This window comes from Notamacropus eugenii, chromosome 3 (assembly GCF_028372415.1).
Source record: "Notamacropus eugenii isolate mMacEug1 chromosome 3, mMacEug1.pri_v2, whole genome shotgun sequence".
Classification (NCBI taxonomy): Eukaryota; Metazoa; Chordata; class Mammalia; order Diprotodontia; family Macropodidae; genus Notamacropus; species Notamacropus eugenii.
The window spans coordinates 365,000,751-365,072,839 of record NC_092874.1 but is presented as its reverse complement, the minus strand read 5'-3'; positions in this window follow the sequence as shown (position 1 = coordinate 365,072,839).

Below are 72,089 nucleotides of genomic sequence, written 5' to 3'. Positions count from 1 at the left end.
ATGTATTATCCTTGATAATTCCACATTATATAAGTAAGCAATTACATCTATCAGTCCTTTCAATACCTGAAGATGCAGTTTATCTAAATTGAATAACATCAATTCACTAATGATGGTGATGACAGTTACATAGCACTTTTTATGTGCCAAGAATTGTGTTATGCACTTAACAATTATCTCATTTAATCCTCGTAAAAACTGTGGAATGTAAAGTGTTATTATCTTCATTTGCAGATGAGGAAACTCAAGTAAACAGCTTACGTGACTTATCCAGGGTCCCAGTTCTTCCTGACTTTAGGCCAGGCACTCTATCCACTGTGCTACCTGGATGTCTTTGACAGTAAGATCAGCTAAGTAATCTCTTAAAATATTCATATTTATTTTGGCTATCCATTTTCTACTAGCCATATTTATTCTTCTTATCCTGTCTAAAAGTCACTAACAGAGAAACAGAAAAAAAAATTATGGGTGGAAAAATGGACAGTTTTCCTTTTTTTCTTATGCTAGTTTCACCATCCCATCATATTAAATTCTTCTTTTGTCTTTAATTGAGAAACAAGTGCTCTTCTCTTTCCTGCAAATGTCAGTCCATTGTAACTTTTAAACTTACAGAAGGGAAAGAAAGGGAAGGGGAGGGGAGAGGGGGGAGGGGAAGTGGGAGCAAGAAGTGTAGTATACTTGACGAAAGTGGGGAAAATATAATGAGTTCTATAACTATGGTAAGGTTGAGATACTCATCCACTCAGAAGAAAGATTAGATCTTTATGTATAGATTTGGGAAAGTATCTTCGTAGAGATGAAACCATTAGAGCTAATTGAATCACTAGGAAAGATACTATAAATGGAAAAGAGGATTTAGGACAACGCCACTCATAGTCCAGGGGAAAGTACAAACAATGACTGATACCTAGCAAAGGTTAATAAGGAGAGATATGTTGGATACAAATTAAATGAAAATAGGGTAAAAATAATCCAGAGAGAAAAGAGTACCAAGGAAGAGGAGGTAAATAATAGTGGCTTATGTTGCAGAAGTCAAGAAAGATGAACCTTAAGAAAAAACTAGTCGATTTTACAATTAAGTGATCATTGGTATCTTGATTGAGAGTTTCAGTTGACTGAAGACAAAGGCTTGAGCAATGAGAGAAGAACTGAAGATAATTAAAGTCAATAATTTTTTTTATGTATAGCTTGCCTAGATTTTACACAACTATGTTATTCTTGTGGAGTCTTGTAAGGTATAGTGTCACAGAAGATTGAGAAGCAGGGAATTTCAAGAGAGACCCAGGGTTCAATTGTTTTACTTGCTAAAGGGAAGTAAAGGAAGTTGAGAGGTAATAAAAGATTATTTTATTTAGTAATTAGAAGGACATCAGTGATCTTTTCTTTCACTGGAATAGTAGATACAGAAGTCTAGTTCATTAAAGAATATATGACTAGGTAGAGACAGTATGATGTAATAGACATCAGGCAAGGAAGTAAGTCCTATGTTTGACTCCCACTCTAACAATCTGTCACCACAGATAGACAAGGCTCTTAACCTCTCCACTATGGAAGCAACTAAGACTATAAACTTCAGAGAAGGTGCTGATTTGCATGAGTAAAGGAGTTTCCTTGCTTAGAATTCCCTTTGCCAATGAAATCATAGGGCTAGTCTGTTTCTTTGTAAAAAGGCTTAAATGCAAAGTAATACTTGTCTGTGGCAATAGACTAAAGATTGAAATCTAACCAGTTGTCTTGTAAATACATAGCCTTAGTTATACAGGAAGAAAATTACAGCTCATTTATATTACTAGAAAATGCCTGTTTTCTTTACTCAGTCTTTTTTACACTCAAGATGGTTACTTCAACTTTGGTAAAAGAAAAATGAAGTTTTAATATTTATTAAATTAATTTACAAATTAAAAATACTATGTATCTCTGTATCATTATATCCTTCCATCTCTCTAATCTTTCTCTGTCTCTCTGTGTCTCTTTGTCTTTCTTTCTATCTCCCTCTCTGTCCTTTTCTCCCCTATTAGGGAGTTTTGTCAGTCAACAACTTTTATTAGGTACCTATTATGTACAAACATTCTGCTGTGGCTTTGAAGATAAAAAGAAAGCCTCTTCCTTTCTCCATCACACAAATAAGTCATTGCTCTCAAAGAGTTCACGGGCAATATATTGAGGGAGACAATTTGAAAAACAAAAACAATGTACAAAAAAGAAATACTCAGAACAAATTCTCAGAGGGAAGTTGGAGTAAGAGGGGAAACCTCAATTATCTAGTGAATTTCATGAACAATAAATAACTTCAGGTTGCCAAATAAAGGTTCTCTTCACCTAAATTATTCAGATAATTGAATTAATTCCCTGACCCTGATCTCACTTTGCTTCAGCACTGAAAGCAGTATTATCTTCAATTATGTGAGTCAGAAGAACCAAGGCAACTCAAAGTGTATTTCCTCTGGATAGCAAGTCAGCAGGAGAATTTTCACTATTGGAATTATCCATTATTCTTTTGAGTTCATTTTTTATTTTGAACTTCTGAAAGACAGTTTCTAGAACTATAATCTTCTATTTTTAAAAATAGTATTTGTAGAATAACACATGAAATTTAACCTTTATTAAAACATGTCTTTGGGCATGTATATGTACATACACACGTATGTGTGTATATATATGCATATGTATACGTATGTATACACACATGCACATATATATACATATATATAGTACACACACACATACGCACATATGCATGAGAAAATTCTAGGATTGTTAAGGCACATTATGTGTTCATGGTCTTAACTTCTCCTTTAATCCCACCCCTAGATTATAGGGACTGCTGTTTGAAATTTTTATTTATTTGTTTTTCTATGCCCAATATCTACTTCACACATAGTAGGCACATAATAAGTGTTTGTTATAAACTTCATGGAATTGAAACCCTCTTTTGCAAAATGGAAAATGATTATGCACTTATTTCTTAGCTTAGAAGCAGACTGACTAATGATTGTAAAAGCACTGTATAAATGCTAAACAGCATGTAAATATATAATTGAGTGTATTTCGACATCCAGATGGTAGTTTGTTTTTGTTTTGTTTTGTTTTGTTTTCTAAAAGAGAAACTATTAAGACAGATAATGGTTGCATAATTTCCATTTGTTCTGCCACAGATGACATTATTCAAGAGGTAACAGGCAGATATCGTGCATCTTCAGTTGCTGCCCAAAAGAGGATGTGGTCCTTAACCAGTAGTTTCTTCTTATTAGCAGAGATTTACATCAAGAAGCAGTGTGGCTTTGTTGTTAGAATGTCAAGCTAAGAAACTGGAAGTTCAAAGTTCAAATTCTACTTTGAATAATTTGCTAGCTACTTGATCCTGGCCAGAGCTGTTTCCTCATCTATAAAACTGGGGTTTATAGTACTTGCAGTATCTCCTTTAAATGGTACTTATGAAAATAAGAAGAGATGATATACATCAAGCACTCTGCAAATTTGGTCTGCTTATTGATAATATATCATGTTATTTCTCTAATAGAGTGAAGAAATGAAACTCCTACTTAATTCTCATCACTTGTATAAAGTTTGTAAATGCTTCTTTGTGGTTGAAAAGATTTTTGGAAAAGGTAATCATTCTTAATCCCGAGGATACTGCTCTGTACCTACCAGACACTAAAAATGTTGACTTTAATTTCAAGGTTGACATTAAGACTAATAGACTATATGAAAAATGAAATTAATTCATTTATATTTCCATTATACCTATACATGTTTTCCTAAGAACAGATAGCAAATTGCCACAGGGCAAACCAGTTCTCACATATATTCCACCGTATGAAGATGAGAAAAGGTAATTCATGTATCATCCCAACCACATATTCTCCCTTTAGAATATAAATCTGTTTTTAAGATATAATAGATTTAGCCTTTAAAGAAGTAAGACATTTGCTCCATGGACATAAAGTTGTTGTTGTATTATTGTTTTTTTAAAATAAATCCTGTCTAAAATGGGTCCTACAAAAGAGAATTCCTTATACTAGTGGTGATCTTTATTTTCTGCTTAACATAAAAAGTGTACTTTCTTTTTTGGAGATGGCAGAAGGATAGCAATTCTTCAAGACGCAGTTTTAAAATTAAAATAATGGGATGTAAATTACAGAATCAAGAATCTGAGTTTGAAAGAACTTGAAAAACCAACTAACATAGCCCCTACATTATACACAAAAAATAGTCATTCAGCCTTTGCTAGAAGACCTCTCATGAGCCTCCCTCTTAACAAAAATCATTCTGAACTTAGATAAATCTAATAGGAAGTTTTTCCAAACCTAATTTTTTCTATTTTCAACTATCACACTTTTCTGCTACTTCAGCCCTCTGAGATCAAAAGGAACAATTCCAATCCTTATTGCATGTGACATCTCTTTAATTAATTGGAAACATCTGTCTCATTCTTCTTAAGGCTAAATATTAATTATTTTATATTTAATGTTAACTTCATTTTCATGCTTATTAATAACTTCTTCAATATCCCCAAACACTGATCCCTGGGACACTCCTCTAGAAACCTCTTTCCTTGACATAGACTCATTAATAACTCATTGAGTCCACCATCCAGCCATCTCTGAATTTAACTAATGCTACTAATCTACATCTTTCCACAAAGATAAAATGAGACTGTAGGTGAAATGCAACAAGATGTCTATATATAATGACAAGATGTCATTGCTAAACTCAATCCTTCATCACATTAAGATAACAAGACATATACCAAGTAGCATTAAAAAATATACAAATAAAGGAGGAAGAGGACAGAAAACTTTTAAAAAGGGAGAAAAACTTCGTGGAATAAAAAAAAAAAGCTCATGGGCCTAAAAGCAAGAATGGATTAACATAAGAGAATTCTAATAAAATGAACAAATACTATAATGTAGAAGAAAGCATTGGATGTGAAAATCTTAGAAGAGAAGGGCCACAAATGTCACAGTTAAGCTGTTGAAAATAATAAAAATAATTGCCTGAACTGCCAGAATAGTTCAAATGATAAAAATAGAAGAATCAAAAAAGGACATAAGACTAAATTATGAAACAAAAGAATGTCGAAATATCTAATAGTATAAGATTAAGGAATTTCTCAAATATCTTCAAATAAAATCTACTCTTTCTGAAGACATAACTGTGAGGCAATTTTGAATTATTGACCTTTTAGGGGGAGAAGTGCAATCAAATAAAATAAAGAACATACTTTAGAAAATTAAATACAATTGTTCCATGATGTTTGAAACAAATGTCACAGTAAAAGGTAAATAAAATTCATGTCACTAACACAAAGGCATTGTAGTCAATGTCTAGAGCTTCAGACTTAAACAAGCCTTGCAAATAGCTGAGAGATGAACTTTTATATATCAAGTGAAAAACATTTAAATCACATAAGATCATTTTGCATCCATAAAATATCAAAATAAAATTTAATCTTACAAGTCTTTTTTTATCACACATTATTTGCTATGAATATTTTGTATATATGATTCTTTTATTCCTTCAATAAATTGAAACATGGTCCAAAGACCTTGTATTAAAGAACATAAATACTTTAGTATGTTTTCTTTCATAATTCAGAACTGCTTTATGGTACAGTTGAACCAATAAATTTCCAGTGGCAAATCAGCATGCTTGTCTTGCCCCTCAGGTCCCATCTTTATCCATTTTGATACATTGCTCTACGTAAAATGACGCTTCAGGTTAATTTAAACGTGCTTTAGTGTGTTTTGGTTATTATGAATATTTTTTCAGGTGATTAATGATGATTTTTCTTTCTTTTTAAATTATCTATCAATTGGGGAAAATACTCTTAATACCTTTGACAATTAATTGCTTATTTTGACTACAGATTTTTATCAACAATTATGCAAATATTTTTCTAATCTATGTTTCTCCTGATTTTCATTGAATTGATTTCATTATGCAATAGCATTTCTTTTAATTTTGTAGAATCAAGATTGACTAGTGGAGGATATTGCCAAGGTTACCATAAGACTCTAGGTCTTTGAAGTTCTCACATGGCCCTGAAAAAGAAGGAAGAAGGTGGAAAAGGGCAATGGCTTCATTCCAGGCCCCAGCTTGCCCAGGCAAGATATATGTTCATGGTTTATGACTGCATAGAGGTAAGGTTCGACTTACACACACACACACACACACACACACACACACACACACACACTACCCTATAGGCAGATTAGAGAATCAATCTTGCTCTTCAAAGCCAAAGAAAGATCAAGCAAATAGAACATCACCTCCTTAGTATATCCATGGAATGCTGGCTCAGCAGACAATCATGAGGGCTCAATCCAGCAATGAATCATATATGACCAGAAGTTCCTCCCCTTCATACCCCAGACTTCTATGTTGCTATGAGGAATGGAGACTAAGAATACTAAAAATTTGAATTTTGGGAGAAGGTACCTACTGCATAGTTCTCCTAATATTTTGTACAAATAAGTGGTTTTATTTATGTCTATATTGCTATGCTGAGCAAGGAGGAAAGATGATCATCCTTCTGTTGACTCAGAAGATCATACAAGTTCCACTTAGAGTTAACATAATATGGAGTTACATAACCTCATGCAATTTAGGCTTGGGTTGGGGATCTTCTTGGAGGTAGAGTGTTATAATAGAAAGAGGTGCTCAAATTCCTTTTGAACTTAAAAGTTATGAGATGAGTTTGAATCCTTGCTTTTCTGTTTATTATCTATGTGGCGTGACTTTAGGGAAGTCACTTATCCCTTAAGTATCAGATGGATTATATGTAAAATAGTTGGTTTGTATTAGATAACTTCTAATAACACTTTTGACTCTAGATTTATGATCCTATGAGATCAGTTAGTCAGTGCTATAACAAATGATGATACCTTCATGGGCACATTTTCAGTGTTTCCATATATGAGGTTAAGTGACAAAGACTATGTGGGCACTTTATCTTGATTTCTGGTTGAAAAATATCTTAGATTTCCAATTAATTGGATGAAACTACTCTACAGCCCAAGATCAAATATCCTATAGTATATGGATCAATTTAATTTTGGTTTGAAGTTTGAATATCTATGTAGTTTTAATGTTTCATATTATTAAAGAACCTGATATATTTGGGGAGTTATTAAGGAATAAATATGTCTATTTCATGCACTGAAAAAAACTTTACTAGTCATTAAATTTTTCACAACAATACTGTTTGTACTAGTTAACAGATAGAAGATTTCAAGATTAAAAGAAAATTTGCACCTGCTCAAAACCATAGCTCATGCATCATTGTGCATGTTTTTTACTTTCTTTTGGAAATTAGTGAATGTTAGTTTAAAATGAAAGACATTTTGTTGCTATATATGAAGTGAAGATCTACATTTAGAGCTTATTCCAAACGGGTATCTGATGTACATGTAAAAGGTTACATCATAGACAAATTAGAGAAACAAGGAAGAAATTACCTATCAAATCTATAAGTAGAAAAAAAGTTTGTGATCAATTAAGAGGATCAGAGAAGATAAAATGGATAATTTGAATGACAAAATTGAAAGGGTTTTGCACAAATAATTGCAATAAATCAAGCATTAAAAGGAACAAAAGTCATTTCAGAAAAATTTTGCAGCACATTTCTCTTATAAAGTAGTCATATCAAAGTAATCAGAGGAAAAGTTTCACAATTATAAAAATAAGAACCATTTTCTAACTAACAAATGGTCCAAGAATATGAACAGACAATTTTCAAAGAAGAAAATCTCAGCTACCTGCAGTCAAAAAAGCAAACTGCTCTAAATCATTAATAATTAGAGAAATACAAATTTAAGCAATTCTGAAATTCTGCTTCACACCCATCAGACTGGCAAACAATGGTGATTAAAAAAAGAAATAAAGAAAAAGAAAATGTTGCAGGGGCTACAAGAAAACAAGCATATTAGTGCACATGATGAAATTGTGAAATGCGTGCAACCATTCTGGAAAACCTTTGGAACCGTATACACAAAAAAACTGCTAAACTTCACATGTGATTTGACCCAGCTATACCACTACTAGCCTACACCCAAAATAGATGAAAGAAAGGGTAAAGGTCCTATGCATATGAAAATATTTATATCATTTTTTAGTGATGAAAGAAACCTGGAAACTAAAGAAGATGACTAAACAAATTGCAACACCTTAATTTAATAAAACACTATTGTTTCATAAGAAATGAAGAAATAGTTTCAAAATGACCTGATATAGAACAAAATGCAGAACCAGAAGAAAGCGAACTATTTCACATGTGAACTTAAATAAACTGATGAATGATAGAGAATGAAATAAAAAGAGCCAGGAGAATAACTTATATAAGTGACACTGTCATTCATTCAGTCAACAGCCATTTTGTCAAATGCTTTCTAAAAACTAGGAATGCAAATATAGTGTCTGCCCTCTAGGAGTCTGCATTCTAATGGGGGCTGAAAAGGGAACATACACACATATCAGGAACACATGAAGGAATAGAGTATTCTTATAGAGGATACACACAATGAGACATGAAGCCAGGGCAAATCACACCTCCCACATCACAGAGCGGCCAGTGAACTCAAGCAATGTCATCAAGGTGTTCTCTGTAGCTTTCTTCTGGACATCAACCATCCAGCTTTTTCAGAGCTGTCTACTGGTTTGTAGAGAAATTGGCAGCACATTTAAGGCATGCATAGTCATCGCATGCAGTCAAGCATTAGTGAACTAAAGCTAGCAAAATGCTAGAGTTAAATGCCAGAGTTAAAACCTTCTAGTCTTTCAGCTCCTGTTACGCAGCAGTTTTGAAGTCCTTAGTTCTAAATCTGAGGAGAATATGAAATACTTTTAACTTTTGTTACATTGATGTTGTATACATCTTAATCTCATACACTGCCAAAGATCTTGTCTTTAAGAAAAAAAAAGTTTTAAGTATCTCTTCATAGAAAAGTCAGAAATCCCTTGTTTAGCATGATTTTGCTCAAAATCCATCCATTTCCTTTCTTGTCCTCCAGAAGTAAACAAATAATTCTGCTCTGGTGTGAAAGTGGCACCGGTTGAAAATGGAACTATGAACTTAAGCCTGGATAAGAATTTACACAACAGATGGGGCTCTTCTATATGTGTGCAATTTAATATACATTTATAGTGTCTAATATGTGTAAAGGATAACGTAGTGAAGCTCTTCAGATACTGGTCTCAATAAGCCTGGAGAGACAATGCAGAATTCAATGAAAGTATGAGTTCCACATTATTGATCAGGAAATCAATTATATTGAAATACAAATATTTGTTTGGGGACCCAGAAAAATAAATACTATTAATTGGTTGATACTTTTGCTTATGTTATAAACATATACTTAAAATTATAGTCCTCAAGTTTAGATTTTCAGGCTAGTGTCATTCAGTAAACATAACATGCCCAGAGAAATGATATTTGAGACAAATTCTAGCACCGAAAGGTGTAAAACTGAAATGGCAAATGTGTTGATGGCATGTCCCAGAAAAAATTTGTGCTGACAGAGATATTTCATATTCAGGGGAAAGGAAATAGTGTATTTATGAATAGAAACTACTTTAAAAAGAGAAAGTTTCAACTATAACCAAAACTCTTGTTTGAGATTTGTGATTAGATTTTTTTCCCAAAACTCTTCGATGTATATATATATATATATATATATATATATATATATATATATATATATATATATATATATATATATATATATATATATATATATGTATGTATGTATGTATGTATGTATGTATGTATGTATATATACATACACATATATATACATATATACCTTTAAGCAAATAGTAATAAGTAGCACGTTTTAATTAAAAACATAAATAAAATATCGTCCAACTAATTACACTGTGCTTTTCTCCTTTATTCCACTTTATAAAACTTTAACTATCCACTAAATTTCTTCCACCAATGTGAAAAAGTCAGGGGAAAATAAATCAAACTTTATTTTCAATATAAGGGATTGATCAGAGTATTTCTATGATCTTGATAAGATCTTAGGTTAATGAGTTTCATTTAGCTATCTCCCCATGATAGACGTTAGAAACTTTTGATATGAATCTCTCTTGGAACCTTCTTGAAAACAGATTTACTTATGGAGAATCCCTTCAAGAAGAAACAAGTGGATTCCACTATTGAGGGATAGGAGACAAGCCTGATTGTTTTGCTGGCCTATGAATGGGAGGGTCCCAGAACTAGTGAGTTTGTGAAGCCAAATTTAAACTCATGGAGCCATTTAGCTTTCCCTGGATTTATGTCTAGAAATTCCTCAAAAGGGCAAGTAAAAATTCAGTGCACGATATGAATAAGTTATATTGTGGGTATTGTTTTAAACACAAAGGAAATACAAAAATTTAATGATGCAAATATATATGTTATATAAAGTATGTATAAGTAAAGTAAATAATAAAATCTAGAATTTATAAATATATGCATATAAATATGGAAAAGGTAGGTGGCACAGTGGGTAGAGTGCCAGTGCTGGTTTGAGTTAAAATCTGTGTGACATTGGGCAAGTCACTTAACCCTGTTTCATTCAGTTTTATTATCTATAAAATGAGTTGGAGAAATAAATGACAAACAATTACAGCATTTTGTCCCATACGGGGCCCACAAAGAATTGAAAACAACTAATAGACAAATCACACATATATGTATATATGCATAAACATATATATGCATATAATATAAAAGTATAAATTTGACACTTAAAAGAGAATTAAGCAACTTATTTTAACAATTGATATCACTTCTAAGGAAGTTGATACACAAATATTATCAAATCAAAATATTCAACAGAACTGCTGATTAATCATTTTACATTTCACCTTGGCTCTGCATTATCCAAACTGCTACAGGGACAAATCTACTGGTAATACAGGACAACTCACTTGTCAGTGATTTCTTCTTTTTTCCTTTAAGAATATTGGAGTCATTGCTGGGAATTCTTCACCAGGCCACCAGAAAACTCCCATCTGAAAGGGCCTAAGATCTTTCTTCTTGTTCAGTCATTTAGTTTTGTCCAGCTCTTCATCCATGGGGTTTTGTTGGCAAAGACACTTTTGCTATTTTCTTCTCCAGTGGATTAAAGAAAACAAGAAAACAGAAGTGACTTGTGCAAGGTCACATAGATAGTAATTATCTGACGCTGTAAGTGAACTCCAGTCTTCAATGACCTTTACAACTCTTAAACTTGCCATGTTTCTTCCAAGTTGGGCTATATCCATCTCTAGAACAATTCTGATCCCCTATTCTGGAAAGTAAACTCTAAGCAGAAGAGGCAACCAGAAACTCAGGTGGAAACTCATCTGAGTACATTCTTCCCATGGGAGTAGTAATAGGTTGGAAGGAAAAGAGCAAAATCAATTCCTGCCATCCAACATTTGGAAGTTTAGAGATAAGATGTGCTACTTGCCACAAAGTAGAGTCAAAGAAAAGAGACTGAATCAAAAGCTACCTCTCCCTTTTCAAGGTTCATTAAGCTACTGGCGCTTCCAATTTAGTGATCAATGAAGAGATTCTTCAGCATGTCAAAGGTGTAGTAGTATCATATTTCACATGGCAAGTAGGTCAGAGATTCCATCTCTGCTGCTCCGAAAAAGAATGACATAAATATTGTTGCTTATAAGCATATATGCAAGCTTTGTGTATATCCTCTGCAATCTGTTAGAAGAACCTGTAGTGAGAAAAAGGAAGGGAAAGGATGGATGGAAGGAAGGAAGGAAGGAAGGAAGGAAGGAAGGAAGGAAGGAAGGAAGGAAGGAAGGAAGGAAGGAGGGAAGGAAGGAAGGAAGGAAGGAAGGAAGGAAGGAAGGAAGGAAGGAAGGAAGGAAGGAAGGAAGGAAGGAAGAAAGGAAGGAAGGAAGGAAGGATAGGAAAAAGGAAAGGAAAGGTAAGGGAAGGGAAGGAAAGGAAAGGAAGGGAAGGGAAGGGAAGGGAAGGGAAGGGAAGGAAAGGGAAGGGAAGGAAAGGAAAGGAAGGGAAAGGAAAGGAAAGGAAAGGAGCACATATAAATGTTATAGAGCTGGAAAACTAAAGTATTTGCTGCCATTCTCTTTACAGAAAAACTTTGCGGAACGCTGCTAAGGTCTAGTAAAGAACTGTGGAATTTCTTGACACAGCAAATGTTAGGCAAAATTAATTTGTCATTTATTATAAAACTTCAAAGTTAATTCTAGTATGAAAGAAGAAAAATTCAGTAATGAATATATATATACATATCTACACAGATATATACATACATATATGTATGTATTGTATTATATGTGTAAATATATACATATATGTGAGGCCTTTTTGATACTTTCGACTGTAATATTCAAAGCATGCACTATTATTATTTCCTATAAGAATGAAATCCCAAGATGGTTTAAAAAAGTAAATTAATTATCTTTAGTAATTATACTTATTATATTAATTATAATATTAATATAATAATTATTATTATTTTTTATACAGTTCTGAAATAAAAGAATATAAGATATTTAAATGAGGAAGGGTTTTTTTTTCTGCATAATCACCAAAATCATCCTCCCCCATTAATTTGAACATTGAGAGAACATCTGGGTCAGGTGACCAACAAGACTGAGAACTAGACATTTTTATCCAGCCTCATTATGTCTCAAAAATTCAGTAAAAGAGGAATTATGGGTTAGAAGTAGAACAATTACATCTACTTTCATGAGTACATCTACTTACATACATTAAGAAGCAGTTTTAGAATTATAAGCAAAAAATGCTAATTCTTTGTGAGGGGCGGAGCCAAGATGGCGGAGTGAAAGCAACGACTCACCTAAGCTCCTGGACAAACTCCTCTGGATATCTCTGAAAGGAGAATCTGACCAGACTTTGGAGGTGTAGAATCCAGTGGGTGACAGACATTAACAGATTCGGAGCCCAGGTTGGACTGGAAGGTCCACAGGAAGGATCTGTTCCGCGGGGGTAAGCCCCCAGCGCACAGCGCAGCGTGGTCAGCGCAGCAGGGCGGAAGGGACCTGAGAAACCCGAGAGTGGTGGGCGAAACCAGCGGAGCAGGAGACAAGCCAAACCGAGCCGATGAGAGCCGCTGAGTGCCCGATATCAACGCAGCAGCCCTTGAAACCTTCAGCCTGAAGACTAAACTTCGGTAAGTCACCTATTGGAACTTCCGGGAGCTAGGATGGCAGAGTGATCAGTAAATGCTCTCTCCTCCCCCCTGATGACCGTGAAAGAACCATAAAATTCTTCCCCAGATAAATCCTGGATCAGCGGGAACAGCAGAAGGGGGCAAATAGTCTCATAACACCAGAGGTTAGAAAAATAGCAAAGGGGGATTCTTCATATTGTGGCGGAGGCGATCTGGAAGGACAGACAACCCAGGGCAGAGAAAATTTGCACTGAGACCCAGGCAAGCCTCAGCGCCAGGAGACGAGCCCCAGGAGGGGCGGGAACACGCATTAGCTTCTAGGCTTGCCCCAGCCCTTCAGGGGAAAAGGGAAGACAATAGGGAAGCTGGGATCACCATCCCCTGACCTTGCCTTTGCCTCAGGTCAGCTGAGGAGATCTCCTGAGACCAGACCACCCCTCCCACACACCTAACAAGCTAACTCCAGGGTTGATCTGGGAAACAAAAAAAAAAAACACCTGCTTTTAGCCTAGACACATCAGCTCAACTTAAAGATCTCTACCTTCTCACTGAAAGAACCAGAAGCTACAACACTCAGTCAACATCATGAATCGGAAAAAGCAGACGAAAAGTGAAAAAACCATAGAATCTTTCTATGGGGATAAGGACCAAAACACAAACACCAAAGAGGTCAGAGCTGAGACTGTACTTCCATCTGAAACCTCAGATGGGACTATGAATTTCTTGCAAGCACAACTAGATTACCTGGAACATCTGAAGAAGGATATAAAAGAAAAACTGGCCAATGATCTTAAAATTATAAAAAAAGAATTCACTGATGAGAACATCACTCTGAAAAGGAAAATTGAACAAATGGAAAAGGAAGTTCAAAAATTAACTGGAGAGAATAATTCCCTAAAAGGAAGAGTTAATCAAACGGAAAAGGAAACCCAAAACCTAATTGAGAAAATTGATCAGATGGAAAAGGAAACCCAAAACCTAAATGGGAAAATTGGTCGAATGGAAAAAGAAGTACAAAAAATTAAATGGAAAAAATGCTAATTCTTAACACATTTATTGAACCTAATCCCTGTGCTATTCTTCATGATCTGGCACAACTTGACCCACCAACTTGGGCTGTGGTAATCCCTCAGAAATTTTATTGTTACCATTGGATTCTTTGTCCACACACCATGATCCTCACCTTAAACTCCTTTCTGTCTAAATAAACAGCAGATCTCAACTTTGCCCAACAATTTGCAATGGAAGGAGTGGTATAAGGAGATGTGAATATTTGCTTTGTCCAGATGGTAAAACTCAACCAGAGAAATAGAGAATAAAGGGAATTGGCTCAGGGTGACATTCTAAGTGTGGGGCTGCATCAGGTCTGAAGGACAGAAGCTAGCATCTAGGGGATCTAATCCTGTTCCCCTAAAAATCACTTTGACCTGAAACCAAAGTCAGTGAAAAATGAATTCCTCCATACAGGACAAGGCAAGGCAGCTTTGGTAATGTATGGGAGGCAGTGTGCTGTCTTTCATTAAATGGAAAGAATAATAAAGAGAGTAAAAAAGGAATACAAGGAAGAAAAAGAAACCTAACACCACCAAAAATGTCAGGAGAAAGAAAACTTAGTTAAAAAGCTAAAACACAAAAACAATATATCACCATAGAAAAATTTTAAAACTAAAGGGACAGTGGTTATTAAGACATTTGAACAAGTGAAAACATCTCTAAATATTTCAAGACAAAGAAAATTGAACCAACAACTGATGAGACAGAGGATGCTGTGAATTGCCAAGAGAGCAAAGAAGCACAGTAGAAATGTTTCCAAAAGGGAGATAAATTGGTATCTTGAAAGAAGTGAATAAGGAACAAGTAATGGAATTTATGACTTGCAAAGCAGAATAGAAAGTGAACAAATGATAGAATTTATGTCTTACACAGAAGAAATAATTAACATAACAGAAAAATATGAATCCAGGATGACAAGTGTGTCGAAATAAGTGAAAGAACAACTGATTTAGGACATAAATAGACTAAAATAAAGGGCAATCTGGAAGGAGAGGAGCAAAAAGCAATAATATTAAAATCACAAATTGTCTCTGTATAAGTAAAGCACATTGATCCCAAAGACAGAATGCAGTCAATTTATATATATATATAATGTGTGTGTCTGTATATATATATATATATATACATATATATATACATATATGTATATATATGTATATATATATATATGTATATATATATATATATATATATATATATATACATATATATATATACATATATATACACATATCTCCTATGTACAAAAGACTTCCTTAAGAGTCATGTTGGGAAACACTAACTGTATGTCCCTCTATCCTGTCCCATCCTGAATTTATTCTATTCTCTCCTTTGACCTGTCCCTCTACAAAAATGTTTACTTCCAATTACCCCTTCCCCCAATCTATCCTCCCTTATATTACCACCCCTCTCTTATCCCATTTCCCCTGCTTTTCTGTAGGGTAAGATTAATTTTCTTACCAAATTGAGTGTGTCTGTTCCCTCCTGAAGTCAAATCTGAGGATAGGAAGGATTACTTATTCCTTCTCATCTTCCCCTTCTTCCCGTCCATTGTAAAAGCTCTTTTTTGCCTCATTTATGTGAGATGATTTACTATATTCTACTTTTCCCTTTCTCTTTCTCCTAGTATATCCCTCTCAAAATTTATTTTTTAGATAACATCCCTTCATATTCAACTCACCCTGTGCCCTCTGTTTCTGTCTCTGTCTCTCTGTCTCTGTTCCTCTCGCTCTGTCTCTGTCTCCATACATACATACATATGCATGTACATATACAAATCATATACAGTTTTGCTGGGAAAGTGATTCTTGGTTTTAATCCTATCTCCTTTGACCCTTGGAATATCATATTCCAAGTGCTCTGATCCCTTAGTGTAGAAGCTGCTAATATTGAGTTATCCTGATTGTGTTTCTACAGTACTTGAATTGTTTCTTTCTGGCTTCTTGCAATATTTACTTCTAGACCTGGGAACTCAGCAATTTGGCTACAATATTACTAGGAGTTTTCCTTTTAGGGTTTCTTTCAGAAGGTGATTGGTGTATTCTTTCCATTTCTATTTCGCCCTCTGGTTCTAGAATATCAGGGCAGTTCTCCTTGGTAATTACTTGAAAGATGATGTCTAGGATCTTTTTTTAATTGTGACTTTCAGGTAGTCCAATAGTTTTTAAATTATCTCTCCTAAATCCATTTTCCAGGTCAGTTATTTTTCCAGTGAGATACTTCACATTATCTGCTATTTTTTCATACCTATAGCAGCCATCAGCTATTCAGGCCCCTAAGGCCTGTTTCAGCTCTGTCTGTGCCAGTGTGTCCCAAATTGGACTGTGCTCCACTCCCAGCCTGTTATAACAGAACCTTCCTGCTGATCTTCCAGATTGTCTTGGGCTGGAAATTTGCTTCAGTCTTTCATTTTGAGGCTTCTGCTGCTTAGAACTTGTTGACAGTCATTTTTACAGGTTTTTCAGGAGTTTGGGGGAAGAGCTCTAGTAGGTCCCTGCTTCTATGCTACAATTTTAGCTCCACCTCCTAAAGGGACACATTTGATGAATTACTGGAAAAAATAAAGGTGAACAAGTTATTCAAATTTGCAAATACCTCAAGTGACAGAAACATAAACAAGTAGAAAAAAGTAACTAAGAAAAGCAGGCATTTTTATAAAATCCAATTTTGAAAGATCATGAAGCACCTAGTTATCACAGCAGATGTAATTCTATAGAATTACAGTTCTATAGGAGTCTGGAAGATCTTAGTTCAGATCTGCCTCAGACATCAGTAGTGTGACTGGGGATTTGGGGCAAGTCACATAACCCATCTGCCTCAGTATTCTCACATATAAGATAGGGATAATAATGTGTGTGTTCATCCTTCATTGCCGAAGAAGACCCTGCCATCAGAGAAATAATGACATGACTTGTACTTGACTTTGTTTTGAGTGAGGGAGGGTTGTGCTGGTCACTAGTCTCACTTCTCCTCCAGTCCTCTGAATCCAGTGATCAGATATACATCAGGATGATTGGAGATGACCCAGGATGAGGCAATTGGGATTAAGTGATTTGCCCAAGGTCACACAGCTAGTGACTGGCAAGTGTCTGAGGTGAGATTTGAACTCAAGTCCTCCTGACTCCTGCACTGATGCTGTATCCATTGAACCACCTAGCTGCCCCCTAAGGGATAATAATAGCACCTATTTGACAGAATTGTTGTGAGGATAACATGAAATAATCTTTGCAATATGTTTTATAAATCTTAAAATGTTATATTAATGTTAATGTTATCATTATTACTATTATTATTATTATTATTAAAAATGGGAAAGTAGAAATTTAATTGTAGAATAATGAAAGAAAAATATCATTGAGTTTTCTTTGTTAAAATAATGAGAGTATAAAGGTAAAAGTGGAGATGCAATTGTACAAGAGCACTGAAATATCACAAACTAAACTTCATAACTCACTCCTTATCAGTGAAGCAGTGTAGCTAAACTCTAGAATTCAAAAATGTCAAAAAGAAGAGAAGGGAGGTAGAAGATAAAGGGAAATGTGTGATGAACCCTATTCAAGTTAATGTAAGCAATAAAAGGAAAATAACATGCATAATGTCACAGAAAGAAGAGTAGTTATAAAAGAGTGAAGTATCAGAGAGGGACTCAAATGGGGGAAGGAAGGAAAACATCTCAATTCACTGGTGAGAACCCTACTAAGAACAGTTGCATGGGGTTAGGATTCATTGGTATCTTACAATCAGGATAATATGAAAGTTTTATAGAATCTACTTTCTTTGAGAGAGTGCCATGCCTCCATGAGGAGCATATTCTCAGAAGATCAAAGGTTCTGGGAGCAGCCATCAAATAAAAAAGTGAAAGAGAATGTGGCCAAGGAGGAAATTCCGTGGCATATGAGAAAGAAAATGATCCTCAGGAAGACGGGATAAAACTGGACTGTACAATCAAGAACAGAAGGGAATGCTAACTACAAAGCAACATGTCTATCTGTATAACTACCACTGAATTTGATATATCTAACAATGAGGCACAACAGGGGCAAAAGATAAAATGGGGTAAGATCTACAAGGCAATAATGTAAAAATTGTTTAGAAGTGGGAACTCAAAATTGATGTTTTAGAACTTTAATTCCATGAGAAAAACAAAGATCAAAGAAGAAATAAAAAGACTGCTCATCAAAGAATTAAAGTTTAGAATAGAGAAGTTATGAAGAGAACAAGATAAAGAAATTCATTTCAGAGAAAGGCAAAGAAAATGAAAGAAAAAATTTTTAAATAGAAATTGAAGAGAAGTAGAGGAGTGGGAAAGTTAATCAACTACTTCTTTGAGGGGGGAAAGAACAGGGAAAGAGAGAAAGGATTAGAGAAGCTAGGCTGGCATGGTGTACAGAATACTGTGCCTGGAAACATAAAGACTTGAATTCAAATTCCACACCACACACTTACTAGCTCTTGGATCTTGGACAAGTCACTTACTCTCAGTTTGCCGTATTTTCTTCAACTGTAAAGTGGAGCTGTCTTCCAAGTGAGGATCAAGTGAGGTAATATTTGTAAAATGCTTATAAAATTGCCTGACACAAATTAAGCACTATATTAAGGCTAGTTAAATAATTTCCATTTAAATAAAAAGAAGAAAAAAACTGATAAAATGAATTAAATTTTCAAACTAGCTAAAGAGATAACTGAAGGGAGATGAGTTTAAAAGGATGGGGGTAGAGTCTGTAGGATTAGAATTACTTTAATGCAGATTAATCAAAGATAACTGGAAAGACAAATTTTATTTAAGAAGAAGTGAAGCAAAGGCAAAATCCCAATACTGGAAATAGAGCAGTACAAGAGATTTAAAGGAAAATGCAAGCCTATTCTCATAACTTTAAATGTGGATTTTAAATTCCAATAAATTGAAAGTTGCAGATTGAAGAAGAAAATACAGCCTCACAATCTCATACTGGGAAACATATCTATAATTCAAAGACACATTCAAAATGAAAATGAGTGACTGAAACAAAAAGTACTCTGAACCAAAACAAAAATATTTCAAACATAGAAGAAAAATTATTTTATGTGGAAAAGAATTGTAGATAACAGACAATTATCAATATTAAATTTATGTGTTTCAGATACATAACTCTAAACGAAAAAAGTTTCAAGGAAACACAATAGTAACATATTAACAGGAGATTTTAATTTTCCTCCCTCTGATTTGGATAAATTGAATTAAAATATGAATAAAAAGAAATATATAGACTTGACCTCTCTTGGATCACTGTCTTGTCATGGCAGAGAAGCTTCAACAACTCAAGCATGTCATGCAGGGTTACCCAAGACAGACAGGCCAGAGTAGAGAATTCTGACCAAAGATGATCTACTAAAGAAGAAAATAAATGGTAAACCACTACAGTATCCTTTCTCAAAATAAAAGGACAGTATTAAAATGATAAAAAATATAACATAAGAAGGTGAGCCTTTAAGATCAGAGGTTGTTCAACACATCACTGAGGAAGAGAGGATAACTACAAGTAGCTCCAGAAAAAATGGAGCAGCTGGGACAAAGACAAAAGGAAGTTCAACTGTGGATGTGTCTAATGATAAAAGGAAAATCTGATGCCATAAAGATCAATATTACATGGGAATGTGGAATATAAACTCTATGAACCAAGGTAAGCTACATGTGGTCAAACAGGGGATGGAAAATTTAAACATCAACATCTTGCATTCCAGTGAACTTAAAGGAATGGGAATGGGTGAATTGAATTCAGGTTATCACTGCATACACTCCTGTGGGCTGGAATTCCTAAGAAGAAGTGATGTACTTTTCATCGTACATAAAAGGATGAGAAAAGCAGTACTAGGGTATAGTCCCCAAAATGACAGAATGGCATCCAGTTGAATTTAAGACAAACTATCCAACATCACAGTAATACAAGGTCTATACTATAACTAATGATGTGAAGAGGCCAAAGTTGCTCAATTCTATGAAGACCTATATCTTCTAGAAATAATACTCTCCAAAAAAAGATGTCACTTTCATCATGAAAGATTTGAGTGCTGAAAGAGGAAATCAAAAGATAATTGGAAAAACAGACAAGTTTGGACTTGAAGTAAAAATGAAGCAGGGCAAAGACTAATAGAGTTTTGTCAAGAAAACTTGCTGGTCATAACAAACACTATTTTTCAACAACACAGAAGATGATTCCACATTTGGACATCACTAGATAGACAATATTAAAATTATATTGATTACGTATTTTGCAACCAAAGGTGGAGAAGTTCTATATATTCAGTTAAAACAAAGTCTGGACCTAACTGTGGCTCAGATCATGAGTTTCTTATTGCAAAATTGACATTGGAAAAAAGTAGGGAAAATCATTACACTGTATATGGTATGACCTAAATAATGTCCTTTATGAATATGCAGTAGAGGTGATGAACATATTTAAGGGATTCAATCTGGCAAGTAAAGTGCTTGAAAAATTAAGGACAGGTCTTGCACAGGCAGCAACAGGAACAACAATGAAAAGAACAAGAATGCAAAATGGTTGTCTAATGAGACTTTACAAATAGCTCAGGAAAAAAGTAAAGGAAAAGGAGAAAGTGAAAGATATTCTCAACTAATATTCAAAGAATGGCAAGGAGACATAAGAAATTTTTCTTAAATGGGCAATGAAATTAAATAGAAGGAAACAGCAGAATTAGAAAAAAAGAGATCTGTTCAAGAATGCTAGAGATATAAAGGGAAGGTTTCATGCAAAAACATTGTAGGGAATTATTCACAGAAGAGTTAGAAAAGAGGGGGCAAGAATATACAAAAGAACTGCATGAGAAAGATATTACCATCACCAATAACCATGATGGTATGGTTACTTCTATACAGCCACAAATTCGAAAAAGTGAGCCTTGGGGCACATCCCCACAATAAAGCTAGTGGAGGTGATAGAATTCCAGGTGAGCTATTTAAAATCCTAAAAGTTGTTACTGTTAAAGTAATGTATTCAATATGCAAGCAAATATGGGAAAAAAAATCAACAATAGTCACTGGAATAGAAAAAAATCTGTTTATATCCCAATAAAAAAAAAGAAAGAAAGAAAGCAATGCCAAATAGAGTTCAAATTGCCAAATAACTGAGCTCATTTCACATGCCAACAAGGTTATGGTAAAGATGCTGGGAGCTAGGCTTCAGACATGTTTGAACTGAGAATTACCAGAAAAATAAGCTGGTTTTCAAAGAGTCAGAGGAATTAGAGACCAAATTGCCAACATTCTTTGGATTTTAAAGAAAGCAAGGGAGTTCCAGAAAAAAAAAATCCAAAAACAAAACATCTATTTATGTTTTATTGACTACACTAAAGTTTTTGACTATGTAGATCACAACAAAATGTGAAGTCTCTAAATAGGGAGAAATACAAGATCATCTTACTTGTCTCCTCAGGAACCTGCAGGCAGGTCAAGAAGGAACAGTTAGAACCAAACATGGAACAATTAATTGGTTTAAGATTGGAAAAAGAATATGACAATGCTCTATATTGTCTCTTTATTTATATATGCAAGTACATTATGGGAAATGCTAAAGCTGGAATTAAGGTTTCTGGGGCAAATATCAATAATCCCAGATATGCAAATGATAACACTCTAATGGCCAGAAAGTGAAGAAGAATTAAGAAGCCTCCTGAGGAGAGTAAAAGAGGAGATAATTAAAGCTGGCTTTAAGCATAACAATAAAGTAAAATATCATGACAAATGGTCCAATGACTTCCTGGTAAATAGAAGTAGGAGAAATGGAAACAGTGTTGAATTTATATTTTTGTTTTAAAGTTCACTGCAGATACTGACTTCAACCAATAGATTAAAAAGTGCTTGCTCCTGGGAAAAAAGGGTATGGCAAATCTGGACAGCATACTAAAAAGCAGAAACATCCTCTTGCCAGCAAAGTTCTATATAGTCAATGCTACAGTTATTCCAGTAGTAATGTATGGCTGTGAGAGTTGGAGTATAAGAAAAACTGAGTATTGCATAATCAATACTTTCTAACCATGGTGCTGGAAAAGACTTTGAGAATCTCTTGGACATCAAGGAAATCAAATCAGTTGATACTTTAAGAAATTAACTCAACTATTCTTTGCAAAGACAAATGCTGAAGCTGAAGCTTAAATACTTTGACAGGACTCACTGGAAAAGAAGACTGATATTGGGAACGATTGAAGACAAAAGGGAAAGGGGATGAAAGAGTGTCATGGAAGCAATGAACATAAGTTTGGGCAGACTTCAGGAGATAGTGAATTAATTGAATATACAAATTGGTTGAGGCAATATTGTCATTTTTACATTAATTTGTTTTTGGTTGACTTGTGAACTGATCCAACCATTTTGGAGAGCAATCTAGAATTATGCCCAAAGACTTATTAAACTACCCATACCCTTTGAGCCAGCAATACCACTACTATATCTATTTCCAAAAATGATCAGGGAAAAAGGAAAATAATCTATTTTTCTAAAACATTTATAACATTTCTCTTTATAGTTGCAAAGAACTGAAAATTGCTGGGATGTCTATCAATTGGAGAATGGTTGGAGAAGTTCTGGTATAAGATTGTGATGGAATTCTACTGTGCTATAAGAAATGGTGAGTTCAATGATCTTAGAAAAACATGGAAAGACTTGTAGGAAATAATGAAGACTGAAATGAGCAGAACCAAGAGAACATGGTATAGAGTAACAGCAATATTGTTTTAAGACCAACTTTGAATGAATAAGTTATTTAGACTATTATAAATACTGAAATTAACTGTAAAGGACATATGAAGAAAGACACTATCTGTATCCAGAGAAATAAAAGTGAAAAATAGAAGTTGGTATAGAATAATTTTACACACACACACACACACACACACACACACACACACACACACACACACACACATATCTAATGATAGCCATCTCTGAGACAGAGGGACAGATGATAGAAAAAAAGGAGAAAAAAAGAAATTCACCTAATAATTTTACCTATTGTATATTTGAAAGTAAATTGTGTAGTTTCATGTATAATTGTGTTTTTTATTGTACTATGTTATGGAAGTGATTATTTTATTCCATAAATATGTATTAATGTAATAAAAATGGGGGAGAAGAAAAGATGGAAAATTTTGGTACACATGCACAGCCACAAGTTTTGTTTTTAACTGTTCAAGAAGAAACCAAGCTAAGTCAAGAGAAGCTTATAGCCAAAAGCTTGACTGAAAGTTCATGATGTGTAGGGCAACTAAGTAGGGGGATGAGAGTACATTAACCTATGAAATTTGTCAAAGTTACAAAAATCCTAAATCTTGAGTCACCTCACCTACTTTCTTTATTTTGATTTACTGTTTCCTCTTGCAACAATAGCTTTTTTCTATCTAGGTGTGGCTCTCCCTTCTTCATTTCCACTCAAAGCCAGTGAGTTGCAAGATAGGCACAGATCATAGAATAAAGTAAAAAATATGAGATATTCTCCCACAAGTCTGTCAATAATCTTTACCTCCTTGCAGAGTATAAAGAAGTGATGAGTTATTTTTTCATATTTTAAGCATTTGTCAATGTCATTTCTTTATCATTCTTTGTATCTTAAGAATATTTATTTTCTGGCAAAAAGAATAAATAACTTTTCAAAATCTACTATTTTGTTCACAAAGTGGCTTTCTAGAAGGGAACATGCCAATAACTTTTGTGGAGGCAGCTGTACATGTGCCATGACTAAGCTTTGTTTTAAGACTTTTACGCAGGGATTTACTCTTAGATAAGGTATAAATTCGGAGGTGTTCAAGGACAATCTTGAAAAGAGCTAGCAAGAGTCAAATGCTAAATTTCTAGTGTGATCATTTGTATTTTGGAAATCAACAAACACGAAAAATTAGTTTTGTTTTGTTGACTTCTACAATTAAGAAAGTGATTGAGAATATGTTAATAATGACTTTATTTTATTATTTTGTATGTTTCAAAATAAATTGCATTGTACTGAGTATTTCATATAGTGAACTTTCTTTAAATTCTGAGTTTGGTAAACATGGTTACATGTAATTGTTTCTAATAACTCTGCTTATTTTCTGCATAGATTAGCCATACTTCTTCATTTGTTTATTTTAAAAATCAATTTTATTGTTTAACATACTTAATTAGTTCTCTTATTCCTTAAAGATGATATTCTAAATTTATTTATATTCTCTATTGTGTTTTATTTATTTCTCTTGTAATTTGAGTCTTTTGAGAACTGATTAAGACATTTTAATGTGGTGATAGTGTGGGATTTTTTTTTTAATTCCATGATGATTTCATTAATTTTATATTTTTCTAATTTATGCTTGTTTCAAACGTGTAAAATTTCTCTTGAAAAAATGCAGCAATATTTAGATATTGCCTTTTCTCATTGTCCCCACAGCTTTAACATTGTTTCTGTGATTTGTTCTTTGACATTTTTATTTAGGAAACATTGATCTGTATCTTTTTTATTGTACTGTGGTCTACAAAGAATATTTTAATATTTCTGCCTCTGCTAACTTAATCTATTTATTATTTCTTTGTACTGCAATACATCATGAATTTTTAAAAGTACCATTGATAAAAAAATATGTACATTCATTGATTGGACATTACCCTAACTCTTTCAAATCTATCTCACAATATCTTTTGTGTCGTATTTTATTTCTTTTTATCTTCCTGTTATATTCATCCATCTCTGAAAGAAGAGTACTAATTTCTAACAAATACTGTGCTACTTCAATATCCTTTTGTAAATTGGTTTTTCCTTTATGCACTAAGATGATGACATTTCTTGCATGTTTTAATAACTTTCATTTTATTGTGTATTTTGTCTTTAAGCACAATATGGTTTCATCTCACTTAATGTTAACAACATGTTTTTGGTCTTATCTGAAACTGCAATTCTTATCCAAAAATTTCCTACCAAAATAATGAAACAGGAAAGATATTTTAAGCAACCCAATCTCAGATGAAGAAATAAAGCAACTCATGAATAAAAAATGAAAGAGTAATAATCAAACACCCAAAAATACTTGTTGAAGCTGCATTTAATAGTTAAGTCAGGAACAAGTTTAAAGAATAAATAATATTTATACTACATTCATAATTCTAAATAAGTGAGAAATCACCCTACCATTAGTAAAACAAATATGATTATAAAAGATGGGACAGCTCAGTAGCCTCAGAGTCAGACAGACTCTGAGTTCAGCTTCTAGAATTTATTAGTTGCATGATCATGTGACTATCAGTACCATATGAAACCTTTTCAAACATATATTAAAAGTGATTTGCCAATTTGCAGCAGTGGAGGGGGTTTTCCCTACAAGAATTTTCCTTACACTGGTAAAATAACAGTTTGAACCAACGGTTGTTGCAATACCCAAAACAGGAAGGTTAAGAAAAAAATATATCAAATTAATTAATAGTGTTGCAAACATTTTAAATTGCAAAAATAACTCATAAAACCAGCCATATACCTATCCAATAGTCATAGACAAAGATCTCACATTTAGAGTACAACAATCAATATATATATTTTATAGACAGTCTAAAAACTTTGTGATTCTTAACATGCTTTCTTCCTTCCCCGCCATTTTGTCACTTTCATTACCAAAAAGAACCAAAAGACAAAAATATAAGAAGAACACTGAAAAATATAAACCATTAAAGAATATTTGCTCCATGAATTGCTGTGACTAATGAATCCTTCTCCAAATGACTGGCCTCTATCTGATGAACTTCTTTGGCCTTTAGAGAAGAGATTTCATCTGTTGCCTTTGACACATTCAAAGCTTTTTCAAATACATAAATCAGTTGCAGAGAATGAATAGATCAATAGTTCTTACAGACTCAATATGACTTTTCAAAATAAATCATCATATACTTTGATATGTAGTGACTTCAGTGCATTAGTGAGAATAAGTAAGGTTGTTGAGAAATGTACCAAAGCATTATTCAGGAAAGGAGAACAAGAGAAGCTAAAACTTAATAGCATATATAGAACATTTTCTTTGTAAAAATAGTTTATTGGTACTGAATATGATGAGCAACAAACAAAAATCACACATACACACAAAAAACTTAAGTCAATTATATTGCAAGAGACATGAAGAGACTTGTTTTTGATGTAGGAGTCACATCATTCACTTATCTGAGGAAAGTTCAGAATTAATAAATTTAAATTTATTAAAATTATTATTAAATTTATTAAAATAAATTTATAAATAAATAACAATAAATAAATTAATAAGGAAGAATATTAATTAGGGGTGAAAAAGTGCCCCACCATTGAAACAACTCAATGCCAAACTATTTAAATAAGTAACTGATCATGAGAAAATTGGATGACCAACAAAAATAACACTGATAGAGATTATAATATTTTTACAGAATTTTAATCAACATAACTTGTCACAACAAGAAAGAATAAAAAGAAGTCCAGAAAATGCTTAAGTAAGCAGATTCAAGATTTATTTGTCATAGGTAGATACATGGAAGTCAAAGGTTAAGGACTATGGATGATTATGAGCAGTATCATGTCATAAATCAAAGATAAGAAATGGAGAACAGAACAAGTTTTTTAAGAAGGTTGACAAGGAATTCAACTATGAAAAATCATCCAAAAGAAATTAATGCACAAAAATTAGAAAACAGAAAACAAAAGGAATATTGAAAATATTTCCAAAGATTAAAAAAATAGAAAACATTTCATCATAAATAGTAGAGTCAGCACAATTTGGCATAATTATCACAGACTTCAATATAAAGATGTCCTTGTAAGGTAGAAAAAGCACTAACGTGGAGAAAAAATTGAGAAAAGTACTAAATTAGACCAAATGTGTGTAGGTCACATCCATACTAGAAGCAAAACAATTGGGATGGAGTTGAGTTATCACCTCATATGGTATCTGAAAGAAGAGAAAACCAAAAGATAGGAAATAATTGAAAATTTTGTAGTGACATCATTATCATCATCATCATCACATCATCTCTCAGTCAATGTGGGAGACTGTTTGCAAAAAACTACACAAACAAGATTTACACAGAATAAATTGGAGATGATCAACAGAGGAAAGTCACAAGATTTTAGATAGATCAGGAAAGGTTTCTTCCGTAAAGATTTTAACTGGACCTTAAAGGAAGTCACAGAATCCAGGAGATATTGATGAGGAGGGTGATCATCCTAGGCATAGAGAGGCAGCTTATAATTATTTGGAGTTGGGTGAAGTATTATTTTGTACATATGAGGATAATCAAGGATCCCTCTGTTACTGTACTGCAGAGATATGGGGGAAGAATAAGGCACAAAAGATGAGAAAGTTAGGAGGGAGCCCAGTTATAAAGGACTTTAAATGCCAAATAGATTTTTATACTTGATCTTTGGGGTGATGGATAGCTACTGAAATTTATTGAAAAGAGATAGGGGAGGAGGTGGTAAAATAGTCATGTCAGAACTTTTTATTTAATATTTTATATTTCCCTATTACATATAAAAACAATTTTAAAAAAAATTAGTTCCCAATTTTCTCTACTCTTTGCTCTCCTCCACCCTCATTGAGAAGTCAAACAATTTGACATAGGTTTATACATGTGAGGTCATAATAACAAATTCCCATATAAGTCATGTTGTAAAACAAAATAGATAAAATAACCGAAAAGACCCCCAAGAAAAATAAAGTTTCTAAAAATTTGTTTCAATCTGCATTCAAACACCGTCAATTCTTTCTTTGGCTGTGTATAGCATTTTTCATCATAAATGCTTTGGACTTGTCTTGGAACACTGTATTACTGAAAACATCTAAGTCATTCACAGTTGATTATCATAAAATATTGCTGTTACTATGTACAGTGTTCTACAGTGGTCTACTCATTTCACTTTGAATCAGCTCTTGTTAAGTCTTTCTTGGATTTTCTGGGAGCATCTTGCTTGTCATTTCTTAAAGCACAATAGTATTTGAGCAGACTCATATACCACAACAAGCCATTCCTCATTTAATGGATATCCCCTGAATTTCCAATTCTTTGCCTCCCCAAAAAGAGATTCTAGAAATATTTTTATACCCATAGGTCTTTTTCTTCTTTTTTTATCTCTTTCGGGTACATATCTAATAGTGGTATTCATGAGTCAAAATGTATGTGCAGGCTTACAGACCTTTGGACATAGGCCCAAACTGCTTTCCAGAATAATTGAATCACTTCACAACTCCAGTATTGTCTCAATCTCCAACATCCCCTGTAACATTCATAATTTTTCTTTCCTTTCATATTAGCCAGCCCAATAGGTGAGGGGTGGTATCTCAGAGCTATTTTAATTTGCATTTCTCTAATCAATAGTGATTTAGAGCATTTTTATATGACTATAAATAGTTTTGATTTTTTCATGTACCATTCATATTCTTTGACCGCTTATCAATTAAGGAATGAATTACATTATTATGAATTTGACACAGTTTTCTATATTTTTGAGAAATGGTATGTGTTAGAGAAACTTGCCATGAAAATGTTTTCATAATGATTATTATGTATTTCCTTTCAAACCATCGCCCCCATTTATCTTACTCTCCTTTCTATCCTCATCTCCTGTCCATTCTCAAAAATGTCTTATTTCTTACTACTGCCTTCTCCAATCTTCCTCCCCTTCTATCAGTCCCTTACCTCTTCTTTCTCCCCTTTCCCTCCTACTTTTGTGTAGGATAAAATAGATTTCTATACTCAACTGAGTGTATATGTTTTTTACTCTTTGCGACAATTCCAAAGAAAGTAAGGTTCAAGTACTCCTCTATCTTTCCTTCCACTTTAAAAGCTCTTTCATGCCTCTTTTATGTGAGATAATTTACCCCATTCTGCCTGTCCCTTCCCCCTTTTTCCAAATTCATTCCTCTTTTTCACCGTTTCATTTTATATTTTTTTTATCATCCTATCATATCCAACTCATACCCATGCCCTATGTCGATATCTACTCCTTCTAACAGCACTAACAATGATAAAGTTCTTAGGAGTCACAATTACCATCTTCCCATGTGAGAATATAAACACTTTAACCTTCTTGATTTCTCTTTCCTGTTTACCTTTATATCCTTCTCTTGAATCTTGTATTTGAAAGACAAATTTTCTGTTCAGCCCTGTTCTTTTCATCAGGAATGTTCAAAAGTCTTCTATTTCATTGAATATCTATTTTTTCCCTGAAGGATTATATTTGGTGTTTCTGGGTAGGTGATTCTCGTTTGTAAGTTTAGCTCCTTTGTAATATAGAATATCATGTTTCAAGCCCTTTAATCTTTTTAAGTAGAAGCTACTAAATCTTGTGCTCTCCTCACTGTGGCTCCATGACATTTGAATTGATTCTTTCTAGTTGAATATAATATTTTCTCCTTGATCTAGGAGCTCTGGAATTTGGCTATAATATTCCTAAGAATTTTCATTAAGATGTCTTTTAGGAAGTGGTCAATGTATTCTTTTAGTTTCTCTTTTACTCTATGTCTCTAGGATATTAGAGTAGTTTTCCTTGATATTTTCTTGAAAGATTATGTCTAGACTCTTCCTTTGATCATGGCTTTGATATAATTCAATAATTATTAAATTATTTCTCCTCAATCTATATTCCATCTCAGTTGTTTTTCCAATAACATAGTTTGCATTTTCTTCCATTTTTTTCATTCTTTTTGTTTATTTGTTTCTTGACAGTTCATAGAACATTTCACTTCTACTTGCCCAATTCTAATTTTTAAGAAATTATTTTCTCTGAGGAACTTTTGTACTTCCTTTTTCCACTTGGCTAATATTATATTTTAAGAGTTTTTTTCTTTAGTTGGTATTTGTGCTTCTTTGGCCATTTGGTCTATTCTTCTTTTCAAGGTGTTATTTTCTTTTGTATTGTCTTGTGTCTGCTTTACCAAGCAGTTCGCTCTTTTTTTCATGATTTCTGTGCATCACTTATTTCTTTTCCCAACTTTTCCTCTACCGTTCTTCTCTGATTTTCAAAATTCCTTTTGAAATCTAGGAATTCTTTTGTGCCTGAGACCAAATTACATTTTTCCTTGAGGCTTTGGATATGGCAATTTTGACTTTGTTGTCTTCTTGAGTTTGTGTTTTGATCTTCCCTGTCACCATAGTAACTTTTTATGGTCAGGTTCTTTCTGCTGTTGTTTGCTAATTTTTTCCAATCTATTTCTTGACTTTTAACTTTATGGTAAAGTTAGGCTCTGCTCCCAAGCTTTAGGGTTTTCTTGTTTGTTTTTTTATGCAGCTGAGTCCAAAGGTAGTTCTGGGGGGGAGGGGGTCCTATAAATTTTCAGTTCTTCCAATGTGATATGATCTAAGGAAAGATGTGTTTACTACTTTTCTGGCTCTCATGAGTGATCACAAGCATTCTTTTTTTGTTCTGGAGCAGAGTCCCCACTCCCCTGACATTGCAAGCTCTGGTGTGCTAGTGCTCCTCCTCAACCTGGTACTGCAACTCAGGACTATGACCCTGGACTTTGACCTGGATCCTTATATGGGCAATGCAACATAGTCCCAGTGTCAGCAAAGGGACCCCTATAATCTCTTTTTGATAGTTGTCTGACCTCTCTCCTTATCATATGCTGATGAAGAGCTCCAGAAGCCACTTGGGCCAATTCAGTTGACCCCAAAGACTGCTGCTGGCATGAGCCATTATGCTGCCTGGTGCAGGACTTTAGGGCCCTGATGTTGCCTTTTTCTGGGGCTCAAGCCTCCCTAGTGACTTGTCAAGGGCAACCTGTACTGGGCTGTGATCTACTCTTTCCACAATGCAACAGACCTTTCTTGCTGATCTTCTAAGTCATCTTGTGCTGGAAAATTGTTTCACCTCATCCTTTCCTGAGCTCTGTCATTCCAGAATTCATTTTTGAATCATTATTTTAAAGTTGTATGGAGGGGAATTGGGGAAAGTTCAGGTGATTACCATCTTTTTCTTCTTCATCTTTTCATCCCAGAGCAGATTCGTACTTTAGAAGATTAGTAGATTGGGCTGGAATTGAAAGAGACTTGAGGCAAGGAGACCAAACAGTACGCAAGAGTTCAGATTTGAGAAGGTGAGGGAATGTGTCAATGTGGGGACAGTGTCAGAGGAGAGAACAAAGAAGGGAGCAGACATGAGAGATGCATCAAAAGATCTTACAAACAGATTGGATAAGGGATCAGCGAAAAAAGTATTTGTTAGGATATCCCTCCAAAAATTTCTTTCCTCTTAATAATTTGTTCTATAATTTTGCTAGGAACTGAAATCCAGATTATAATATAATTATACACACATATGTATACTATACATATATAAATACATACATACTATATATATATATATATATACATATAGTATATATATTTAGTATGTAATTTTGAAATCAACCTTATTTCTCTCCTTGAAAACAGGAAAAAGCATTTGTTCAAATGAAGTCTTGTGGCACCTCTCCCATTCTCCATGACATTAAAATACCTCTAGCAATGCCTCAGCAACCACTTCAGCAATTTTTTATAGAAGTTTTTATGGCCATAACGAGGTTTAGTAATTACATCTCCACTAAACTCCAACCCTAGTAACACATATTATCTGAACTCATTGTTCTTATACCAGACACATTTACCCAGAGATACCTATTTACTGTATACTAGAATACTACCTTAAGAAGACAATACATTAAAGAATTAAAATATGCAATCTTTATTAAGAAATTCAAGTTCCCACTGATAAGTGCCAGATCATACAGCAGCCTAGTAATTATATGATATTCAGTGTCTATAGATTGTTCTTAATCATAGCACTTTTTCCAGTCTAATCAATTTCTCGTTGGATTAATGACTTCAGCTTCTTTGTTTCATTTCTCAGCTTTTAAAAACTGTGTATAGTTTAAGATGTTGTTGTTTTGAATTCTAATAGTGGAAAGAATTCTGGATTTGTAATCTGAGAACATTTGCTCAAATCCTTACTCCTATTTGTTACCTGTGTTACCTTGGGAAAGCCATGTAACAATATCTCTAGGTCTTGTTTCCTGATCTGTAAAAGGACACATTTTAATTGGATTAACTTAAATTCCATTCCAGCTCTCATTCTACAGTGACATGCCTTAACTCGTAATTGCTAACACATCAAAATATTTATCAAGCCTAGCAAATGAATCCCTGTTGGGAAATTGCCAAGTATCAAATTCAGACTGTAATTCAGGCCAGACACATAGTAGGCACTTAAAAAACATTTATGGGTTGACATATGAAGGATCCAGAATATTCATTTACTTTGTGGTCATTGGATACCTGAAATTTTTGCTTGGCATTTAAGCTGAAGAGAGAAAACAAAAAAAAACAGAACAACCACCAAAAAAAAAAAAATGTCAAGCACTTGGTCAGACCACAACTTTTTTTATCAACTACTTCGTTAATATCCCCACATACCAGAAGAGTTCCTCTGCACATCTCAAGTCTTTTAATCTATGCCTTAAGAAATTTGTCGAAAACAAGAAGGCGTCTTGCATAGTACCAAGTCCTAAAGATAATGAAGTGACTTATGTATTGACTACTATGTTGCAGGCACAGTGTTAAATGTTGAAAGTAGAAAAAAGAGATAAAAGACCATCCCTGTGCTCAAGGAACTCACAATCAAATGGAGGAGATAACATGCAAAGAAATATGTACAAGTACATACAGGAAAAACAGGAAATAATTAAAAGGGGGAAAGCATTATAATTAAGAGGAGAGGGAAAAATCTTTCTTTAGAAGATGGTACTTTAGTTAGGATGTGAAGGGGAGGTGGAGGTGAATTGGGAGAACATTCTAGACATAGAGGACAGCAAGATAAATGCTCAGAGGTGAGAGGAATATTTTTTCATGGAACAGCAAGGAGGCCAGTGTCACTAGGTCAAAGAGCACATGGCAGAAAGTAAGTAAGGTATAAGAAAATTGGAAAGGTGGAATGCAATTTGGTTATAAAGGTCTTTGGATGTCAAGCAGAATTTTGTATTTCATCCTGGAGACAAGAAGGAATCACTGGAGTTTATTTGGGTGTGTGGGAAAATGATATATTCAAATCTTTGCTTTAGGAAAATCACTTTGGTGATGAAAGGAAAGATGGATTTTAGGAAAGAGATACTTAAGGCAAGTAGATTTAACAGTAAACTTTTGCAATAATCCAGGCATGAGTGATAGGGCATGTACTAATGTGGTGACAGTATCTGAGGAGAGACGGGAGACTATTTGAGAGATGTGGCAAAGGTGAAATCAAAAGACTTTTGCAATAGATTGAATATGGAGTATGAGAAATGGCAAGGAGTCAAGAATGGTTCAGGCTTTTGAGCCTGAACAACTGGGAGGATTGTGTTGCCCTCAACAGAAATAGGAGTTACTCTCACAGCCCTTATTTTCACTGACCAGGGTGGGCCTCCAGAGCTCAGCAAATACACTTCATCAGAGTTTTAGGCTTAAGTTCAGAGGCACTAGATGGTATCTTCCTAGTGCTATAGCTAATGATCCCCCTTCTAAATGCTTCCCTCCATGATACCAACTTGGCACATTTAATTAACTTTCAGAAAAGGGCATTTACGAAGATGATATAGCATAGTATGAAAATTACATACAAAACGTATCTTCACTCAAACTTTGTGACATAAGCTCTCACATATACATACAGGGTCCAAGTTAAAGAGGACTCAAGCTTATAGAGCATGTATGGCAAAGAATCTGCATGCTAAAAGCCTTTTTTCTTACCATCCTTAGGCATGACCCATATTCTCTGATTGGCTTCTTGTAGATTCTTAAATCTGTCCTTCTTTATTGAATATAGTCTGATTGACTTCAAATGTAGATACTGACACTCTTCACTATTAAGACCTAGAGGAAAAGTCCCAAATCATCTTGATCTTTTGCAGTTCATAAAGTCCTCTTCCCATTGAAGAAAGAGGGGATGAATGTGAGACTAAGGCTGAAACTCTCCTCCTCCTCCAGTCTATTATCAGTAGTGAGCTAGAGTATTCTTCTCTTTTGCCAGGTATTTCACTGTCTGATTCTAAGCCAGAATCCCAATTTAAGGCCAATAGAATATCATGACCAAGTCCCTCAATAAATTTGAAGATAGTTCCTATTGCACATAAGTTAAATATTAAAGATGTTTAGTCCTTGCTCAGATCTATTTCTCACATTTGATTGATTTAATTGCCACGTATTTTCACCTCATAAAATCTTGGGGCAAAGTGGGTTGGTGTGACTGATTTACTCAACTGACCTCTCCTCTTACACATTCACACATATATGGATTCGTGAATACATACATATAGAAGAAAATATGAATGAGAATGAAAGAATAAGGGAGAATAAAAGAGGAAAATAAGATGAAAGGGAAAAGAAAGAACAAAAAAATTATATTTTACAATGAATAAAGAAGCATGGGAAAAGAATTCAAACTAGGCCCAGTTAGTAGTTTGGAATAAAAAATCATCAGATCCTATCAACATATTCCCTTCTGGAAAGCATGTGGTAGAGCAGATTTCAAATGAACATTGCCTCTATCCCTTAGGCAGGTATCCCTGAACAAAGAAAATCCTTTTTTTCTGCATTCAGAGGCAAACAACAATTTATTTTCTAGGTTTGAGATTTAACTTATGATTTAAGAAAACAATCATAAAGCCTTTTTTTTTCTGAGAAGCTTTCAGTTGAAAGGTAATGTCTAAATGTAGGCACTGTAGCTTTCATTTATCATTTCAGCTGAGAAAATTTGAATGGAGTTTAGAATATGAAACTACATTGTCTCTGAGAAGATTCATTTTAGAAGGATCTTCTGAAGTTGTTAGTAAAAATGAAATATTGCGTATGTATATACACATATAAATGTGTGTATATATACATATATGCATACATACAAATATGTGTGTATGTGTGCATACACACATATTTACAGTGAATTCAGAAAAAATGTCAACACAATATTATTTGGGGAATAGTTATCAGGACTTCAGAGCTCAACATTCCTCATTTCAGGTTACACTTGCCACAGATATGGCAGTTGGCAGTGGCACATGTGAAAAAGGAGTCAACCTTCAGTAAAAAGCTATACTTCCAAGTTGTAATATATGAACTTTGGTTCAGTTCTGACTCAGTAAGTTGGAGGCCAGGAATTAGATAAAAGAAATTTTTTAAAAGGACAAAAATCATCCAATCTGATATGTCCCTTTTGATGATTTTTTGCAGCAAAAACCAGAGGAAATCCTGACTCTGCATGACATAAGAATGAGGGTGGTGATTTTGGAATATGCCCTGGCATATTGGTTAGGAAACACTGGTTTACAGCACAAGCACAAATGAGATTAGGCCAAGGGTTTGATTAGCTAACTTTCCTATGATCTGTTTCCATGTGCCCATTGATTCATTCAATAAATGTCTATTAAGCATGTACTATGTGCTAGACACTGTACTATCTGGTGGGGATATAAAAAGAGGCAAAAGATATACTCTGCTCTCAAGGAATTTGCAATCTTTTAGAGAAGACAACATGCCAACAAATATATTCAAAGAAAACTATACATAGGAAAAATGGGAAATAAAACAGGAAAAGAACTGGAAATGAGAGGGGTTAGGGAAGGTTTCCTATAGAAGGTAGGATTTTAGTTGGGACTGAAAAGAAGTCAGGGAGATGAGAGGTCAGAGGAGAAGAGGAAGAGTGCTCCATACATGACCAGAGAAAATACTCAGAGCCAAGAAACAGAGTATCTTCTTTATGGATCATCCAGGAGACCAGTAGTACTGAACAAAAGATTACATGCTGAGAACATATGAAGGAACTAAGCTACGAAGGGCTATGCCAAGCATGGCAATTTATATTTGCTCCTGGAGTTCATTGAGTGGGAGGCATGACAAAATCAGATCAGTATTTGAGGAAACCATTTTAGTCGCTAAATGGAGAGTGGATTGGAGTAGGGAGAGACCAGAGGCAGGCACACCCATCAGAAGGCCATTGCAATAATCAAGACCTGAGGTGATGAGGACCTGCACTAGAGTCTTTGGCAGTTTCACAGGAGAGAGGGGCATAGCTTCATTGAATGTGCAACTCCATGTCTGAAATATTATGATCAATTTTGCTGGGTTGTAGCCCAAAGGATCCTTGGTTGTAGCCCAAAATAAGAGATTTCCATACCTTCCTGAAAAAAATTTGATATTCAAATGCAAGTCTCAAGAGAGGCATAAAAAGGTAAATGGAAAAAAAAAAAACTTGTTATTCAATATGGGCAAACTGTTTATATCTCTGTAAGGGAGGGTGATATCTTGAAAATGAATATTTGAAAAATATCTTGAAAAATGAATATTTATTATGACATTTGAAAGGGAAAAACGTAGATAGAGGGATTGGGCATGAATTAACTGATGCGATGATAAAAATGTGATTTAAGGGTGGAAATGGATTGTAACAGGAGATAGGCAGAAAGGAGCAAGCAGAAAAAAGTAAATTACATCACAAAAAGAGGCGCAAAATCATATTATAGTAGAGGGAAGGAGGGGAGGGAAATGAACACTCTTTGAGATTTACTCTCATCTGATTTGGTTCAAGGATAAAACAACAAACTCATTTAAGTATAGATATCTAACTTGCCCTATAGGCAGTAGGAGGGGAAAAGGGAAAGAAAAGAGAGGGGAAGTTAAAAGAGAGGGAAGAAGTACTAAGGGAAAGGGGGAATAAAAGGCAGGGGGATTGATAGAAGGGAGGGAAGACTGAGGGAGGCAGTGGTCAAAAACTAAAGCTCTATTGTAGAGGGGAAGGGAGAACTAAAAGCAGAAATGGGGGGAAATAGGACAGAGAGAAAGATAGATAGAGATATCATAACTGTGAATATGAATAGGATGAACTCTCTCATAAAATGGAGACTGATAGCAGAATGGATCAAAAACCATAATCCAATACGTTATCCAAAAGAAACACATTTGAAACAGGGGATATATACAGAGAAAAGGTTAAAGGATGGAGCAGAATATATTGTGCTTCAGCTCATGTAAAAAAAAGCAGGGGTAGCAAGCAATCCTAATCTCAGTCAAAGCAAAAGCAGAAATAGATCTAATCAAAAGAGATAAGAAAGAAAACTGAACCCTGCTAAAAACACCATAGACAATGAAGCAATATCATTACTAAACATATATGCATCAAGTGGAATAGCAACCAAATTTTCAGAGAAGTTAAGGAAGTTACAGGAAGAAATAGACAGTAAAACTATTAGCCTCAATCTCCCGCTTTCTGTACTTGATAAATCTAACGTCAAAATAAGCAAGAAAGAAGTTAAGGAGCTGAATAGAATTCTGGATAAGGAAGATATTATAAATCTCTGGAGAAAACTGAATTAGGATAGAAAGGAATAAACCTGTTTCTCAGCTGTACTTGGCACATATGCAAAAATTGACCATGTACCAAGGCATAAAAACTTCACAGTTCAGTACAGAAGGGCAGAGATAGGCAATGTGTCCTTCTCAGATGATAATATATTAACAATTATATGTAATAAAAGGCCATGGAAATATAAACCAAAAATTAATTGGAAGCTAATCAATCTAATCCTAAAGAATGAGTGGGTTAAACAACAAATCACTGAAACAATCAATAACTTCATTCAAAAGAATGACAATAATGAGACAACCTACTAAAATTTATGGGATGTGACAAAAGCACTTCTTAGGAGAAGTTTTGTGTCACTGAATGCCTACATGAATAGAATAGAGAAAGAGGAGATCAATGAATTGGAAATGCAACTGAAAAAGCTACAAAAAGAACAAATTGAAAATCTCCAAGTAAATACCAAATTAGAAATACTGAAACCAAAGGAGAGATTAACAAAACTGAAATTAAGAAAGCTAATGAGCTAAGAAATAAAACTAAGAGTTGGTTTTATGTAAATATCAATAAAATTGTTAAACCCTTGGTCAATTTAACTTTAAAAAAAGAAAACCAAATTACCAATATCAAAAATGAAAAGGGTGAACTCACCTACAATGAGGAAATTAAAATAATAATTAGAAATTGCTTTGCCCAACTACATGCCCATAAATTTGACAATCTAAGTTAAATGGATGAATATTTTAAAAAAATAAATTGCCCAGATTAACAGAAGAGGAAGTTGAATAACTTGAATAACTTAAACAACTTAATCCCATCTCAGAAAAAGAAATTGAACAAGCCACCAATGAACTCCCTAGGAAATATCTTCAGGGTCAGATAGATTTACAAATGAATTCTATCAAACATTTAAAGAACAATTAATGCCAATACTATAGATCATATTTGGGAAGATGGGTGAACAAGGAGTCCTACAAAATTCTTTTTATGATACAAATACAGTTCTAATACCTAAACCAGGAAGAGCCAAAACAGAGAAAGAAAATTATAGACCAATTTCTCTAAAGAATGTAGATGCAAAAATTTTATTAGCAAAAAGAATACAGCAACTTATCACAAGAATTGTGATCATGTAGAATTTACACGAGGAATGGAGAGCTGATTCAGTATGAGGAAAGCTATCAGTTTTATTGATCATATCAGCAACAAAACTAACAGAAACCATATGGTTATCTCAATAGAGACAGAAAAAGCTTTTGACAAAATACAATACCCATTCCTACTGATAATACTGGAGAGCATAAGAATAAATGGAGTTTTCCGTAAAATAATAAGCAGTATCTACCTAAAACCATCAGCAAGCATTATATGCAATGGGGAAAAGCTTGATACATTTCCAACAAGATCAGGGGTGAAACAAGGATGTCCATTATCACTACTATTATTCAATATGGAACTAGAAATGTTAGCTGTAGCAGTAAGAGAAGAAAAAGAAATTGAAGGAATTGGAACAGGTAAAGAAGAAACTAAGTTATCACTTTTTGCAGATGATATGATAGATGCACTTAGAGAATTCTGGAGAATCAAGTAAAAAACTACCTGAATAATTAACAACTTTGGCAGGTTACAAATTAAACCCACGAAAATCATCTGCATTTCTAAATATTACTAACAAAGCCCAACAGCAAGAGATAGAAAGAGAAATTTCATTTAAAGCTATGGTAGACATTATAAAATAACTGGGAGTGCACCTGCCAAAAGAAACTCAGGGAGTATATGAACACAATTACCAAACATTTTTTATACAAATAAAGTCAGATCTAAGTAATTGGAAAAACAACATCAGTTACTCTTGGGTAGGCTGACCTAATATAAGAAAAATGACAATTCTACCAAAATTAATTTGCTTATTCAGTGCCATATCAATCAAACTACCAGAAAATTATTTTCCAGAGCTAGAAAAATAATATCAAAATTCGTCTGGAAGAAAAAATGGTTGAGAATATGAAGAGAATTAACGAAAAGAAATGCTAGGGAAGGTGGTTTAGCCCTACCAGATCTCACATTGTATTATAAAGCATCAATCATCCAAACCACTTGGTACTGACTAAGAAATAGAAGGGTAGATCAATAGAATAGGTTAGGTATTCAAGACACAGTACTCAATGAATACAATAGTTTACTGTTTGATAAAATTATTGATCTCAGCTTCTGGGATAAGAACTCACTGACAAAAACTGTTGGGGAAACTGGATAACAGTGTGGTAGAAACTGAGTATAAGCCAATGCCTGACACCATACACAAGAATAAGTCCAAATGGATACATGATCTAGGTATAAATGCTGATACTATAAACAAATAAGGGGGAATCGAGGATAGTGTATTTGTCAGATTTATGGACAGTGGAAAAAGTTTTGACTGAACAAGAGATAAAGAACATTATGAAGTACAAAATGGATAATTTTGATTACATTAAATTGAAAAATATTTGTACAAATAAATCCAATGTAGCCAAGATTAGGAGGGAAGCAAAAAAGTGAGAAAGAATTTTTGCAACTGGTATCTTCAATAAAGACCTCATTTTTAAAATATACAGAGAATTGAGTAAAATTTACAAGAACAGAAATTACTCCCCAATTCACAAATGGTCAAAAGATATGAACAGGCAGTTTTCAGACAAAGAAATTCAAGCTGTATACAGGCATATGAAAAAAATGCTCTAAATCACTATTGATTAAGGAGATGCAAATCAAAACAACTAGGAGGTACCAAATCACAACTGTCAGATTGGCTAACATGACAAAACAGGAAAATGATAAATGTTGGAGAAGGTGTGGGAGAGTTGGAACACTAATTCATTGTCGGTGGAGCTGTGAGCTGATCCTACCATTCTCTAGAGTAATTTGGAACTATGCCTAAAGGGCTACAAAAATGTATGTACTCTTTGATCCAGCAATATTGCTTCTAGGACTATATCCCAAAGAGATCATAAAAATTGGAAAAGGTTCCACATGTACAAAAATATTTGTAGCACCTCTCTTCGTGGTGGCCAAGAACTGAAAATTGAGTGGATGTCCATCAACTGGGGAATGGCAGAACAAGCTGTTGTACATAAATGTAAGGGAGTACCATTGTGCTATAAGAAATGATGAAAAGGAAGACTTCAGAGAGGCCTGGAAGGACTTATATGAACTGATGCTGAGTGAAATGAGCGGAACCAGAACAATGTACACAGTCATAGTCACAGTGTGTAAGTAATGGTTCTGATAGACTTAGCCCTTGACATCAATGCAAGGACCTAAAACATTTCCAAAGGACTCTTGAAGCAAAATGCCATCCACATCCAGAGAAAGAACTATGGAATCAGAACACAGAATGAAGCAGACTATTTTCTCTTGTGTTATCTTTTGTTTTGGTTTGGTTTCTCTTAAGTTTTCTCATATTCGTTTAAATTCTTCCATGCAACACGACTAATGTGGAAATGTATTTAATAAGAATGTATGTGTAGAATCCATGTAAGATTTCATGCCACCTTGGGGAAGTAGGAGAAGAATAATTTAAGACTTGTGGAAGTGACTATTGAAAACTGAAAACAAATAAGTTAATTTATTTTAAAAAAAACATAATGGCTTTCTGAATACAGAGAGAGGTGAAACTATCTAGATAACCCCTGTATAACAGCGGGACCACTTCCTCAGAAGTCCCAAAAGGGTCAAAGATTTGATACCCACTTCTGGTATTGCCATCATGCTACCAGCAAATAAGGATTTTCCCCCCTGCTCTTTCCTAAAGTTCCTCTTGCCTAATTGTCATTTTAACATTTCAAGAAACATAACAAATCAATTGTAGAAAGAGAGTATCCTTGCTTTACTGCTAAATGTATTGGAAATTACTCTAATAATTTACCTTTGCAATACACTAGCTTTAGGTTAAAGCTGCATACTTATGAATCAACTTTTTTTAATGACATTTTGCATTTTGTCAGAGTTTTTTCTGATTATGTATTTTAGAATGTTTTCATTTGTTAAATGATTACATCAACAGTTTTCCTAACATTGAATTGTAACTTAAACCTGACATATAATTAACTTCAGCAGAGTAATGAATTTTTAATAAATTGTTTTTTCCCAGGATTTTATTATAAATTTTTGATTTGATGATCATGAATAATATTGCTTTAGAGTCTTTTTGTATTGTTTTATCCTTCATTGGTTTAGATATTGGGAATATATTTGCTTGCATCATACAAGGAGACAGGTAAAATATTTTCTTTTATCCTTTTTTTTTTTTCAAATAAATAAGTTGTTGAAAAATTTAACACAATTCACCTGCAAATATATCTGGACCATAGTTTTTAATTTGGGGTTTTTATTTTCTTTACATCTGGTTCAGTTTGATTTTCTGAGACTGAATTGTTTATGGTATAAACTTCATTTTTGTTAACCTGGATATTTTACATTTTCATGAGTAATACTCTCATTATGCTTAATATTACATTTTGATGAATTATATACAAGCTTTTGAGCATCATTTGTTGTTGAAAATAGGTATATCTTAATATATACATTCAGAAGATGCCATAAGCCTTTCAACTTTAATTTGGTAGCAGCCTTTTCTGTTCTCTTTTTTCCACCTCTGAAAAAAAAAAATTTAAATCTCCTATAATGGTTGTACTACTCATAGCATATTTTTTATAATTCAGCTAATTTTTGCTTCATTGATTTAAGAGCCATTACGTTGGATGCACATTATTATCACTGATATCAGTTAATTATCTATAATTCAAGTATGCATAATAGTTTCACTGTAGATCTTGGTATTGTGATTTTTCTTTACTTTATCTATAATCATGATTATATGCTCTTTGGTAAGAGAGAGGAGGTGAGGGAAAATCACATGATTCAGAGGAATTTTTTTTCAAAATTTAATTTTAATTTTATATCTTTAAATTTTCATATGCAAAAGACTGCTGAATTTCTTCGGTTTTTTCTGTTACTCTTAAATTTTGTTGGATTTATAATATTTTATATTTAACATATGCTGGTTAAGCTAGATGTTTTCCTCCATTTTTTTCTTTTATATATTTTATTTTTTTCTTTCCTCTTTTCAATGAGCACTTTTTCTTTGTGATTAGTTTTAGTTTTAATACTATGGTGTTCTGTTCCCACAGATTCCCTCCACTCCCATTCCCACTTGGATATAGTATGCAAAGTTTTTTAAATTAAATGAAATGGAAGAGAAATTTTGTTTCTTCCTGGTCTCATAATAATCTGCTAACAAGGTCTTAATACTCTATTACCACTGTAAAAAAATTTAGCCCTTTTCTCTGTTTTTGTGAAAATCTATGACTCTCCTTAAAGCATTTAAGAAACTGAGTTACTAAACTTTGGGCAATTTATCTAACCTCCTTGAGAATCAGTTATCTCTTAGAGAAAATTAAAGGATTGCGTTACAGAAGCATATATAGATCCAGGTATGGTGGCACACTCAATTCATGCTATTTGCAAGCCTATGTTAGACTTTAAGGTCTCTTATATAATTAACACAGAGAGGGTTTTACATGCCAAGATAAAGTCTGTATTTTACCTAGAAACACTAAGGACATTTTTTTCTTTCATTTTATCTCTACTGATTTCATTGCTTTCCTCTATTACTTTCTGCCATATGAGTAAGATAAAATGATGGATATGTTGTTGTTGGGTTGAACCTGTGATTTCACTGATGAAGGGAGCTCCTGGAGATGAAATCCTTCCACTATTGCAAATCAATTCCTTCTCTGCAATTTAAAGCCTTGAATAGTTGCTTAGGATGTGGAGATATTGAGTGATATCCAAAGGTATATAGTGTGCTTAGAGATGAGACTTAAGCAAGAAAATGTCCTTGTCGAGTTGGTGCTTTAAGAAATTTCTGGAGGTATCAGCAGAACCTGCTCCTGAGACTTTTAGCCCACAGATTAGAGGTGTATAAGTCATCTACTTGATCTTCTGATACCCAAAATGGCAGAGTGATTGGTAAATGCTCTCTCCCCTTCCCCTTACTGACCTCAAAAGAACTATAAAATATTTCCCCTGAAAAATCCTGGATCAGTGGGAACAGTTGAAAGGGCAAACAGTCTTGCAGCACCTGAAGCTAGGAAAATAGCTAAGGGGAATTCCTCACTGTGGCAGAGGCTAACTGGAAGGAGAGGAGCCCCAGAGGGGGTGAAAACTCGCACTAGGACCCAGGTGTGACTCAGCTCTAGGAGAGGAATTCCAGGGGTGGTGGAAACTCACAGTAGGATCCAGGCATGAGCTGAGCCTGTCTTTACTCTAGCTCAGCTGAGGAGATCTCCCATGACCAGACCACGGCTCCCCTACACTTAACAAGCTAGAACTCAGGGCTAAGCCTGGAAATACAAAGCAAAAGGAAAAACAAAAGCACCTGCCCTTAGATTTCTCACACCAGGAGCTCAACAACAGATTCTCCAGCTTCTAACTGGAAGAACCAGAGGTCACAACACACAAACTCTCACCATCACGAGCCAGGTGCAAAAAAGGATGGAAAAGACCATAGAATCTATCTATGGGGACAAAGACCAAAACACGATTACCAAAGAGGTCAGTATTAAGACTGTACTCCCATCTGAAACTTCAAAAGGGACTATAACCTGCTTTCTTGCACAGAGAGCACTCCTGGATCAGCTGAAGAAGGAAATAGAAGAAAAAATGGCCAATGGTTTTAAAAGTATGCAAAAAGAATTCTCTGAAGAGAACACCTCTCTAAAAAGGAAAATTGAACAGATGGAAAAGGAAGCACAAAACCTAACTGGGAAAACTGGACAAATAGAAAAGGAAGTACAAAAACCTACTGGAGAAAATAATTCCTTAAAAGGAATAATTGGACAGATGGAAAAAGAGATGCAAAAGTTAACTGAAGAAAACAATTTGATGAAAATTAGAATTGTACAAGTAGAAGCTAATGATTCTATGAGACATCAAGAATCAGTCAAACAAAATCTAAAGAATGAAAAGATAGGAGAAAATGTAAAATATCTCATTGGAAAAACAAGTGACTTCGAAAATAGATCCAGAAGAGAAAATTTAAGAATCATTGACCTACCAGAAAGCCACTATGAAAAAAGAGTCTGGACTATATCTTCCAAGAAATCATCAAGGAAAACTGCCCAGAAGTGCTAGATCCAGAGGGTAAAGTGGTCATCGAAAGAATCCACCATTCACCTCCCGAAAGGGATCTCAAACTAAAAACACCAAGAAATATTGTTGTCAAATTCCAGAACTATCAAGTGAAGGAGAAAATACTACAGGCAGCCAGAAAGAAACAATTCAAATATCAGGAGTCACACTCAGGATCACACAAGATCTTGCTTTTCTATGTTAAAAGATCAATGGAATTGGAATCTGATATTCTGTAAGGCAATGGAGCTGGGAATACAACCAAGGATCAATTACCCAGCAAAGTTCAGCATAATATTTCAGGCAAGGAGATGAACATTCAACAAAACAAGGGATTTCCAGACCTTCCTGACAAAAAGGCCAGAACTCGATAGAAAATTTGATCTTCAAACACACGTCTCAAGAGAGGAATAAAAAAGTAAACAAGGGGAAAGAAAAACTAATTACCCAGTTGGGGCAAACTGTTTACATCCCTGTAAAGGAAGATGATAGGTGTTAATCTTGAGAATTGTATGTCTGTCATGAAGTATAAAAGGGATATACTTAGATAGAGGGAATGGATACAAAATTAATGATGTGAGGATAAAAGTGCGATTTAAGCATGTGAAAGGATTGTAATAGGAGATGTAAAAAGGAGGGAACAGAAAATGATAAATTATGTCAAAAGAAGAAGTACAAAATTATATTATATTAGAGGGAAAGAAGGGAGGGAGAGGAGCATTGTTTGAGAGATGATCTCATCTGATTTCGTTCAAAGAAGGAACAATAAACTTAAGTATATAAATCTAATTAGCTCTATAGGCAGTAGGAGGGAAAGGGGGAAGAAGGGGAAGGGGAAACTAAAAAGAGGGTAAAGGGGAGGAAGGGAGTGGGGCTGAAAGAAGGAAGGGAAGACTGCAGGAGGAGGTGGTCAAAAGTGAAAATTCTATTGAGGAGGGGAAGGGAGACAGGAGACCTAAAAGCACAAATGGTGGGAAAGAGGATGGAGGGAAAGTCACAGATTGTAATCATAACTGTGCATGTGAATGGAATGAACTCTCCCATAAAACGGAGACAGATAGCAGAATGGATTATAAGCCACAATCCAACAATATGTTGTTTACAAGAAACATATTTCAAACTGGGGGATACACACAGAGTAAAGGCCAAAGGTTGGAGCAGAATATACTGTGCTTCAGCTGATGTAAGAAAAGCAGGGGTAGTAATCCTAATCTCAGACAAAGAAAAAGCAGAAATAGATCTAATCAAAAGATATAAGGAAAGAAACTATATCCTGCTAAAAGGCACGATAAACAATGAATCAATATCGTTACTAAACACGTATACTCCAAGTGGTATAGCATCCAAATTCTTGGAGGAGCAGTTGGGGGAGTTGCAGGAAGAAATAGACAGCAAAACTATACTAGTGGTGGACCTGAATCTCTCCCTCTCTGAATTTGATAGATCTAACCTTAAAATAAACAAGAAAGAAGTTAAGGAGGTGAATAAAACTTTGGATAAGATTGGTATGGCAGATCTCTGGGGAAAATTCAAAGTGTATAGAAAGGAATATGCCTTTTTTGTAGCGGTACATGGCACATATACAAAAACTGACCATGTTATAGGGCCCCAAAACCTCATAATCCAGTGCTGAAAGGCAGAGATAGTCAAGGCATCCTTCTCAGATCACAATGCAATAAAAATTATATGTAACAAAAGACCATAGAAATATAAACCAAAAATTAATTGTAAACTAAATAATCTAATCCTAAAGAAGGAGTGAGTAAAACAACAAATCACAGAAACAATCAACAGCTTCATTCAAGAGAATGACAATAATGAGACAACTTATCAAATCTTATGGGATGCTGCACAAGCAGTTCTCAGGGGAAGTTTTATATCTTTGAATGCCTACATGAATAATACAGAGAAAGAGGAGATCAATGACTTAGGAATGGAGTTGAAAAAGGTAGAAAAAGAATAAATTGAAAATCCCCAAGTAAATGCCAAATTAGAAATACTGAAGACCAAAGGAGAGATCAATAAAATTGAAATTAAGAAAGCTATTGAACTAATAAATAAAATGGTTGGTTTTATGAAAAAATAATAAAATTGATAAATCTTTGGCCAATTTGATTAAAAGAAAGAAAGAAGAAAACTAAATTACCAATATGAAAAAGGAAAAGGGTGAACTCACCTCCAAAGAGGGGGAAATTAAAGCAATAATTAGAAATTACTTTGTCCAACTTTATGCCCATAAATTTGACAGTATAAATGAGATGGAGGAGTATTTTAACAGAAGACGAAGTTGAATACTTAAACAACCCCATCTCAGAAAAAGAAATTGAACAAGCCATCGATGAATTCACTAGGAAAAAATCTCCAGAGCCAGATGAATTTACAAGTGAATTCTATCAAACATTTAAAGAATAGTTAATTCCAATACTATATAGACTATTTCGGAAAATTGAGCAAGAATGAGTACTCCCAAATTCTTTCTATGATACAAATATAGTTTTGATACCTAAACCAGGAAGAGACAAAACAGAGAAAAAAAAATTATAGACCAATTTCTCTAATGAATATAGATGCAAAAATTCTAAATAAGATTTTAGCAAAAAGAATACAGCAACTTATCATGAGAATAATATATAATGAACAGGTAGGATTCATACCAGGAATGCAGGGCTGGTTCAATATTAGGAAAACTATCGGCATTATCAATGAAATCAACAACAAAACTAACAGAAATCACATGATTATCTCAATAGATGCAGAAAAAGCTTTTCACAAAATATAACATCCACTCCAATTAAAAAACTGGAGAGTATAGAAATAAATGGAACTTTCCATAAAATAATAAACAATTTCCACCTAAAACCCCCACCAAGCATTGTATGCAATGGAGATAAGCTAGATGCATTTCCAGTATGATCAGGGGTGAAACAAGGATGTCTATTATCACCACTATTATTCAATATGGAACTAGAAATGTTAGCTGTAGCAGTAAGAGAAGAAAAAGAAATTGAAGGAATTGGAACAGGCAAAGAAGAAACTAAGTTATCACTTTTTGCAGATGATATAATGGATGAACTTAGAGAATTCTGGAGAATCAAGTAAAAAACTTCCTGAAATAATTAACTTTGGCAAAGTTGCAGGCTACAAAAAAACCCCACACAAATCTTCTGCATTTCTATATGTTAGTAACAAAGCCCCAGAACAAGAGATAGAAAGAGAAATCCCATTTAAAGCTAGAGTAGACATGACAAAATATTTGGGAGTTTACCTGCCAAAACAAATACAGGGACTATATGTACACAACTACAAGACACTTTTTGCACAAATGAAGTCAGATCTAAGTAAGTGAAAAAAACACCAGTTGCTCATGTGTACGCCAAGCCAATATAATAAAAATGACAATTCTACCTAAATTAATTTACTTTTTTAGTGCCATACCAATTAAACTATCAGATAACTATTTTCTAGAGCTAGAAAAAAGAGTATCAAAATTCATCTGAAAGAACAAAATCTCCAGGATATCAAGGGGACTAATGAAAACAAATGCTAAGGAAGGTGGCCTAGCACTACCAGATCTCAAATTGTATTATAAAGCAGCAATTAGCAAAACTACTTGGTACTAGTTAAGAAATGGAAGGGTGGAATATGTTAGGTACTCAAGACACAGCAGTCAATGAATATAGCAATCTACTGTTTGGTAAGCCCAAGGACCCCAGCTTCTGGGATAAGAATTCACTATTCCACAGAAATTGCTGGGAAAACTGGATAAAAGTGTGGTGAAAACTAGGCATAGACCAATGCCTGACACCGTACACAAGAATAAAATCCTAATGGGTACACAATCTAGGTATAAAGATTGATACTATGGACAAATTGATGGAGCAAGGAATAGTGTATTTATCAGGTTTTGGAGAAGGGAAGAATTTTTGACTAAAGAAGTGATAGAGAGCATTATGAAGTACAAGATGGATAATTTTGATTATATTAAACTGAAAAGTTTTTGCACAACCAAACCCAATGTAACCAGAATTTGGAGGGAAATCTAGCAAAGAATTTCTACAGGTAATGTCAGTGATAAAGGCCTCATTTCTAGAATATATAGAGAACTGAGTCAAATGTACAAAAATACAACTCATTCCCCAATTGTTAAATGGTCAAAAGATACAAACAGGCAGTTTTTAGAGGAAGAAATTATAGATATCTATAGTCATATGAAAAAAAATGCTCTAAATCACTTTTCATTAAAGAGATACAAATCAAAACAGCTCTGAAGTACCATATCACACCTATCAGATTTGCAAACATGACAGAACAGCAAGATGAGAAATGTTAGAGAGGATGTCAGAGAGGTGGAACACTAATACATTGTTGGTAGAGCAGTGAGCTGATCCAACCATAGTGGAGAGCAATTTGGAACTATGCGCAAAGGGCTACAAAAATATACATACCCTTTGACCCAGCAATATCACTTCTAGGACTGTATCCCCAAGAGACCATAAAAATCAGGAATGATTCCACATGTACGAAAATATTTATAGCAGCACTCATTGTGGTGGCCAAAAACTGGAAATCAAGGGGATGCCTATCAATTGGGGAATGGCTGAATAAATTATGGTATATGAATGTGATGGAACACTATTGTGCTGTAAGAAATGAAGAATAGGAATATTTCAGAGAGGCCTGGAAAGACTTATATGATCTGATGCTGAGGGAAAGGAGCAGAACCAGGAGATCTTTGTGCACAGCAATGACCACGGTGTGGGAGAGTCTTTTCTGGTAGACTTGGAACTTCGTAGCATTGCAAGGACTTGAAAAAATATTCCCAATGGTCTTCTAAGGCAAAATGCCTTCCACATTCAGAGAAAGATTTGTGGATTCAATTGCAGTATGTAACAGATCATCTTTTTGTGTGTGTATTGCATTTTGGTTTGTTAGATGATTTATCCAATTCATTTTAATCCTTTTACACAGCATGACTATACTGAAAATGTATTTAATAGGAATGTATGTGTAGAAGCTATGTAAAAGTGTATGCCATCTCAGCGAGGGAGGGGGAAAGTGGATGGGAAAGGAAAAATAATGATCTAAGTTATATGGTAGTGATTGTAGAACACTGAAAATAAAAAAAAATTAATTAAAAAAAAAGAAATTTCTGCAACCCAGTTTCAAGATGATAGAGTAACCTTTAGCCATAAGTAAAATGAAACTAAGAAGCCTGGAAGAGTATTCAAAACCAAGCATTCATTCTAATAACATCAACTAAGCCAACATATTCAATGGACTCTTAAGTGATGGAAGACTTTTAATGAACCTCTTTCTTTATTCTCCTCTTACTTCTATGGAGTGATTTAGTCACAAAAGAGAATCATCATTATTTAGTTCCAATAGCTTTAAAAATTATTATTATTCAGCTCTTTACTGGATGAAAATTTGGCCTGGAGGGCATATGCCTGCAAACTTTCAGAATGTGTTTAGACTTTAAAATGTACTCTCTGAATATAGCTATTAGTAAGTGCTGGTACAGTAAAAATATACAAATATGTTTCACTGTATTATTCAATTTTCATTGTGTATAATTTGTGCAAAAAAGCTCCTCATTTGGAAGCCTTTTCCAAAGAAAAAGAGAACATGTAAAGGAGCATTATTGTTAACTAGACTTAAAAGAACTAATGAATCATTCAATAGAAACCTCACATGAACATGTGGTACAACTTCATTTTGGATATTGTCTATTCTTTTAATTTAAACTCACGAATTAATTGTAAAGTGCACCTCATCCATTTACATTAAATTGCATAAAAGTGTGCTGCAGTGCTATTTACTGATCAATTTTAGACACCCAAAGAATAATTTTCATACCTTATTGCTACACATAAATGGGAGGTAAAATGAAATCAGTGACAAATAATAAAGGGCTTTTTGATCTCTCATTTTGAAAATTTTTAGTCTATAATATTACATTAGCTTTCATGTCCTATACACCTGCACTAAGAAGGACTCAGATGTAAATGAACCAGTTACACTAAATCTATTCTATATTCTCCACTCAAGAGAGAGAAGCTTAATCTAATTTTTCAACTCAGCAGTCTTTACCAAATTAAGATAATTCCTCAGTCTTGTATTTCTCATCAATGTTAATAGGAATAATATAATATAATAGCTGGAGAAATTGGTTAGTTACCTAAAAAATTTATGTAAACACTTTGTAGCTGAAAACTCACTTGTTTTCCCTTCCTCCCTCCCTTCCTCCCTTCAATCACCTCCTTCTTCCTCCCACACAAGGATTCAAGGTCTGAAGATGTTTCCCCATCCCCACCTACACCAACCTCTCTCTTTGGCTCTGTGTCTGATGTATGGATACAAAGGCAGAGGATTTTTCATGATTAAAGGCTCAGGAATGAAAATCACAAAAAGAATGTAATTCGATGTCTTGGTCTGTCAAATCAGCAGAAATGGTGAGGTCATGGTCAGCCAAATTGAGGAAAGGTCAGAAGGGAACGCCTTAGGATTACATGATTCCTTCTGATATTCCTTCCTTTGTTTGAATTATAAGCTCCTTGCAACTAAGAACTGTTGCATTTGCTAATGATAAGCTTAGAATTTAGCAATGGTGCCCGCTGTCAGTTTGGTAATTAATAAATGATTATTGGCTGATTAATTGGTTGATTATAGAAGGTGCTAATAATTGATTTGAACATAACTGCCAATCCTATAATTTTGTGAATAGCTGATAACTCCCCATTCCTGTACTTTTGGCAGATGAAAGGAACATGCTAAGTACCTATACCATGTTTGTATAATTAGAATAATAATGTGTTTATTTAAACTTTCAAATGGGAGCCAATATTTTTGAAAGGTGGGGAGAAATGAGGTGAATACTACTTAAATTTTATCATTTCTTTTTTACCTAATCAAGTAAAACAATCTACTAACATAATGACACTTTACTCAAAAGTTTGATTGACATCAGTGAGGGAAGATGGACATGACTAAGTACATGGGACTTGGGGTTTTGATATGATGAGATGGTCCACACTGACCCTAGACTAAGCAATAGATCAGTAAATCAGGAAGCTAACTCTATGACAGATACTGTTAGGTTCTAAGGACACAGAGACCTAAATGAAGCAATCCGTACTCTTAAGTAGTCTATATTCTAATAGAGGAGATAACAAAAAGATGCATGTATGTATAGATATAGATATAGATATGTACACACATATACATATACATATATATGTATGTGTATATATACACAGGTATATATATATGTATGCATACATATATGAATATGATAGATACATACAAAATAAATGCAAAGTGAAAAGAAGAAACAATGGCAGCTGGAGGATCAGGCAAGGTCTTAGAGAGTAGATTGTATTTGAGGTAAGATTTGAAGGAAACCCAGAAAGCTCAAAAGAAGAGGTAAAGAGGAAGTGAATCCCAGACATTGTAGATAGCCTATTTGAAGGTAAAGAGATAGGAGATGGAATATAACGTGTGAGTCAAATCAACAAGCATTTATTAAGCACCTGCTGTGTGCCAAGCGTTGTAATCTCTCTCAGTTCTGTCAATTAGTTCTTTTCTCTGATTTCACTTCTGGGAAATGTTTTTGTTTTTTTTCCTTCAGTGTGGTACTCAGGATTTTCCATTCATTGTGTTGTTCCAGAACACCTAGAATCCTCTGTACGCACAAATTTGAAGCTATTCTTGTTTCCTCATTTGTTTTTGAGCTCTCAAATGTGTTATTTGATTTTCTTCCCCAAAATTTCTCTTATTTTGGAAAGATACTTCATGTGTGTTTTAAATTCACTTTATTCATTTTTTAAAAAAACATGTTTTCCAACTCTGTTGCCAACTGTCTCATTCCTACCCATTAGGATCTTTTAATTATTAAATTCTTTTTTCCTTATGTGTCTTTCCCTTCCTCTATAACCTCTATAGCCATCTTTCTATTATCAAAAAAAAATTCTCTTAATTTTAGAATTATTTTTCTTATGATTCATTTTTCTTCTGGCACTCACAGCAACCTGGCTCCCCAAGATGACCCTTTATTCTAGTGTTTTATACCAGGATTCACTCAGGTCAGTGCAGTAGTTCAGGTTTGCCACTGAAACAAAATGACACAAGCAAATCATTTAATAGTCAACAAAATCTAATAGTCAACAAAATTATAGTATGGAAAGGAGATCTTGGAAAGCTCTAAAACCAAGAGGAAGCATTGTCTGCTGTGGAGATGAACTTGAAACCTTCCCAATAAGATCAGGAGCAAAGCAAGGACGCCCATTATCACTGTTTTTATTCAATATTGTAATAGAAATATAAGCTATCATAATGAGACAAGAAAAAGAAATTTAAGGCAATGAGGAAACAAAACTATCACTCTTTGCAGATGATATGATGGTATACTTAGAGAACTCTAGAGAATCACCTAAAAAGCTAGTTGAATCAATTAACAACTTTATTGAGTTGCAGGATATAAAATAAAACAAATATAAATCATCAGCATTTCCATATACTACCACAAAACCTAGCAACAAGAGCAGTTCCATTTAAAATAGCTGAAGACAATCTAAGATACTTGGGAGTCTACCTACTAAGACAAGTCTAGGGAATATACGAACACTATTACAAAACAATTTTCACACTAATAAAGACAATTCTAAGCAACTGGAGAATTGTTAATTGCATTTGGGTACAAGCCAATGTAATAAAAAGGACAATCCTACTTAAGTTAATTCACTTTTTCAGTGTCATGTCAATTAAACTACCAAAGAAGTATTTTATAGTTCTAGGAAACAATTTAACAGTTGAATTGGAAGAAGAGAAAGGTGAAAATATCAAAAGAATCAATAAAGTAACAAAGTGAAGGAAGGTGGTTTAGCAGTTCCAGATTTCAAACTATATCACAAAGCAGTAATTATCAAAACAATCTGGTACTAGCTAAGAAATGTGTGGTGGAGCAGTGAAATAGATACACAATACGTAGTATCATAGTAACCTAATGTTTCATGAACCCAAAGATCCAAGCTTTGGGGGTAAGGACTCAACATTTGACAACAATTACTAGGAAAACTGGAATGAAGTTTGGCACAAACTAGGCATAGACCAAGATCTCACTCTGTATGCTAAGGTAGGATCAAAATAGATAAATGATTTAGATGTAAAGGGTGATATAATTAGTAAATTAGGGGGGCATGAGAAAATGTACCTCTCAGTTCTATGGATAAAAGAAGAGTTCATAACCAAGCAAGAGATAGACAGGATCACAGGAAATAAAATGGACAACTTTTATTACCTTAAAAAGCTTTTGCACAAACAAAACAGCCAAAATTAGAAGAGAAATAGAAAATGGGAGTAAGGAGGAAAATTTATAACAAGTTTCTGTAAGAGTGGTCTCATTTCTCAAATTTATAGAGAAATTAGCCAAATTTATTTTTAAAAAAAATATGAACCACTCTCCAGCTAATAAATGGCCAAAGGTTATGAACAGGAAAATTTCAGATGAAAAATGTAAGCTATCAATAGTCACATGAAAAAATGCTCTAAATCTGCTAATTAGAGAAATGCAAATTAAAACAGCTCTGGGGTACTGTCTCATACTTATCAGATTGGCTAACATGACAAAGGAAAAACAACAATTGCTAGAGGAAATGGGGAAAAACTTGGGATAATAATGCATCATGGTTGGAGTTCTACACCAGTTCAAACATTCTAAAAAACAATTTGGAACTATGCATAAAAGACTATAAAACTGTGTATACCCTTTGATGCAGCAGTACCACTGCTAGGTTTATATCCCAAAGACATCAAACAAACAAACAAAAATATTTGTAGCAGGTTTTTTTTGTGGTAGTAAATAATGTGAAACCCAGGGGATATCCATCAACTGAGGGAATGACTGAACAAGTTGTGGTATATGATTGTGATGGTATAATATTGTGCTATGAAAAAATGATAAGCAGGATGGTTTCAGAAAAAACTGGGAAGACGCAGATGAATTCATGTAAAGTGAAGTGACCAGAACCAGGAAAATATTGTACACAGTAACAGTACTATGATCAACTGTGAAGACTCTGCTACTCTGATGAAGGCAATGGTCAAAGACAATTCCAAAGAATGCATGATGAAAAATACCAGCCACCTTCAGAAAAAGGACTAAACTCTGAATATGAATTGAAGCATACATTGTTTAATCTTGTTTATTTTTCTTATTTTTCTATTTTGGCCCATGTTTTCTTTTGTAACATGACTAATTTGGACATATATTTTGCATGATTTCACATGTATAATTGATATCAAATTGCTTGGCTTCTCAAGAAAGAAGGTGAAGCAAAAGAGAACGAGTGAATTAAAAACTCATTTTATTAAATAAATGCAATTAGAAAATATTTAACGTAATAAAAAAGACTTTAACAAAAGTAGTTACTTTACAAATTACTCTTTCTATAGTTTTTAATAAGAGTTCATTTCTCCAACTTTTATTTTATGCTTATGGGGCATGTGGGACAACCTGAGAAGGAAAACATGATTTTTCTTATAATGGCTATCAAACATGAATAGCAGATTATTCAATACAAGTTGAAAGACTTTTGATTAATATTTAATCAAAGAATCAAATTGTTATTAAAAGATGGTTTATTTTTCTGCTCAACAAGGAGAACAAAAATATGTCTGCTCTGCTATAAAATTATTCTTGAAATAATGTAGAAAATTCTATGCTTCAGCAAAGTCATTTGATCTACATAATAAGATTTGTGTTTCTATTATTTGCCTAGGCTCCCTATTTTTGTTCCTTTATAGAATCATAGATCTGATATATTGGCACTTTTTCATGTAAAATTTCTGGCTAAGTTGCAACTAATAGCTTATGTAATTATTTGGAAAATGATAACATCTCACTTTCTATACCTCGAAACAGTTTATAAATGTTTTCCTCACAAAAATCCTGATATAGGTTCTGGCTAGCTATGGTATTCTGCTGCTAATGTACCAGTAATGTGTGTACACACACACACACACACACACACACACACACACACACACACACACACACGTAATCTTCGTTGTACATACAAGGAAACTGAGATTTTTCAAGGTTAAATAACTAGATCACAGTTATGTGACAAGTGACAAAACCAAGACTCAAAGTCAAGTCTTATAATTATGATCACATTATAGTAAATACTAACATTAAAAAAACCCAGTACTTATTAAGTATAGATCTTTATAGCATTATATATGTTCCTAAAGACCAAAATTATGATTAGTTATGACTTGCAAAATGTCTAGCTATATAGATCCGTCTATATTAGTAACACTGATCACTACAAATAAATGAAATTCTTTAAGTTATGATTTATGAGGGCTTTATATTTCTAATTCTTTCAAAGACTGGTATTACCATAATCTATGCCTCAGTTTTCTGACATGCAAAATGCTTTCCAACATATTCGTAAAGCATGTCGATGTAAATAACTCCTTCTTTAATCTATCTTTCAAACATAAATCTTTTTCATAAATGTCATTTGTGGCTACTATGTAACATTTAATAGAACATGAAAGATAAAAATGTTTTGAGAAAGGTGTTATTTATACTTATTTCTTTATACTGTCAAAAAGCTATCAAAACTATTCAAAGTCAACATCAGCATCTGCATATAAAAATAATACTTCATCATTGTACTTCTCTGAATCAGTTTTTGTTTCTGCTTTTCATATGTGGGAGTGTGTATTTACACACCAAGATTCTATCTGCATGAAGTACATATGGATTTTTTTGATGTGAGTCGAATTTTCTGGATAATCACTCCCTCTGCTTGCCACCAAAAATGATTGCTAGAGAATTCAATTGCCATAAAAGTAGCATAACTATTCAGATTATTATCATAGTCTACATTTAAATTTGCATGTGTAGAACTGATAGTTACACAATAAGAACTTAATAAATACTTGTTGAATTGAATTACAGTGTTCTGAGATAAGTAATGATCACCAGAATAGAAGGAACAGTAATCTATCTCTGTCCCTCATCCTTACATTTGGCAACTACCTAGGCATGCATTGAAAATGAGTTAATGATAATGAAAGCAATCCTCAGTCTCCAGTTTATAATAGATCAACAGGGTTCAGACCTGCATAAGGGACTGAAATGATAGAAATTATAGGTGGGCAATTGTGTACTTGCTCAGAATTTTGAAGAACACTATACAGGGATTTGAAAATATGCTACAAAAAAGGTCACTTTTAATGGATCAATGTGGGAAATAAAGACAATCATATAGTAAATTCAATTACCAGATTCTGTAAGAAGTTGTCAATTTCTTGCTGAAACTGAAGGTGTTGAGCAGAAAATTTTGGATGATTTAATCCTGAAGGCAATCAGTCCTTTTGTTTTATGGATTTAAAAAATCTGCAGGGCTTAACTGAAAACAAGGTACTCCAGGAAAAGACAAGACAAGGGAAGTGAGGCAGACAACTGATTTCCATCCTTCCCTTTCCCCCAAAATCTTACTTTGGGTGGAAGGCGTAACTTACAAACCACAGCAATCCAGAAACTTTTGCATAGTACCTATATACTTTTGTTACTATCTACAAAGTGGGACTGGAAAGGGACAGAGAATGACAATAACCAAGTATAGTATGAGGTCAGTTCAGGCATTATGGTCTTCATATGCTGGTAGAAAATGAGAGCTCATGACTGTAACATTCTTGGGTCCATGCTTCAGGGCAAGCTTTCTAAGTTTTGGGATCATGGGAGTTTGTCTGGTTCATCTTGGGAGTCATAATAGTTCCTTGATAAGAGATACTAAGGTATTTTATAAGGACAGGGTTTATCTAACTTTTGCAGGATCTGTTGGATTTCTGTTCCTGTGGTTACAAGCAGGGAAACAAACATCGCCAAGAAAATCCCAAATGAGGTCATGAAGAGTCAAATATGAATGAAACAATCAAAAAACAAAAATTGGCCTCCGAAGAGTAAAAGTGATTCTCAGAAGTGTTAGGCAGACAACAATGTGGATTCTGGGAAGAAGAGGCTTTTTTTAAGTTGCTTAGATTTCCTAAAACTACCAGAACTTCTGACAGCTCAGAAACTACTGATACAAAGGAAAATTAATTGGTATCCTTTGGAAGGTTGGGAAATTTAACCCAGTCTAACCTGTGTCCTTTTGAAGTCTGATTTTCCAGTTGTGAATCCCACTAGCCAATAGAAGATGTCCATAGAGCCTCAATATGCGACTGTCAGTTTAGATTATCTATAATCTCTTGATTGGGACTATCGACTAGCTAGGAGTTCTATTCTCCTTATCAACCTGAACCACTCATAATATCAAGTGAATGGGAAAATGAAAATCATATTTTCCTAGGAATATAATTAAAGGGAGTTTGAGAGAGAAAACTTATTGAATGTGGCTTAAGGGAGGATCTTGAATGTCAGGATTAAGAGTTCATATTTTATTTGCTGAATAGCAGGGAACTTTTGACTTGAAGGGCAATCTAAGAAGAGTACCAATTAGGAAGAATACTAATGTTTTGAATGAAGGATAGAAGAGATAGCCTGAAGGAAGAATGACCAGTTAGAAAGTCATCACAGTAGTCTAGGCAAGAAGAAATGGTCAAAATGGAAATGTAGGGCAGAAGATGGAAGTCATAGCATTTAGAAATTAAAATAATTGCAAATGTCTCAAAAGCAGGAACACTAATTTTTGAGAACTTAGACATGCTAGCCTTAGATGAAATTGCCATATATGTTGTGTCAACAAAACTGAACTTTCCAGAGAGAATGTGTCCTCTATTCTATCAAGATTTAGAAACCATTAGTAGAAAGCCTACTTTTAAACACATGATTTTAAACATCTAGGGCCTCTAAAAGATACTTATCCAGGCTTTTTCTCTAGTTGTTGTTCAGTCATTTTTCAGTCATATCCAATTTTTTGTGATCTCTTTTTCGGATTTTATTGGCAAAGATTTGCCATTTTTACAATTCAGGAAAATGAAGCAAATAGGGTTAAGTGACTTGGCCAGGGTCACAAATTTGAATACAGTCTTTCCTGACCCTAGGTCCAGCACTGTATCCACTGTACCACCTACCTGCCCCATTATGGAATTAGTCTCTGTCAAGGACCATTTATGGTTATGTAAATGAAGATTCACTTCCACAATGTAATTTTGTCTACCTGTCTTCAAAGAATGCCAGCTAATTTCAACTTCAAGAATGTCAATATGTAACTGAGAAAAACATTTTTATTTGTTTCTGGTGCACATGGGGAAAATCATTATCTACTACTAATACTATTACAATAATAATCACAACTAACTATTTATCTTATGATTTAGGTTACTACTCACAATTTACTCATAAATACACTATTAACATGCTATTTTTAATATTTAAAGGAAATATTTAACTATAAGATGTAATTTTCAACAAAAATAAATTATAACCAAGTCAGTTAGTTTTGTCATTTTAAAACTTTGACAACATTTTCCTTGTTTTTATAAAATATTTCAAAACTTCCCACCAGTAAACAAACATCAAAGGACAAAGACTTAACTATAAAATTTTCATGAACTTTTTTGAAATTTGTTTTTATATTTCTACAAATGAACATTTATAGTAAACTTTGTCTACTCTTGACAAATGTACAGCTATTGTAGAAAATTATATGGGAAATGGAGATTAAAGAAGCAATAAAACAGATATATACTTCTGTGGGAAAGTATCATTCATAAAGTATGGCTCTAATGAATTCATGGTGACAGATGTACATGAAGATGAAGCTTCTCATTCACATTCTCTTGCAGTGCTATAATTTGTATAATGTGACAATATTATAACCCCACAAACCATTTTAGAAACAACATATCAACTTACCTTCATTCAACTTTCTGATTTTCGGGAGTTTGACTTCCATCTCTTCCACCAAAATCAAAACCACTTCTAAAATTCCTTTACTAAGATAAGATATAGACATATGCACATATATAAACAAATTTATATGTATAAATGTACATGGACACATGTATACATCTATATATGTGTATATTGTATGCACATGTGATCTGGCATATAGACTAGAAGCAATTGCTATTGGACTCTAAGTGGCTCAGCATAGATATATCAGAACTAAATCACTTAGCACACCCTGTCCTATCTGAACTAAGTATCCTTGTTGAGTATCCTTTCTATCATATGGTTAAGAAATCTTTTTTATCTGCTAAATGACCTACAAGTATCTCATTTCTTTCCTTGGGATCCTGTTAAATCAAACTACCTCAGAACCAACCTGAATCAGACTTAGCCTAAAACAAATGCCATAATATATAGTGGGAATGGGGTGGAAAAATTGCTCACATTATGGTTGAAGTAGAAATGGAGGAAGATCAATGAATCTAAAAAAGAGAGGGTGATCAGATTATTGGATTCAATAATGAGCCACCCTCTAGCACATCCTGAGGAAGAGTTCTCTCAATGGAACAACAAGAAGGTTCCCATTGATATGGAACGATTAGACCAGGGAATGTGGAAGAATTCTAATGCTTTCCCTATATTGATTATTTTTTTGGACATAGTTTGAATGTACTTGCTTTAATTTTGTCTCCCTCATTAGACTGTGAGGTTTTTGAGATCAGGTATTACATTTTGCCTTTCTTTATATCCCCAGTAGTTAGGTGGCATAGTGGATAGAGCACTGAGCCTAGCTGAGCCTAGGTACAGGAAGATATAAGTTCAAATCTGACCTGACATTTACTATCCTGGGCAAGACTCTTAAATCTTTGTTTGCCTCAGATCTCTCAATTTTAAAACTGGGACAATAGCACCTCATTGAGTTGTTAAGAAGATAAGATGAGATAATGTTTGCAAAAGGCTTAACAAAGTGCCTGACACATAGTAAGCACTTAATTATTTCTTTCTTTTCTCCAGTGTTTAGCATGGTGCCTGTCATATAGTGAGTGAGTAACCAATATTTTTTGATTGGCTGCAGGTAGGGTAATATAATCACCTGATCTGCCATTTCTGGTTATTTATGGTCATTGAGAATGTTAATTAACTGCTTAAGAAAGCTGATATAAACTGCCCTGGCATATCCAGCAACTTGAGACAATGCAATTGATTTTTAAGACCAATGAAATGAAAACATTGGGGAAACTATAGGATTGGGTAACTGTGCAAATGAAAAGGGTAAAGCTGATGAAACAGGATTCAGGCAGAGTAATACACAGTTCTGTCATGGAGAGTACAGTATCCAGCACAGAGGTCTTGCTTAAATATGGGTAACATATTATTTTAACAATGGTCATATTATGAGACAGAGAATGGAAGTGAGGATGAGTCTTCAAAACCTGTGGTAATAAAGTTCAAGACTTACACTGTTATTACTGCTCTGAATGTGATTTCCTCCACAGAGCAGAAAGGTAATTAAGGAAATAGTGTTTAAAGTTCAAACAGCCACCTGACACATTATGCCAGAGATCTTCTCTGAATCAGAGTTCCAGTAGCTTGGAGAACTCTTAGAAGACATATATTTGCAGAGCCCAAAATATTGGTTTGTTATCTCAGCTAGAGACTATCCTTTGTCACTTGTTAGGTAGCTAAGATGTTGGATTATGTGTGTTTGGCTCCAAAGAAATGAATTCCTACAATAATCTATTCCCTGTGGAAATCTACAAGAAAAGGGGATAAAATTCTTAAGGGAAATGATTGATATTTTGAATTCAGCTGGCCCACTAACAGCTTGCCACAAGCTGTCAGGGGATGCAGGTGGTAATTAGATTACACCTTCTTTTACAGATAGTTGTATAAACGTAATTAGGCTTTATCTAAGGGGCATCTTACCTCATATATATATTTGGGAAAGCTGAGCAGGAGAGAGACAGTCAAGATGATGGAGTGAGCATCAGAGTTTTTGCCTGGTTCACCAACAAATCTCCTCAACAAATGGAAAATTTGTGGCATCAAATTCTGATTTGGAAAACCAAGAAAAAGTTACAAGTCCTTTTTCCAGCCAGGGTAGCTTAGGAGGATAAGAGAGGTCTGTAGACACTGGGGTGAAGGCTACCTAGGATAGCATTAAAGTGCCCAGGATTGATCAGAGGTCTGTGACATAATATCAGGGCTAGAAGCATAGGGACAGCGAGAGATTCCTGGGGTTCCCTGAACTAGAACTTGGAACAGGAATGGGAGCAATCTGGTGGATGTGTCTCCCATTATCCAATTCCAGAGCAAAGTTCTGGGGTGGGGAAGCACAGTTGAGAGCAACAGAGCTGTATTCCTGCAATGGGCATGTTGCAATATCTTAGCCTTTGACTCTCAGCCAAGAGCATAGAGGGAGACTTAATTCCAACCTTTGGCCCTACACAAAACACAGAAGTGGAATAACCAGGTCAAGAAAAGAAAAGATCAAAGGAGATTAAAGCAGATCAGACTCTCTGCACCTGCAGGCAAATTGTAACTTCATTCTACTGAAACTCAGCCACACACAACCCAACTGGTCCATATCTGGATCAGGAACTTGCAGAGCTCATACCAAAAGAGCAAAGAACAAACCTCCTCAGATCACACCATTTTGACATAAAAAGACAGAAGCTCAGGCCAGATACCCCATTCAGAAGTGAGCAGAGCCAGACACTAACATGAAGTCCAAACTCAAGAAGTAGGCTAGAGGAATGAGGAAAAAAACACAACCATCAAAAAGCACTACAATTATATTCAAGAAACTCAAGATACAAACACAGAAGAACATAATTACTCAAAAATACCTACAAGCAAAGCATCAAAGAAGCACATTAGACAAAAGCCCAATAAGAATTTTCAGAACTTAAATTTTTTTAAAGAGCAATAACAACAACAACAAAATATATTTTTGAAACCAAATATGAGTTGTGGAGGAAAAATGGGAAAAGAAATGAGGGCTATGTAAGAAAGTTATGAAAAAAGAATTAACAGCTTTTTAAAAGAGATGCAAAACCCAAGTGAAGAAAGAAGTCCTTAAAAGTCATAATTGGTTAAATGGAAGTCGACATGAGACATTAAGAAATAATAAAACACGATCAAAGACTGAAAAAATAGAAGGAAATGTGAAATATCTCACAGGAAAAACAACTGACCTGGAAAATAGATCAAGAGAAGATAATAATAATAATAATATGATGATGATGATGATGGTGATGAAGATGATTATACCTATCATTCATATAGCACTATGGGCCAGGCATTGAACTGGAATCACTGGATTTCCCAAAATACATGAACAACAAAAAATCCTGCACATCATGTTTAAAGAAATTAAAAAAGAAAACTGTCCAGATATTTTAGAACCAGAGGGAAAAGTAGAAATAGAAATAATCCATCCAAATATAAAGAATCCATCTCCTGGAAGAAAACCCCAAATGAAAACTCCAAGGAATATTACAGCCAAAATCCAGGAGTCCTATTTCAAGGGGAAAATACTAAAAGTAGTAAGAAAGACTTGAAGTACCCTGTAACCATACTCAGGATCCTGTCAAATTTAGCAAGCACCACAATAAAGGAATTGGCAGCTTGAAATACAATATTCTTGAAATCAAAGGATGTAAGAATATAGTCAGGAATAATCTGCCTGACAAAATTTCACAAAAAAAAATCCTATTGTATTAAAAACATTCATTTTATGAAACAGAGTATTCCTGATTTAAAAAAGAAAAAATGTCAGAAATGGATAGAAAAATCTGACATTCAAACCCAGGACTCAAGAGAAACATAAAAAGGAAAACATGAAAGAAATTATAAGGGACTTAATAAGGCTGAACTGTATATATTTATGTGGGGACAGGTTATATATAATTGCTCAGAACTATATCATCAGTAGAATTCTTACAGGGAGTCTTATTGCAAATAGGAACTGACAGTGATTCTATTATGTGGGCATTATCTCAAAAGAAGATAAGAAGCGTTGGGGAAGTGGAATGCCATGGGAGAAGGGAGAAGAGAAAGAATAGGGAATGTCATATCAAATTAATGAGTTAACCAAAGAAGGGTTTATACAATGGAGAGCGTTTGGGGATGGAGTGGACAACAGTCTCACTCTCGTCTATTCTGGGTCACGGAGGGAAAAATAAACATCAAACCCGTTGTTGGGTACAGAAATCTATCTTATTCAATAGGTAATTAGGAAGAGAAGAGGTTGAGAAGATAAAGGAAGAAATGAGAGGGAAGATACATTAAGGAAAGTGGTGGTCAGGAGCAAAATAGACTTTAAAAGTGGACAGGGACAAAAAGAGAAGGATAAGTCTAAGAAAATATGATGGAGGGAAATACACAGTTAGCATTCATGACTGTGAATGGGGAAAGCCTACCCGTAAAATGGAAGATGATAACAGAACGTAATGTAAAACAGAATGCAGAAGTATGTTGTTTTCAAGAAATATGCTTGAAACAGACACACGGAGAATTAAAATAATGGTTTCAGCGGAGATAAAAATGAAAGGCAGGGGTAATAATCAGTATCTTAGATAATAAGAGAGCAAAAACAGATCTAATAAGAGATAAACATGACAATGAAGTAATATCAGTACTACAGATATATTCACCAAATGGCATGGCATCTAAATTCTTAAAGGACAAATTGAATGAGTAAAAGGATTAAATTGACCATAAAGCTGTATTATGGCAGACCTCAATTTACCTCCCTCAGATTTATAGAAATGTAACCAAAAAAATAAATAAATAAGAAAGAAGTTGAGATTAATAGAATTTTAGAAAAGCTAAATTAAAAATAATAACAATGAGACAATATATCAAAATTTCTGGAATCTAGCCAAAGCAATATTCTTGTTCCCCTAATTTTCTTATAGTGTCAACCTTTTTAATCTAAATTGGGCACCCATTTGGACTTTATTTTGATATTCAGTGTCAGATGTTGGTGTCTGCCCAGTTTCTATCATACTATTTTCCAGTTTTCACAGAAGTTTTTGTCAAAGAGTGAGTTCTTATCTCAGAACCTGGGATCTTTGGGTTTATCAAATAATAGATTGCTATAATTATTGACTACTGAGTCTTGTGTACCTAACCTATTCCACTTTATTTCTTAGCCAGTACCAACTAGTTTTGATGATTGCTGCATTACAATAAAATTTAAGATCTGGTATGGCTAGGTTACCTTCCCTAGTTTATTTTCATTAATTTTCTTGCTATTTTAGACCTTTTGTTTCTTCCAGATGAATTTTGATATTATTTTTTCTAGCTCTAGGTAATAATTTTTGATACTTTGATTGGTATGGCAAGTTGTTTTATTTTCAAGGGAGTCATTTAAAGATCCAAGAATCAGTGGAAGGTTGAAAGTTTTAACGTTAGGTTTGGAAGTAACAATGCTTGTACAAGAAGAAAATGAAACTGAACAGCCAAAAGTCAGCCTGTGGGATGTGACCTTCAAAGGTTCCATCTGGTTACAGAATTTGTTTTCTTTTGGCTGGCTTAACTGCAAACCCGTAAGGTTTGCTGATTTATTTTGTAATACTCAAAACTACTAAGGTGTTACACAGACAATGATGTGGTAGAAGAAATAGGTCTTTTAAAATTGCTTATACTTATTCTTCCAAGGTTTTATAAATTCACTTAAGAAAGCTAACCTCTTGCCCTCACAGGCTGATGTAGATTGAAGGCTTCTTCACTGGGTCTCACAGGGAAATTGTTCATCTTATTGCATTGCCCTTATTTTTCTATCTCTCTTAAAAACCTGGGGTGAAAGTGCCTTGAAATTGCTTCATTTCTTGGCAACTATAAGCAGCAGAAAACTCTATGCCATAACTGGGAAAATGTTGGAGCACAGGAACAGGTGATTTTGCAAAGGAGTGAATGATGGATTGGCTGACATCAGACAAGGGAGCTGCTGAATCTTAGGGGAGTTGGAAGACTTAGAGTTAGGACATGATGAGATATCCATGCTGGCACATTGTAGGATCATGATGTCCAAATATATGTGTGACAGCATCCCTTTCTCACTACTTTCCTATCTGCAACAGGGAATGATTGGTGAAGAGAAGAGAGAGAACAAGTGGGGAAGCAGGTGGCCTATGGGACTTGACTATAGGAACCTCACCTGTGCTAAAAATTCCATTCCTGCATCCACTCCCTGTAACTGCACCCAGCATCATTGTTATTCCCCCTTCACTTTCTCTCCACTATCCTAAGGACCTTAGCTGCCAATTTTCAAAATATATTTCTAGGGAGCTGGAAAATGTTGCAAATGCATAACAATCCCTAAAGCATTTTGATAACGTAGCTGTAGTCTGCTACACTAAGTGAACTAAACACCTGAAATTAGAATTGAACTGACCTTTTCTAAGCAAAAGTATTAGAAATTCACTATCAGGCACAATTGGAATTTGTCTGGGAGTGATAACACTCACTATTTCTCTTTTTAGCATACAAGTTATTGTAACAGGTAGCTATCATAGATAAAATTAGAACAATAGACTTTTTGGAACTAGGAAAGCCATGAGACTTCTATAATCCAATATCTTCATTTTATACATAAAGAAACAAATGCAAGAGGATAAACACAGAAGAAGAAATGGTTCTAAAGATTCTAATAGGTTCTAATTTAGGGGAAAATGATATTCTAGATCAGGTCTAATCTAGGCCAACCAATGACTCAGACTCTAGGATGACAATGCAAAAAGATAATTTTGTAATACAGAATGCAATTGAAACATATTTTACTAATTAAGGGACTCAAAGAATCAACTTGGTAGCTGTTGTTGTTGCTGTGTTCATCCCTCATTGCCAAAGAAGACTATGCCATCAGAGAAATGATGACATGACTTGCACTTGACAAGTGCAAGTGAAGAAGACAATAGCCCAAATCCCTTAAAGGCTCAGCCTAGTTAACTTTCCATTGGATGAACTACTTAGTATTTATTTTAGAGCAACTTTCTTACAGTACCATTAAGAGAATGGTATCAAAATTTATCCCCTCTAAGAATCTCTACTGAGGTACTACCACACTTCCCCATGGGAACTGGCTGAACACTCACTTTAATCATGATATCAAATTGTCACCAAGTCAACTAAAGGATCCCCCTGTTTCCCCCAAACACATTAGGATTTGTTATATTTGTAATTGTTAAAACAGTTTCTCCCTTCCTTCAAATCATCAGAAAGCAAAGTCCATCCAAAAATTCTAATCCCTTTGTCCCCTAAAACTTTTTCTGAGAGGAGCTATTCAAAACATCTCAGGGAAAAGAGACTTGCCTTTTGAGGGGGACCTGAACCATTTTCCCAACTTGCACAAAAATGAAGACTGCAGAAGTCTAAAAGTTTTTATTAATTTCAAAAAGAAGATGGAATACAAAATAGATTTGAAAATCTCAAATGAGACTCTGCCCTAAATAAGCCCAGACTGGTCAAACCTCAAAGTTCACCACAAGACTACATTCAAGAAACCGCTTGTATGGAGGCTCCCTCCTCCACCCCACATACCTTTCTTGGGCAAATAAATTCCATCTAAAAGATAGGATTCCACACTCCAATCATCAGTGTTGTGGTGATTAAGCTATTCATAGGGTCATAGTTCCTAGGGTCATAGATTTTTTATAGTGTTTTAAGATTTTCTTCTTTTATTATTTATTTTCAGTATTCCACAATCACTTCCATATAAACTAGATTTTTTTTCCCTCCCTCCCCCTTCTTCACCCCACTGTCCCACTCCCTCCCCGAGATGGCATACAATTTTATATAGGTTCTGAACATACATTCCTACTAAATACACCTTCATCTTAGTCATGTTGCATTGAAGAATTAAAATGAATGGGAGAAATCATAAAACAAACCAAAACATAATACAAAAGAAAATGATCTGCTACATTCTGTGATTGAATTCCATAGTTTTTTCTCTGGAAATGGAAAGCATTTTGCCTTAAAAGATCAGTGGAAATTTTTAAGTCCTTGCATTGCAATGAAGTTCTAAGTCGACCAGAAAACATCCTCACACACTGTGGTTGTTTCTGTGTACAAAGTTCTCCCAGTTCTGTTCCTTTCACTCAGCATCAGATTATATAAGCCTTTTCAGGCCTTTCTTAAGTCTTCCTGTTCATCATTTCTAGGGTCATAGATTTTGAGCAGAAATGTCCCTTAGAGGTCATTGAGCTTCAAAGTTCCACTTTAATGATAAGAAAACAGGCTGAAAGATGTTAAGTGACTGCCAAGGTTTTTATGTGTCTAATAAATTTCAGAAGCAGGAATCAAACTCAGGTCTTCCTGACTCTAACTCTAACATTCTGTTCACAATGTCAAAGGCCATCTTTGGGGGCCATAAGACCAGCTAACTTGTAATGGTATGGATGATAGGAAAATCCAGCTAATAGAATAGCAATAGTCTTGGCCCTTCTTCACAGTGACCTGGGTACTCTTATGAAAGGAAATGAAATGGGAGTAGTACAGTAGAATATGCAGATAGGTTCCAATTAATGTGAAAAAAAATAGTACTCTGAAGTGGTTACATACATTCAAATTTGTACTATTTGAAGTTATAATTATGTAAAATACGGTAATTAGTTCCAGTTTATTGGAAATAGGTAGTGCAAATTCAAGTAGTACAACCATTTCAGGACTTGAATCTCAGTCTTCCTGACTCCAGACCAGTGTGATTTCCACTAAATATGCTTGCTTTTGGTTTTAGTAGTTAATATGTTGGTTGGAAAAACATGTATTTTGAAAGATCTTTCCAGATAGCCAAACTCATGAGATGAAATTTAAGTGATAGATACACAACTGGTACAATGGAAAGATTTGGATTCATAGGATACAAATCTGACTTAAAATATACTACCTGCTCGATCTTGGGTAAGTGACTTTATCTCTCTCACCCTCAGTTTCCTCATTTATAAAATTGGGAAGTTGAACAAGATGACTTCCACAGTCTCTTCAATATATAAATCTTTGGTCCTAATATATGTATATTTGCACTTGCATTTAGGTTAATAATATTTTAAAAGAAATACCTAAAGGGATTAATTTCCCCTTCAATGTTTTGATAAATAGTTTAATGATGCAAGGCTCTTAATGCAATCTTAAATTATATTTATAGGGCAACACTATGCAAATCAGGTGAGTTAAAAGTACCACTTCATTCTGCCATGGTCAAATGACAAATAAAGTGCTTTGTTCATTTCTGGACCTCTTTGTTTAAATTGTAATTATTTATTTAATTATGCCTTATTGATATCTTTAGTCTGTATATAATAATCATTTCCTATATACTTGCAGAACAAGCAAAAACATAAAATAGAAAAACTGATTATATCTGAAAATATATACATTTTTCTGTCCCTGTAGACCTATATCTATCTGCCCAGAGCCAGGAGATATGGTTCATTATGTTCAATGATTTTTCAATTACTCAGAACTTAGCTTCCTTTTAGTGATTTTTTCCCTCTTGACACTGATGGAGTATTATTATATGTTATTATCTCAGGGTCTTATTTTCTTTTGTATTATTTTATGAAAGTCTTACTACATTAAATGAAATAACTTCTCCCCTTTCTCCTTCCCCAACCTGTTTCTCAGAATTCCTCCATTTATCATTTTTAACTGTATAATAACATTCCATTATATTGGAAACTATACTGGATTTCTTTTTCTCTTTTTCTATCTTAGACTTTGCTAGTGTATAAAGACTACATTTTAGGAAAGACCCCAAATAATAAACCAAATCATATCTCAAGATGAATGAAGATGTGATGGTCATCTCTATAAATTATGTCCTATTATCGTACAAATCAGATCATTTCATCCATCTACTCAATAAACCCCAACTCCCTCTTACCTTCAGGATCATATACAAAATCTTCTCTTTCATTCTTACTTTCTTATATTTTACTTCCCTCCACATACACTATGATCCAGTGACATTGAACTTCTTACTGTTCCTTGGCCCATAGGTGACACAATAGAGAGAATGCTGGACTTGGAGATAGGAATACATAAGTTCAAATGTTGCCTCAAACAATTCTAGATGTGTGACACTGGGCAAGTTGCTTAACTGTTCTCAATGTTAGTTTTGTCATCAGTAAAATAGCATCAACTTTGCAGGATTGTTGTAAAGGTCAAATAAGTTAACATATGTAAAAGGTTTTATAAATCTTAAAATGCTACATAAATGCCATCATCATCATCATCATCATCATCATCATCATCATCATCATCCCTCACATATGACATGTCATCTGATTCTTGCATTTTCATTGACTCCTTCCTCACCGTATCCTTCTGATTTCCCTACCTTCCTTCAAGACTCAGCTCAAATCCCACCTTCTAAAAGGACACTCAAACTCTCATTACTAGTGTCTTCCTTCTGAGATTGCTTTCCAGTTACTCTATATATAATTTGTATGTAATTAGTTTGTCAACGACGTCACCATTAGAATGTGAGTTCCCTGAGGGTAGGGTAGTATTTTTGCCTTTTTTTGTATACCCAGAGCTCAGCCTAACACATAATAAGTGCTTAAAAAATGTTTGTTAATCAATTGATTGATTGACTGACTAAACCTGGAGAAAAGATTTCTGGGAGAACATGATCACTGTGTACAAATATTTGACTGAGCAGTAGGAATTAAATGTATTTCTTAAAGTTTTGAAGAGTAGGATAGGAATCTGCAGATGAAAATGACAGGCAGCGAGAAATATTCCAGTTTTATCAATATAATAATTTCACGTCAATTATAACTGTCAAATAATAAAATAGATTTTCATAAGAAAGAGTGAGTCTTGTCAAAGAAAGTGATGAAGCAAAGAATAGGTAAAATGTATCAGGAATGAGGTTGAATATATTATTTTTTTAACTAAAAGAGAATTTGGACTGGACATTAATCATTTAATTAACAAGCAGTTATTAAGCATCTACTATGAGGCAGGTCCTATGTTAGGCTGTGGGAATAGAAACCCAATAGTTTGGTTTTTTTTTTTAATCTACTTTTAAAGGAACATATATTCTATTAAGGTAAATAACATGTGAGGTGACAGATTTCTTCATTTAGACTTGATAACCCAGAAACCTTTTCCAACTCTTTTATAATATGGTTCTGTTAAAAAGAACAATTGAAAAAAATGGAAACCAAAGTGTGAACATGTAATACTGACCAATGTTAAGCACATATCCAGATTTCTTAAAAGTAAATGCCATTTCAGAATAAACAATTGAATATTATGTCCCTAACATTCCAGGGAATTTATTTTCATCTCCATTATTATGATATTTTTTCTCACCTATAAGAATTTCTATTTTTAAAATGGGAAATGAGAATGTTTGTTGTTAATGTTTAACTGGAATACAATTATTACAAAGGCTTCATGACGCTTGCCTTCAGTTTTATATCATCTATCACAATCTATAATTTTGTAGCAAAAGTAATAGATAAAGTGACAGATTATTCTATTTTTGTCAGTCTTTACCTTTTTTCGTTACTTCGTTCCTTCTTTCAGTTCTCTTGCATTTAGGCTCTATCTTTACTAGCTATCACTGGCATTCTGATTCAAATGACAACTTATTAAACACTCACCGTGTGCAGAGCACTGTAGTAGGTACTGGGGGGAATACAAAATATAGATAAAACACAATCTGTATCCCCATGCAGTAAAATTCAGTGAAATACAAACATGGATAAATATACTAATGAACACTGGAGAGGTTGTTTAGGAAAGGGGACTTCAATTCAGTACCAGACATTGGGAGATTTAAAAAAAATAAGATCTTGTAAACCTGGGGCACTTTCTAAATTTATTAGCTGGCTATAGTGGCTCATATCTTCCAGCAATGAGTAAAGGGCTACCAAAAGGACCTTAACAAAGAGAGATTTTCTTGTCGGTGCACTAGAATATACAAGAGTGGAGATAGCCAACAACTGGTCCTGAAGAAGCCCTAAGAAACTGACAAGGAGCATTGTACATTGCTCAGGATATTACCTAATAGTGAAGTGCAGGCCCCCAAAAGGGTAGTACTCAGTTTGGTGTCTTAAAAGTTTGAGAAACTTAGTTTCTGGATAATTAATCATTTTGTTAATTATGGCTAGCAAATAATTAATAAAAGGACTGACCATCTGGCCATCTCTCATGCAACCTTCTCAGAGGCTTATTGATGTTATGTGTCCTTGGAAGAGTGGGAGTTTCCAACAGACAATAATCAACTGTGATTGGTTAACAATTAATGAGAATAATGAATATTATAATTACAAGTGGACTTATTCTAATCAAGGACTGGGGGACATGCCTCTGATCACTCAGAGTACCACTATCCCTTCAGGGTAATTCTAGATAAAGGGGTTTCATCTCCACTCAGACTTTAATTTCACCTGGACTAAAATCGTTTGACCTTTTGATCAGATCTAAACTTTCCTGGCGTGCTGGAGTCTGAAA